Source organism: Eptesicus fuscus, chromosome 7, assembly GCF_027574615.1.
Source record: "Eptesicus fuscus isolate TK198812 chromosome 7, DD_ASM_mEF_20220401, whole genome shotgun sequence".
Taxonomy (NCBI): domain Eukaryota; kingdom Metazoa; phylum Chordata; class Mammalia; order Chiroptera; family Vespertilionidae; genus Eptesicus; species Eptesicus fuscus.
Genome location: NC_072479.1, coordinates 87493065 through 87564596, shown reverse-complemented (window position 1 = coordinate 87564596; position 71532 = coordinate 87493065). Strand labels below are relative to the sequence as shown.

Sequence of the window (71532 nt, the reverse complement as noted above, 5' to 3'; positions counted from 1 at the left end):
GTATAAGTAATGAGGATCAACTGTATACAGAAGAGCCTTAGAACGGTTCCTGGTATGTAGGAAGCATTCAGTCGACAGTGTTACTTTGTTACTTTTACAACATCTGCTGAGTCAGGCCTTGCCATTCCCATTTTCTAGATGAGGAAGGTGGGTGTCTGAGAGGTTGAAGAAATGGACCCAGGTCACACAGCTGGTCAGTGATGGTGTCAGGACTTGAACCCAGGTGCAGCCTGGCTTAACTGTTTTCTCTGCTGCCTAGAACCCAGAGCCGCTGCTCTCCCCGTGGGGTCTCTGCGCAGGCGCTAGCAGATACACAAGCAAGGCAATCCCCGCGCGCACAAACAGCATCCCCTGTGTTTACACAAGAGCTTCCTTTCCCAATCCTCCTCAATCTGAGACGCCTTAGCAACAAAAGGTTTCCCAGCTTCCTGCCGAGGTCAGGCCTCCCTCCCTTCTTCAGGCAGCCTTCCCACCCTTTTGTGCCCCTTCTGCTTCAGCGCCTCCTTCTGCACACCAGCCACCAAGGGACCTAACAAAAAGGTGTGGGGACAAATAGCTGCTTTTGGATCCTCTCGACTGGCCTTACCCACCTGAGGACAGAAGTCCCAGGAGAAAGGATGGGGAGAAGGTAGAGATGCCCAGCCCAGTGAGGAGACAGAAAGGCCCAGCCCAGTGAGCACCCACAGGGCTCCTCACAGAGTGGGCTGAACAAACAGAAGGGCAGGGGTGAGGGCATGACTGAGGGCCCATCAGAACAGACGCTGAGAGAGGCCCTGGTGCCCACATTCTACTAGGTCAGTGGCTGGCAAACTCATTAGTCAACAGAGCCAAATATCAACAGTACAACGATTGAAATTTCTTTTGAGAGCCAAATTTTTTAAACTTAAACTTCTTCTAACTCCACTTCTTCAAAATAGACTGGCCCAGGCCGTGGTATTTTGTGGAAGAGCCACACTCAAGGGGCCAAAGAGCCCCATGTGGCTCTCGAGCCGTGATTTGCTGACCACTGTACTAGGTCTTCAGTAGAGCCAGCATCTGCCTGGACCAGACAGGTAACTCTGCCACCCCACCCCACCTGCAGTCCCAGGATTCTGAGGGGGTTTTATGTCCCCTTTGAAATCTAGGAAGATGTGCCATTGTACAGCAGTGGGCATTTCTGTTTATAAGTTACAAGGGTCAGTAAACCATGGCCTGCAGGCCAAATCCAGCCTGTTTGCATATAGCCCACAAGCTAAGAATGGTTTTTACATTTTTATTTTTATTTTTTAATATGTTTATTGATTTCAGAGAGGAAGGAAGAGAGAGAGATAGAAACATCAATGATGAGAGAGAAGCATTGATTGGCTTCCTCCTGCACACCACCACTGGGGATCAAGCCCACAACCCTGGCATGTGCCCTGACCGGGAATCAAACCATGATCTCCTGGTTCATAGATTGATGCTCAGCCACTGAGCCACGCCGGCCGGGTGGATTTTACATTTTTAAAGGGTTGAAGAAAGAGAGGGAGGAGGAAGAGAGCAGGAGCCCACATGTCATCCACAAAGCCTAAAATATTTACCTTTTGTAGAAAAAATATGCCAGCCCCTGACCCAGGCTGACCTAGATATGGAAGCCCTGCATCCACCCTTCCCTGGCTTGTGACATTGATGTGCTATTTAACCTCTATAAGGTTCAATTTCCCATCTGTAAAGTGGAGGCACTAACAGCACCTGTGTCCCAGGGCCATGAGAATTTAATCAGGTATAATCCATGCCAAGCCCTCAACATAGAGCCCTGGGTTTTTGCATGTGACAGTATGATCACTGTTGGTAGGTGTGGTGGTGACGACAGAAGCACAAAGTGTGTGGTGGAAGGACATGGAAAAGGTCCCATCCTGACTGACTGACAGTCCCCATGTTACAGAGAAGTGGGGAAACTGAATCAAGGGGTGACTCATCTGAGGTCACCCAGCTATAAATAGGATGTCACCAGGACAGCTTCCCACAGACTCATGAAGGTTCTTGGCGCCTTCCTTCCATGGCCCCTGTCCGTGTCTCCCCTCGCTGCTCTCCAGTCCTGCCCTCCACCTTCTGCACACTTCTGTCTCGGGTTCCTCTTTCACAGGACTTCACTCTTTTCAAAAAGCTGATTGACCCCACCCCCTCTGTTGTGTCAGTTATTTCATATCCTAGGGATATTTTCATTTAACAAGTAACTCCTAGACCTCCGGATACCCAAAGGTATTTCTCTCTAATGGTTTCATGTCAGCCACAGTGACAGGCCTGAGGAGCTGCTGAAAATCACAGATGCCACTTCAAACCAAAGCATTCCTTCATTTTTCCAGGTTACTCCCAACACTGGGACCAAAGCCTCTCAGATCAACTATCCAAACTCAGTCTCTCCCCGCCCCGCGCCCCCCTGGTTTGCTCACCCTCTGGAACAGACAGGCAAATCTAAGCACATGACTTGGCCAGCTCAGATCTCAGCCAGCTGGCCTTCCGAGTCCTCTCAGACCCCACTTCACCCCTCACCAGCCTCCTGGTGCTTGAAGGAGGCAGGATCTCTCAGGGGGGCGGTGAGAGGGCCCCCTCCATCTTTTGAAAACACCAGTACATACGTTATAACATGAAGAAGTGCCCCAACATGGTTACAAAATTTGTGATCTATATTAAATGTTTACATTGCAAAATCAATACTTTCAACTTCAAAGTATAATACAATCTAATATGCTAACCTACAAAAATAATTTCAGGATTTATAACAAATATTCATTTCTTATTACCTCAACCTGGTGATCAAGGTCAACTTCAATAGTCATAGGTCATGCTGATACTATGAACCCTTGATATGTAATGATAATGGCACTTTACCTCTGTGATCTTCCTCCACAAAACCCATAACCACAGACTGATCATGAGGAAAACATCCCCAGACAAAACCCAATTAAGGAACATTCTACAAAATTACTGACCAGTGCTCCTCCATATTGTCAAGGCCATCAAAAACAAGGAAAGTCTGAGAAACTGTTACAGCCAAGAGGAGCCTACGGAGAAATGATAATTAAATGTAATCTGGCATCCAGAATGGGATTCTGGAACAGAAAGGGACATTCAGTTATAAAAAGAAGAAGAAAAAAAAAGAAAGAAAGCTGAATAAACTATGGGTTTTACTTAATAATGCTATATTGATATTGGTTCATTAATACTGTCTTATGTACCATACTAATGTAAGATGTCAATAATAGAGGAAACGTAGCATAGTGTATTTGAAAATTCTAGGTACTATATCTGCAAAACAATTCTGCAAATCTAAAATTGTTCTAAAATAAAAGACTTATTTAAAAACCTACTCCTAAATGAATGGCTTACCCACCTCCAAAGCACATAGTACCAGGAATATAAAGGGTAGTGTGGTAGAGTGGTTAAGAATATAAGCTTCTGGTCCAGTGGGGTGCAGCTCAGTGTTTGAGCTTCGACCTATGAATCAAGAGGTCACAGTTTGAATTCAGGTCAGGGCACATGCTCCAATTATGCGGGCTCGATCTCCAGTGGCAGGGGGGCGTGCAGGAGGCAGCTGGTCAAAGCCTCTCTCTCATTATTGATGTTTCTATCTCTCTCACCCTCTCTCTGAAATCCATAAAAATATTTAAAAAAGAAAAAAAGAAGAACATAAGCTTCTGCCTCAGATACGTGAGGTCTGAAACCTGGGTCTACCACTTACCGCTGATGTGTCCTTGGGGTCATTACTGGACTCCTCTATGCTTCCATTTCCTTCATATTAACGGGATGGGGGTGATAACAATAACATCTATTTCATGGAACTATTGACAAGATTAGTGTGTAAAAGCTCTTACTAGTAAACAGTGCCTAAGTCAGAAAGTATTCACTGTGATATTCACATATTGTGTGGTCAAGAGATAACATCTGGAAGGGGGGCTGCCCATCACTAGGAGACCTGCATGGTCAGAGGCCTTTCCACACCCCTCAAATCATGCCACAGAGATGGCCACCTCCTCCTGAGAAGGATGGAGTCCAGGAGAGGAGAAAGAAAGGGAGTGTCTGGAGACCTTACTCAGGAGCCTCCTTGGAATGCTGGGGGGAAGTACAGGGTGTTGCTGTGACTACTACAAAGGCATCCTGACCTCTGTGTTCATGACCGGGGCACTTGCGAACACAATGGCTGGAAGAGCTATTCACAGCCCAGCAAAACGGACGTCTGCCACCTCCTCTCGCCACTCAGAAGAGCTAGTCACCAAATCCTGCTGAAGTATCCCCACCTCCACCAGGAATGCTGGACGCACCACCCCTAAAACAAACCACTGGCTAGCCTGGGCCTCCAGCGCCCCCACCAGCCAGGCCATAGCAAGACCATCTCAGAGCAGCCAGGACACCAACAGCCTGGCTTCCCCTGAGCCCACCCCTCAGCATTCATGTGAGCAAGTCCCTGAGGCACACTTGCTTTCCTGACAGATGGAGCAGAGGCCTGTGCTGGGCCTAAACTGGAAATCATAAAACCTGGGTGTGAGTTCTGTGAAGGTCTCCCATTAGCTGGATGGCCTTGAGCAAGTCAACTTCTCAATGGCTCAGCTTCTTCCTCCATCACGAATCGAACCAGCAACTTTTCGGTGCATGGGATGATGCCCAACCAACTAAATGGTGCCTGTCTGAAATATCTCACAGCCTGGGGGAAATCATGTGGATGAAGGTGGTGGTGAGCCCTAGAGCACAACAGTTTTATTACTCACCCTGCACCTTCCAAGCAGGACTTGCAAGGAGGGCAGCCTTGCAGCTCTAAATCTCTGTGTGTGATGCAACAAGAGCACTCAGAAGGCATTTGCTACTGAACAAGTAATAATAGTGTGATGAGACCATAGAGAAGGAGGGAAAGGAAAGGAGGCAAGGGAGGGAAGGAGCAAGCAGGAGAACAAATGGAATAAAAAATGACCTAAAGCAGAAGAGTCGTCACAAATCAGCTCCCCTCTTCTAGCCTTAATTCCAGAAATCAAAGGACCTGGAGAGGAAGCATTATTGAGCCAAGAGAGGTATTCTACGATAGTCACTACCACCACCACCCCTATTATCCACAGTTTTGTTCTGTCATTTTGGTTACTCATGGTCCAAAATTTTAAATTTCCCCAACCATTGGCATCACCTGCTCCTGACATCCAACCACAGACATTGTGATGGCTCAATGACCCAGGATCACCCCAAGCAGATGATCCTCCTTCTGACGTATCATTAGAAGGTCAATAGTAGCCTAATGCTACATCTCAGTGCCAATGTCATTCACCTCACTTCATCTCAGCACGTAGACATTGTATCAACTCACATTATCACAAGGAGGGTGAGCATAGTACAAAAAGATAGCTGAGAGAGAGAGAGAGAGAGAGAGAGAGAGAGAGAGAGAGACAACATTTACATAACTTTTATTACAGTATATTGTTATAATTATTCTATTTTATTATTAGTTATTATTGTTAATCTCTTACTGTGCCTAATTTATAAATTAAACTTAATCATAGGCATGCATGGATGGATCTGGAGAGCATTATGTTAAGTGAAATAAGCCAGGCAATGAAAGAAAAAATACCATATGATCTCACTCATTTATAGAAAATAAAGAACATTATAACCTGATGAACAAAAAGATAGATACAGAGGCAGTAAAGCATCAAACAGACTGTCAAATTACAGCAGGATGGCTGGGGAGTGTTGGGGAGATGTGGAAAGAGATTAACCGAAGGACTTGTATGCATGCATATAAGCACAACCAATGGACACAAGACACTGGGGTGGGTAGGATGAGGGCATGTGACAGGGGGTAGGGGAGGCTGGGGGGATGTCAATGGGGAGGGGGGAGAAAGGAGATATATGTACTACTAGATGTAATACTTTAAACAATAAAATAAAAAATAAAAAAATAGAAAAAAATAAAAAACATCCTATCTAATAAAAAGGGAATATGCTAATTGACTGCCCCACCCTCACAAGATGGTGTCACCCACAGCCACAAGATGGTGGCACTCAGTCCCCTCAGCCCTGCCTCATCCAGCCCGAGTCCCCCAGTCCCCTCAACACCGCAGGGGAAGGCAGTTGGGGACGATCATGCCGGCAGGGGAGCAGTTAGGTGTCAATCAGGCTGACAGGGGAGCAGTTAGGGGGCTATCAGGCTGGCAGGCAGAGTGGTTAGGGGCAATCAGGCAGGCAGGAAGGTGAGTGGTTAGCAGCCAGCAGTCCCTGCGGGATCGGGCCTAAACCAGCAATCAGACATCCCCCGAGGGGTCCCAGATTGAAGAGGGTGCAGGCTGGGCTGAGGGACAACCCCCCACCCATGCACGAATTTCGTGCACTGGGCCTTTAGTAGTGTATATTTAGGGTTCGGTACTATCTGTGGTTCCAGGCATCCACAGGGAGTCTTGGAAAAGTATTCCCATAGATAAGGGGGGGGGGGGGTCTAGTGTATTCATTTCATGGGGCTGCCAAAACAAAATACCACAGACAGGGTGGCTTAAATAACAGGAATTTATTGTCTCACAGTTCTTGGAGATCAGAAGTCTGAGGTCAAGGTGTCAGCAGGGTTGGTTCGTTCTGAAGACTGTAGGGAGAATGGTCTCATGCCTTCCCCTAGCCCAGTGGTTGTCGGCAAACTGCGGCTCGCGAGCTCGCGAGCCGCAGTTTGCCACTCTGTTGACTAAGGAGTTTGCCGACCACTGCCTTAGGGAAAAACACTTAAAAACATTTTAATAATGTACTAATCTCTTTAACCTGAAGTCAAAACTTCTGGGTAAGGATAATGCCTTACAGCAGTGGTCGACAAACTCATTAGTCAACAAAGCGGCAAACCTCGGCTTGAGAGCCGCATGTGGCTTGCAAGCCGCAGTTTGCCGACCACTGCCCTAGCCTATACTGGCTTGCTGGCAATCATCGGTGTAACTTGGCTTGTAGATTGCATTCTCTCTGTATATTCACAGTCTTCCTTTTGTTCGTGTCTATTTCTCTTCACATGGCATTCATGTGTGTGTTAAATGATACATAACAAAAAAGTACTATTTCAATCATTTTTAGGTATAGAGCTCAATGGCATTAAGCACACTTACAATGCTGTGCAACCATCACCACTATCCAACTCCAGAACTTTTTAATCATCCCAAACTGAACCTCTGTACCCATTAAACAATAACTCTCAATTCCCCTCCTCTCCTAGCCCCTGGTAACCACTGTTCTGCATTCTGTCTCTATGAATTTGACTATTCTAAGTATCTCACAAGTGGGATCATACAATAGTCTTTCTATTGTGACTGGCTTATTGCACTTAGCAAATGTCTTCAAAATGTATCCATGCTCCCATGGCTATCTTTTTGTAAGGACACCATCATATTGGATTAGGGTCCCACTCTACTCCAGTATGACGTTATTTTAACTTGACTAATTAGGTCTGCAATGACTCAATTTTTTTAAATATTTTTTTTGACTTGAGAGAGAGAAGAAGGGAGAGAGAGAGAGAGAAATATCAATGTGATTAGCTGCCTCCCACATGTCCCCTACCGGGGATCGAGCCCAAAACCTGGGCATGTGCCCTAACCACGAATTGAACCAGCAAACTTTCGGTGCATGAGATGATGCCCAACCAACTGAGCCACACCAGCCAGGGCTGCAATGACCCAATATTCCATTGCAGTCACATTCTGAGGTATAGGGATGTTAGGACCTCAACATATGATGAGTTTGGGGAACACAATTCAATCTGTAACAGATATGCATTAACCAAGACAGAGATGGGAGATACAGAAAAGGCAGCTCTGGTGGGCAGAGTGGGAGGGGTGGATGAGCAAGTTTTTGTTTTGTTGACCCCTTACCCTGCTGTACTCCTGGCAGGAACACTTCTCTGGTACATTTCCCCAGCCAGGATGACTCACTGGACAGGAAGGGAAGGGCAGGAATGGCTGGCTGCTGAACCAGGGACCCCTCACGTCTAGCCAGGCCTAGCATGGCCTCTTGGGGAGCCCCTGCACACCAGTCCTCTCCACTCTGTGTATCCTGCCTGACTAGCAGGTGGCCACTCAGCCCTCAGAGAGAGGTAGAGTGGGCCCCCCCTCTCTTGACAATGCCCTTATCCAGCACCCAGCTGTTCTAGCTGACAGCTTCCGCTGCAAGTCATTCATCCGTCCACACAAATGAGCACTCGCTTCCCTTTCAACAAATAAAAATTAACACTCACTGTGGGCCCAGGGTATAGGCCCTGGAGATACAACAGCAAACAAAAAGAACAGCCATTGCTCCCATGAAGTGTACATTCAAGTGGAAGGAGACAAAGACCAAAAAATCAACGTACACCATGTTAGGTGGTGATAAGGGTGATGGAGGGAGCAAAGCAGGGGAAAGGGTTAGGGGATGCGTCCAGTGGGCTGGGCTGTGTCATATGTAAAGTCAAGAAGCCATCAGTGAGGGTAGGTGTTTTCATTGGAGCAGAGGTCCCAAAGTAGGAAGAATCCTGGGGGAGAGGGACTCAGGCGGAGAACAGCAGGTGCCCAGGCCAGAGGGGAAATCTGTCTGTTGATTTCAAGAAACATCCAAGAGTCCAGCTATGTGTGTTGGGGAGGAGGCGCAAAAATGTAGGCCCTAAAGCAGCGGTAGGGTAGGCCCTAAAGCAGTGGTCACCAACCGGTGGTCCGTGGACCGCTGGTGGTCCGTGAGGTCTGAAAGGTTGGCGATCACTGCCCTAAAGGATCTGAGTTTTATCCTGAGGAACTGGGGATAAAAAAGGAAAGAAAACAAAATGTCCCATGCCCTCAAGGAACTTCTAATCTAGGCTTAGAAGTAGAGCAGTTCCCAGAAGGAGCTATCAATGGGATTCATGCTAAAGATGCTTGCAACACAGCTGACCTCGTGAGAAATAAATGAACTTATACTGCCAGGCCTGGGGGAACTATGCAGGTCTCAGTTTAGAAGCCTGGGCTTCTGTGTCAGTGTTGGTTTAAGACATTTTGTCCCAAAAGGAGTTGTTTATCTTAAATCTAAATTAAAAGGGAAAGTGTAGTAATCTCTTGGTTAACCACTTTAGCCTCAGATAACAGGCTGAACCAGCTACAGCCAACCCCATGTCACAGAGGAAGGATACAGTGTGAGTGTGTGTGTGTGTGTGTGTGTGTGTGTGTGTGTGTGGTGCATGTTCACAGAGGTGCATAAAGACACCCTCTTGGCCTTGCAGGCGAAGAAGCCAACAATGTCTCCCTCCCACCATCTTCCCTTGTCCCCTCCAGCTGTTGGTTTTCCTGGGACCCTTCCTCTGCTGGAGGGAAGGACAGGGAGGTGGGTAGAGGAGATGGGAACAGCAAGTACCAGCTTGTAAAAAAGGAATGAGAACGCCCACCTTTTAGATTCATAGTGGGCCCTTTGGAGAGTGTTTGTGGCAGAAACATGTGTGCACAAGCTAAGTAACAAGGGTAGGGAGGGGTGGAAATGTGGGCAGAGCCCATGTAAATGTTGTGAGCTGCGCCATTTCTGTGGCTCTGAGAATTTGAGAAAACAACTAGCAGATCTGGACAAGTTCATGCGGAGAGGGGTGCAGTGAGATAGATGGAGCCAGAGCTAAAAATAAGGCAGTGTTTCTATGAGTAGCAAAAGCATTAGCATCTGTGGGTTTGTGTGAGCAGAGTCCCAGCCCACCACCAGGCACAGTGAGGCCAGAGAGACAGGGAGGGGATGGCTGTGCCTTGGTCTTCAGCAGTGAGAGAGGATAGTTCTTCCCCCACAGAGGAGAGAGGGTGTCCCAGCTGGGAAGTCAAAGTGGAAAGAAGGCCTGAAGTTGGGCAGAGAAGGACTGAAGACTGACCAGTATTCCCAGAGTAGGGGGGCAGGGGCAGCCTTCAAAACTCCTCCCCAGAAGCAGTTAAGGACAGATGTCAGAAGGTGAGGCTGGAAGCAGAGGGAAGGGATGGGGATGTACTGAGTGTTCACCGCATGTGGGATGCTTTCCCCAGGGTCCCACAACAATCCTCAAAGGCGGGTGTCTTCATTCCTTCTTTACAGGTTTTGAAAATAGGGTTCAAAAAGACTTACTTGATGTCTGGGCCACCCAGCCAAGTGAGTCTCAGAGCTGGGACTGGGCCTCACACCTCTGTCCTTCAAGTCTGCACTCCTGCCACCCCTCATTCATCTAAAAGGCAGAAGGGCTGCCACTAGGAAGGGAACACAGAATCATACCACGTGGCCCCAGAGGACCGAACAAAGACAGGGGTGGGCTGGGGCAAACCTTCCTAATAACCAGAACTATCCAATAATAGAGTGTCTGGCCTTAGGAGGGGGTGAGTGAGCTCATGCAAAGCTGGCTGTTGGGGACATTAAAGGGATCCTGGAGGCCCCATCACTCTGAGAGGCTATGCTGTGTGGGAGCAGCAGGGAGCCTGCCAGGGTCCAACTGAACCCTTGACACGCCCTCAGCATGGCAAGAAGGGAACCTCAACTTTGGAAAGAGTGAGAGAGCGGACCCTTGGGAGCTGCCTATTGATGGGCCAATCACTCAGGTGGGCGGTATGCCGTCCTAAACACCCGGCACAGAGACGTCTGAGCAGAGCCCTGCCCTCACTCTGCTGACCGCTGTCCACGGAAGTGGGGCTCAAACACAAAAGGAAACAAACTCAAAAGATGAGAGGGGGTTGTTTGCTGCAGAAATAAGGGCTGAGGGGAGCTGTTGACACCTGGAGAACCCAGGGAGAGCTCCTTGTTACAATAATAATAATGATAGTGATAGTATTAACAGCTGTCTTCTTTTTTTTTTTTTTTTTGAGCATTCACTATATGCCAGGAACTTTGCTCAAGTGTATTGTATGCATTATATGGCTTAATCCTCAGAGCAACCCTATGAATCAGGTGCTCTTAATGACTCTTTATAGACAAGGAGACAGGTTCAGAGAGGTAACATAACTGGCCCAAAATTACACAGCTAATATGTGGCAGAGCCAGGACTCTCTGGCCTGGTACAGAAATATCTCCAACCTAGAACGTGGTCGGTTTCCATTGCTGCTGGAACAAATGACCATGAGCTTGGACACACACGTATCATATTACATTTCTGTAGGTCAGAGGTCTGACATGTGAGTCTCACTGGGCTACAGTCAATGTGTCAGCAAGACTGCCCTCCTTTCTGGAGGCTCTGGGGGGAAGTGGGCGTGCTTGCCTTTTTCAGCTTCCAGAAGCTGTCCTGGTGCCTTGGCTGGTGACCTCTTCCTTCAGCTTCAAAGCCAGCATTGTCTTGTCTCTCCGACCTTTGGTCACATGGCCCTCTGACCACAGCCAGGTAAGATTCTCCGATTTTAAGGCTCCACACGATGAGACTGGATCCACCTGGATAATTCAGGGTAATCTCCCCATCTTAAGTCCTTAACTTGAATCACATCTGAAAAGTCCCTTTTGCCACAGAAAGTAACAAATTCACAGGTGCCAGGGATTAGGGGGTGGACATTTGCGGGGGGAGGAATTATTCTGCCAACCACATAAAATAAAGCGGGGGGAGCAAGTGCACCAGTAAGAAGGCGCTAAAAAGAGGGAGGAGAGGGTAATAATATACATCACTATGTTCATAAAGGAGGAAATAGTGTTGATTATTGGAGAACTAGACTGACAGGGACAGGTTAAATGGAGATTTTTGTTGTTGTGATAGAAGTGTTCACATACACAAAAGTAGAGAAAATAGTATAATGATCCCTATACCTATTATCCAGCATCAACAATTACCATCATTTTGCCGTGCTAGTTTTATCTCCTCACTTTTTGAGAAGTGGCTGAAAAATGTAAAACAAACCCCAGACATCATACCATTCTAGCCATTAAAAAAAAAAATCACTATGTATCTCTAAGAGATAGTGGTGTTTTTTTGTGTGTGGGGGGGGGGAGGGGTTCTCAAAAATATACCACAATGCCATCATCACACCTAATAAAATTAGCAACATTTCCTTAACATCATCTAATACTTAGGCCATATTTAAATTTCCCTGATTGCCTACAAAACCTTTTTTTAATGATTGGTCTGTTTGAATCAGGACCCGAACAAGGCCCATACGTTGCACTTGGTCAATAGGTCTCTCAAATCTCTATTAATCGATAACAATTTCCAGGAGGGAAACTTTCCCTCTCTATTCTTTTATGTCTTTATTTTCAATCATGTAAACGAATGGTCTACATAAAAATTTAACTTAGAGGAAAATACATGGAGAGTTAGCCTTTCCAAGGGCCCCAAAGGGTGGGGGGTGAGGGACAGCGCCCCAAGCAGTGGGGACTCGGGACAGAGAGGACGGTGGTAGTGGTGGAAGGCCCCACCAAGTTCCAGGAGGTGGAAAGAGTCGGGGAGCCCAGGGCTGGCGCTCTCGGGGGTTTCCTGGCCCACGTGGCAGAGGTGGGTGAAAGGTGGTGGTGACACCAGCGACAATCTAGCCTGGGGCAGTCTGAGGAAAGTACCCAAAGCCGAGGATGATGTTATCATCCTAAATGTGCAAGGTGATAAGAAACCACAGGAAACCCACCACCCTCCAAACAGAGCCACGTGTTACACCAAAGCACACCCACACAGCAAGAGAAGACAGTGGGGACAGGTAAACCACCAAGGACAGAGGGAGCCAATGACACTGGAAGTCAGGAGACCTGAGTTCTGGTTCTGACTCTGCCACCAGCCGCCTGCACTGTCCCATGAAAGTCACCTGTAGACTCATTAGCTTAAGTAACCATGGCTGGGGGCAGGGGGGGGAGGGGGTGAGTAATAATAGATGTCAGTAATTGCTTGGATTTATTTGCATCAAGAAGGGTACATAAAAACCAAATGACGACCAGCCCGCGTGGCTCAGTGGTTGAGCGTCATCCTATGAACCAGGAGGTCATGGTTCGATTCCAGGGCAGGGCATATGCCCGGGTTGTGAACTCGATCCCCAGTGTGGGGCGTGCAGGAGGCAGCCAATCAATGCTTCTCTCACATCACTGATGTTTCTCTCTCTCTCTCCCCTCTCCCTTCCTCTCTGAAATTAATACTATATATATATATATATATATATATATATACACACACACACACACACACACACACATATATATTTGTTTTTTTTTAATGACAGTGCAATGAGCTCCTGAGTATGGAAGGGGGAGTGACAATCCTCCCCACTTAATATTGCTGACATCCAGATGCCCAAACCCCACTCCTGCCAAGTTCCCCACATCATCCCTGACCTAAAAGACAGTTTGCTGCAGGCTAAATAGGAGTTTGCTGGGAACAGGAAAGTTACTGTAGACAAAAAGAAAGGCAGAGTCAAAGGCAGAGAGACAAGAACAAGCCCAGTGGGTGAGCTTAGAGAATTAAAAGGAACACAAAGCGGGATCTTAGATTGGATTCTGGAACAGGAAAAGGACATTAGTGGGGAAACTGGTGAAATCTGAATACAATCTGCAGCTTAGATAATAGTACTGTAAGAGTATTAAGGTCTCAGTTTTGACAAAGAAGCCATGGTTATGTAAGATGTTAACATGAGGGGTAAGATGTACTGTCTTTGCAACTTCCTGTAAATCTAAAATTATTCCAAAATAAAGACGTTATTAAGAGAGAGAGAGAAGGGGGGGGGAAGAAAAATAGTGCAAAATGGCTACAGCATTTAAGGTGCCAGAAGGGGGGAAATGGGTGACAGATGTCAGCAGAGGCCAGATTACCAGGGACCTCCGGTGCCATGACAGGGTCCAGACTTCATCTACCTGCAAGGAATAGTCCCTCACTCCAAACCCGCCCCATGGACCTTTTTAATTTTAGGCTAACATCGCTTGTACAAAAATCATTTTGTATGATGCATACAGTCGACTCTCCACATCTGTGGACTCGCAACCACGAATTGAAAATACTGTTTTTGATCCACGGTTGGTTGAATCCAATGATGCAAAACCCAAGGAAACAGAAGGCCAACTGTATATTTACTGGATAAAAAAAGTCCACATATAAATGTCACTGAGCAGTTCAAACCCACGTTGTTCAAGGGCCAACTGGATAGGTTAAGACAAGAGAGCAGAGGACCTTTATGATGATCTCAGAATTAGGATGTTGGCTTTTCATACATTAAATGAGTACTTGCATACCTGCTGTGTGTAGGGCACTACTCAAGGCACTTTGGACAGATGATAAACTACCAAGAAAATTCTTCACTCTGTTACAAAATGGTAAGTGTATGGAAAACAATTGAAAGTAAAGGGAGCTGGGAGGATTTTGAGCAGGTAAGAGGAGTAGAAAAGCTTTAGGAGTTATGACAAAGGGGTGGTATTATGGATGGGGGAAAAGGGGGGATTCTCTGGAAAATAATCTTGCAGGGTGATCTGATCATAAATTTCTAACTGAGGAGGTCACAGTGGGTAGTCACATCCTGGGCATATAACTTCTGTAGCAAGAGGTTTAACTTTGTCTTAAGCAAGTCCTGTCCATTGATTCTGTGCATCTGGGTTAACACACCTTTGAAATAACCATCCTCAAAAAAAAAAAAAGAAAAACACGAAATCTTTTTAACTCTCCTGTAATCCAATTCCATCCTTGCTTTTTCCCATCTCCAGGTAACCTTCCTTATAGTCCCTCCTTAATTTCAAATGCATAAAAGAAGCTGCAAACTATTATTCCAGGGAGCGTGTATCTCAGTCTGTTGTGATCTTGCTTCCAGGTGTATCCTCTTTTGGGCTCAAATAAATTTTTATAAAAATTCTCTACAGGTCTGGATGTTTCTCACATCGACAATATTATATATTAGTTACTTACAACACCTCCCTGCCCCCAGTCTTCTAAAGAAAACAGATACTGAGAGGACTATGATTTGTTTTGCTAAGCTGAGGGGGTAGGAGGTGGATGATATAAACTGGAAATGGCCTAGTGAGGGCTACACTGCTCCACATGGACAGGAGAGCAGGGACCAGGAGGCTAGGCTGGGGGCAGGGGACAAGGCAGGAGTGGCTGCCACAGAATAGAAGTTACAAAAGAGAGATATCCAAAACGGGATGGTGTTCTCCGGCATGGAACCTGTCGGGCCTCATCCACCTCTCCATGAAATCTTCATAATCTCCACGCTAAACATCGGTGGTCTCCACGTTGGCCTTATATATATGTTGAGTGCTGTTGGGGAGAAGCCCCACATCTAAATTCAGGGTCAATTCCAAAGAACTGACACGTGGCCTTATTCAAATTCTTAAGAGCTTTCCTAGGAGAAACTTACATACACAGGCAAAGCAGCTGCTTGTTCTCAGTGGTGGCCGGCGAGGGAGAAATCCACACCCTCCCACGACGAGGTCTCTATTTTATAGGAAGTTAATAGTAAAAGCCTATGGTGGGTAGTTACACAGACCACCAGAAAGAAAAACGCATTTCTAAGTTAACCAATAATATCAGGCAGTAATCCACACTCTATACATTCATTGACCTCCTTTCTGGGGCCTGACATTTGTCTTTGGGTGGTATTCTGGCTTTTTGGGTAGTCAGCCAAACTTGAGCCTCCAGAGAGTTAAACAGTCACAGAAGATTAAAGAGAGGGTCTCACATTCCCCAGACACCTTTATGCTGGAGGCATATTGCAATACTTGTAGAGCTCCCCTACACATGCAATGAAAAGAAGGGTGGGCGAGAGTAGAGCAGCCCAAGTCCAATGCCTTGAGGAGACAGTCAATCATATGGTGTGTGCAGATTGGACAGGTGGACCAGCGGGAAATTGGAGGGAGGGCAGGACAGTTGCTTGAGCTGAGGAAGCGTTTCAAAGACATGGTCCCCATCCTGGGTGGGTGGAGGCAGGAGGAATGAACGCTGAGAACCCAGCAGGGTTCTGGAATCAGAAGACCTGAGATCTGATCTTTGCCACTAAATCACTATCTCCTGCTTCCTTATCTTCACATTAACAGCCTCTGTGGACCCTCCCAGCAGATAGGAGAGCTATGAGGAAGCAAAAGGCACATTCTCTAAGCAGGTGTGGGAGCTGGAAGAGGAGTCTGAACTGAGGTTTCGGTGCTGCCTGATAGGAGAAGGGGGGAGGCTAAGGAGAAAGGAAGTCGGCTTCTGGCATAGGAAGACCCTCGGAGATGATGAATTCTGATCTTGACGTTTATTTTGAGATAAATATATTAGTTTTCTGTTGCTTCTGCAACAAATTTTGTGGCTTAAAATAACATTATTTTACAGTTCTGAGGGTCAGGGGTCTAAAATGAGTCATCAGGGTACGTTTGTTACTTCTGGCAGCTATAGGGAGAATCCATTTCCTTGTTGTTCCCAGTTTCTGGAAGCTGCCTGTGTTCCTTGGTACGTGGCCTCATGTCACTCGATCTCTGCTTTCACCCTCACATCTCCTTCTCTGGTTCTGACCCTCCTGCCTCTTCTTATAAGGACTCATAATGATATTGGGCCCACAAGAATGATCCAGGATAACAACCCATCTCAAGATCCTTCACTTGATCCCACGTACAAAATCCCGTTGGCTGTGTAAGGTAACACCTTTGCAGATTTGGGCATATTTAGGGGGAGGCATTAAAGTGGACATGACAACAGGCCCTCGGATATCATGACAAGTCTAGGGAGAGGTCAGCTCAAAAAAGAAATGGTGAGAGGAAGAAGAGGGGATGGGTGCTCAGTGAGAGAGCTGAGAGGGGGCACACGGGGCAGAGGACTAGAGCCTGAGGAAGGCCCACTCCCCTGCATTTTCCCACACGTGTTTACAAAGGGCCTACTCCAGGCCAGCAAGGGACTGGGTGCTATGGAGAACTCAGAATCAAATTCAGCCTTGGCTGGGTAGCTCAGTTGGTTAGAGCAGTGGTCGACAAACTCATTAGTCAACAGAGCCAAATATCAGCAGTACAACGACTGAAATTTCTTTTGAGAGCCAAATTTTTTAAACTTAAACTATATAGGTAGGTACACTGTTATTAACTTAATTAGGGTACTCCTAAGCTGGCCTTTGCTAAAAACTCAAGGGGCCAAAGAGCCGCATGTGGCTCGCGAGCCGCGGTTTGCCTACCACTGGGTTAGAGCATTGTCCCGATATGCTCAATCCCTGACTGGTCAGGGCACATACAAAAATCAATCAATGAATGCATAAATAAGTGGAACAAGTTTCTCTCTCTCTTTCTCTCAAATAAATAACGTTTTTTAAAAAATAAATGAATCAAATGCAAGTGAACTCTAGAGGAGCTCACCACCAAACTGTGCACACACAAAGAACATGATGGAGTTCAATGAGTCACACATGATAGAGTCATCAAGATATGGATGAAAAGACTGGTATGAAGAATAGCTTCATGAAGTGGTGGCATTTTGACCTCAGTAAGAGGAGCAGTAAAGTTTCTGAAGTAAAGGGAGTGAACCAAAGGAGTGCACCAGAGATATTGAGGGAGAAGTGTCTGGAAAGAAGGGATGGTCAGCAGGATTCAAAGCTACAGCAGCATCGAGGAGAAAACAAGCCTCCATGTGGCCACTGGTGTACCTTAGTGGCCTGTGAGGGTGTGAGTCCTGCCTGTTGGCCTCCCACACTGCAGGGATGAGCAGGGATATGGTGGGTGAGGGATCATTAGCTCGCCAGGCCCCTGAATGTTCAAATCTTACCACCAGGGGGGGTTCAAGAGCCAAAGTGGACCTTCATCCTGAACCAGGGTTTTTCCCAGAAACAAGATGCCCTGAGGAAAGAAGGAAAGTATTCCCCTTCCTAGCACCACAAAGTCTGGAAGGCCACATGTCTCCATGTGATCTCTGACTCAGGGGCTTACCCAGATTTTCCCCTTCCAGTTAACGCAAACCATATTCTTTCCATTCTCTCCTTTTCCCGGTTGCCTGTAGAACTAAACAGCCTGTCACAAACACACTTTGGCTCCAAGGCTATTGCACTGGAGAAAGTCAGAATGGAGAGAACATCTAATCCAAAGTGCTCGTGGTACAGGTGAGGAGACTGAGGCCCAGAGAGAGCAAGTGACTTGTCTAAATAAATAAAAGGGTCTGATCAAGTACAGAGCTCAGATTCCTCACTCACACTATAAGGACCCCTTTGATTGTAGGAAATGTGGTCTTTCACTATAGCACACACACCCCCATTGTTTCTTGAGTTTAAATAATAATAGTAACAGTAACAACAGCCAACATTCCTTGAGCATTTCTGGGGCAGGCACTTTATTAAGCCCAGCTGTGGATTACCTTATTCAATACTCACAATTACCCTAAGGTGTCATTTCTATTATAAGCTTAAACATCTACTAAATTCCTCCCAACTGTGCTTGTTAATGGAGGAGAGAGGCAAATAGAATATAAAAGGATAAAATATTTTCTTTCCTTAGACCTGTTCTCCCAAGATGGGTGAACTCTGATGTCCAGCACAATGGAACATTGTCTGCTTTTCTACCACCCACGTACCTCACATATTTCTGTGTCCCAACCTTCCTCATGAACACTGGCTTGGGTAAAGCATTACCAAAATTCCTCTGCTTCACTGCTCTTGGCATTGGCATTGGGCAACCCCGTTGTCTCTGCTCGCTCCTCCTTCTCCTTTGTTTCCAGGCTCACCCACTACTGGTAGTTTCCGGGCACAGCCAGCGGCCTGTGGTTTCATGCTCCGAGCCTTTACACAGGTTCCCTCTGCCTTGAATTCCCTCCTGGACTTGCTCTCCAGAGTCAGTTGCTGCATGTCCCCTGCACTTGGGAAGCCTCTCTCCAGACTCAGGCAGAGTTGGGGACACAACCTGTGCCTCTACCTGTACCTGGGCAACATCACCTGGAGCAAAGATTCCATGGGCTACACATGCAGGTTAGAGGTCGTTTCATCTCAGCGTACCGTACAGTAAATGAAACATAGCAGGTGCTCAAGAAACATTAGAGTAAGCAAAAATGAGCAAAGTTCACAATCTGCTTCCTGCTGCTCCAGCTGCCATATCTCTTGTCCCCTCTCTGGTTTTGCTGCATTCTCTCTGGTCTCACCCCATTGCCCCACTTTAGCTCACTTCTCTATGTTTCTCACCATCCAATGGCCTCCTAACTGATCTCTACACAGTCCTCAGCTCCCCTGTCATCTCCTGCTGCTTCTCTCCCATCACCAGATTGTTGGTCCCCAAGTGCCACACCTCAACTTTCAGTCTAATTCACCAAAGCTCTGAGCCAAGTCCTGAACATACAAACATTGGTCCTTACCCTCAGTGGGACAACTGCCTGCCCCTCCTGCCCTCCTCCACCCACTACCTAAGGTACAGGTAGGGATTGAACTAAATCACACAGCCCCTTAAACCCTTTAGGGGCCCCTCACCTCAAAATGCAAAGCCCAGAACCAGGAGGCTCCTCTGCACCCTACTCCTTGCTAGGCCCCCACCTTTACCTCCCCATACACCTCCCCACGCTGTGAGCTCCAGCCCCAGGCTTTACCCAAGATTCTCTGGGCCTGCAACAACTTTCCCTGTGGTTCTGGAGCACTGCTTTCAAGTCTGGGTGAGAGGCCCCTCCTTTTAACATCCCCACCCCCACCATCTCTCTCTCTCTCTCTTCACACACACACACACACACACACACACACGCACACGCACACGCACACATGTGCGCACACATAGCACTCTGATGCCCTTGTCAGGCTGCCTGAATCCCTCCCCAAGTGGATTCAGAACTCCTGGAGGGCAAAAACAGGACCAGCTCCTTCCCGTTCCTAATAACAGGCCCTCATAAGTAGATAGTGAGAACTGTTTTGAATGAATAAGTAAGTAAGACTAATTTGCAGTGAAAATAAACAACTAAATAAGAGCTACGAAAGGCTAACACTGGCTTTTTCTGGTGGGTGAATTGCTTGCTTGTTGATACTGTCTGATGTTTCTGTAACGAGTGGGTTTTGCTTTTGTAATAAAATAAAAAAAGAACACTAAAGGGAACTTCATTTTGAAAAAAATAACAAGGGGTTTGAGGACTTCAAAAGAAGGAAGAATTTCCTCTTTTTGGTGAGAAACTAGAAAGAAATGAGAAGCCACAGAAGAAGAGGGGCGCACGCAGAGCTGGGTGCAGGTGGGGGGTGCCAGGTGGAGCAGAGTATTCCTTCACCGATGCAAGCTAAGAAATTTCAACTTGGATGACTGAATGTGGGGAGGCAGAAAGCTTCTGAGCAGAGGGGAAACATGCTCCGAACTCCGCATCCGGAGCGTTAAAGAGGTAGCACTGGGCAAAGTCCTAAGGGCCAGGGCGAGGGTGCCGCGGAGTCAGAGGCCAGAGCAGAAGCCCAGCTGCAACTCTCTCCTCCCGTCTTGGGGAACCAAGCCGCAAGTCCAGGAAGCGCCCCCCGGACTGCCCGGTCCTCTGCCTCGTTACTCTTCGGAGACGGGCATTGGAGAATTACCTCCGTAAACCGCCGACCTCTCTTCCCACCTGGCCTACAGCGCTTCTAACTCCTCCTGCTCCACGAGAGGTGCCAAACACGAGCGCGCTCAACCAGGGGAGGTTTTCAAGGAGCGGCCCCTGGAGAAATAAAGCCTGGCAGCTTCCCTTCGGATCGAGGCCGAAACCAGAGGTGCCCTCGGCGTGCGGACAGCCGGCCTCGGGGGACGGCACTCAACCCCGACGACCTGCCTGGGGGAAGGTCTCCCAAAGTGGAGGCTCCCGCGGGAAGGCCAGACCCTGCAGGGCGAGGTGAGGCTCCCACATAACTCAGGCAGAAGCAGCAGGGGCTGGGGGTCCAGAGAGGTGGGGGGGAGCGGGCTGAGCCGGAGACCGTGCGGGGAAAGAGGGAAGGGCGGGTCGGGGGGACTGTTGGAGCCCGAATCCCCGGAACCTGGGCGGGGGCGGGCCTTGGGCGGGGGCGGGGCAGGTGGGGCCGAGCGGGGGCGGGGGCGAGGTCCACGGCACATGCGCACCGCGGCCGCCGCGCACGGTAAGGAGTGGTACTTTTTAAAAGTGCAGCCCGGAGGCCAGCCCGCCGCCGCCAGCTCCTCGCTCCTGACCTGGTCCTGCCCGTTCCGGCCGCGCGCCCCCGTCCCAGACCAGTGCAGCCCAGGCCCGTGCAGCCCTCGCCATGCCGGTCAAAGGAGGCACCAAGTGCATCAAATACCTGCTCTTCGGCTTTAATTTCGTCTTCTGGGTGAGTGAGCGGGACAGCCGCGCGCTCCTCTCCGGGGGCACCTGTCTGCCCCCCCCCCACCCCGGACCCTCTCCGTGGTCGAGGGTGTCGGTAACTGGCACTGCCCGTCGGGTAGGCTCGGGGCAGAGGAGAAAGGGCCCTGCGGCCACCAGCTGGCTGCTCGGCGGAGTCCGGAGACGGGCGGGGCGGGCACGTTTGTTGGGGGGCTCTCCGAAGCCGGGCAGGCGGAGGGGACGCGGGGGAGCGCGGTGAGCTGGGGCGTGGAGACCAGCCCCCCAGCCCCCGGCCTCTCCTTCGCCAGGGGTGTGGGCTGGGGTGTGTGTGTCTGCCCCTCCGAGTGCAGGGGGTGGGAAGAAACGGAGCACCGCTTTCCTGGGGACTCAAGACCGGGGCCAAAGAAGACCTCGGCGGGCAGCGCAGTTCGCGCCCGGGGTGGGGTCTCACGAGTCGCAGAGCCGCGAGGGGGGAGGACGCGGGCGCTCAAGGGTCTCAGGTGGCGCGGGGGCGCTCCGCCAGGGGCTGTGGGCACTTTACACGCGAGAGGAGGGGCGCGCGGCCGTCGGTGGCCGGGACCCCGTCCCAAAGTTGGAGTCCGGACCCACCCCCGTCCACCCTCCAAGAGGAACCTTCGGCCGCCCCACCACTGCCCCACAGCCATTCTCAAACTTTGGTTCTGAGCCGCCGTGAGAAAGCCCAGGCTCCCTCGAAACTACCTGAAAGACTAGCTTGTCTTGATTTTTTTTTTTTTTTTCCCCCATGGGTGATAAGTATCTGACTGGGGAGAATTCTGGGAGAGTTGGGGAGAGGAGGGGCAGAGGCCCTCGGGCGCTTTTAGTGGGACGAGCCTCCGTGGAGTCTTGAGTTTCTCCATTTCCGGGAGAGATCAGGTGCCGGCCCCCAGGTCTCCGCCTTGTCCCCCGCTTCCCCCCTCCCCTGGCCCCTGGGCGGCCAGGTGGGGCCTCCGGGAGCGCACCTCCACCCGGAGCGGATGGAGCGGGTGGACGCGGGGCCAGCCGCTCCAGGACTCCCGCGCTGGCTGCCCTCGGGGAAGCCTGAGGGAGGCATCGGAAAAAGGGAGTGTCCCCTCCACACCTTCCCTTGGGGATTAAGGGACCACCCAGAGACCTAAGCGGGAGGAGATGGGGGGGAACAGGTTCTGAGGGCCACATCCCCTGCACACAGATGGACAGTATTTGCTCCTCTGCAGCCAGGAGTTTGGAAAGGCAATACAGGGCGTGCCTCTCAAGGCTTGTAACAAAACAAAATGTACTTATTCCTCTGGAACTGGTCACTGGGGTTCCCATGAACGGGGGAGGGGGGGGGGCAAATCTCCTGAGGTTCAACCCTCTCTCCGGAGCCGACCAGGTAAGAGAGGGAACTGTCCTTGCAAGAGTCACCACATCCGCCCAACCTGTGAACCAGGAGGTCACAGTTGGATTCCCGGTCAGGGGGCTTGGATTCCCAGTAGGGGGCGTGCAGGAGGCAGCCGATCAATGATTCTCTCTCATCGTTGTTTCTGTCTCTCTCTCCTTCTCCCTTCCTCTCTGAAATCAGTAAAAATATATTTTCAAGTCACCACATCCAACACATGCACTAGTGTGGATGGCACATAGGTGTGCCGCTGCCCAACCCTTGGCCATTAAGGGGACCCTCCTGCGGTGGGCACCTCCCCTTCTTGGTGTTCCCAGCAGCCAGCCTGCTAGCTGCCAGGCTTGGCTCCCTCCTCTCACCAACTCCTGGCACCAAAAAAGAATGTCAGAAGGCGGGCCGGCCCTGCCCCACCCTTGTCCTCCAGGGAGTTTTCCTCTCCGCTCCCTCGCACAGTCTCTCCCCTACCAGTCTGCTGGTTAGTCCTCAGCCACCTGCCTAGGCTGCATCAGGGTTTGGGGCTGGGGGGACCACTGACTACATGTACCTCCGCACCCCCTCTGCACATACAGGAGCCTGCTGGAGGGCTCCCAGGGCCACTCGTATCTGCCCAGCCTCTTCCTGTCTCCAGCCTGCCGCCCCACCCATATTCAGAGCTGCCCCTGCCTGGGCAGCTATGTCCTCTGAAACAGAAATGACTCTCTCCGGTAATGGTTGGGTTTAGAACTAGGAATGACTTTAGAGATTATCCAGACCAGCCCTCTTATTCACAGTGAGAAAGCAGAGAACCCGAGAGGGGGTGATTTGCCCAGGACCACAGAGACAACCAATACTACAACCCCTGGGTCCCTTCCTCCAGCCCCGTGCTTCCGTCTCCATCACAAAACCAGCAAGGGGGACCCGGTCATAGGCTGGTGCAGAGGGAGGGGGCGGGTTCAGGGTTAGCTGTGTTTTTCTGAATTTATTGTTTGGTAGTATCAAGGTCCCTGTAGAGATGAAGTCCTCATCCCCGAGGAGATGATGGAATAAAGGAACACGGCGATTCACTTGTGAAGCGCTTTATAGTCTGCAAGTTCAAGCCACAAGTTCAGGCCGTCTTGTACAGCCAGAGCAGCAAGCATTATCCCCATTTTATTGATGGGCAGATGGGCAGATGGGCAGGAAACTGGTTCCCAGAGAGGTTAAGTGACGTATCCAGGGTCATGTGGCAGGACAGCGTCAGAACGCAGTTTGAAAGCAGATCTGGTTGGCTTCAGGTCCAGTGCACTCTCTATCCCAACCTTCCATTCCATGGGAATGGAAGAAGGGTGGCAGCAAGCTCTTAGCCATCTTTTAAGGGAGCCTGTGGTGTAAGGGAACTGCTTGGATTGTTATGATGTCAGCACTTTCCTTTCTCTCTTGAGAGAAGGAATTTATAAACTTGGAATTGGGAATCTGATGTGGGCCTTGGAAAGCGGGAGTTTTGAGGCCAGGGTACCACCAGCACCTACTGAACAGAGGATGCTGAGGAAGGTGGTGTAGCAGGGGTCCAGAGAGAAGAAGCCCTCAGTGGCAGTGGGATGATCGGGGCGGGGTAGGTATGGGGGGGTGCCTCTTCCCTGGCCCCCACTTTCATCCCTGTGGGACCCTCAGTGACTGCCTGTGCTGCCAGCCCTCCCCCAAGCAGGCCCTCTGATGCCCACAGTCCAAGCAGCAATCAGTCTGTTCTTCCAGTGCCCCCGGAACCCTAACTTCCCAGCTCTATTTCATTTGTTTCTCCGTTTCCTTCAGACCTCCCTGTCTACCCATCCCCCAAAAAAAGGTTGCAAGGGAAAACAAGTTACTGTGAGAGTGGTGAACTCTCAAGCTATAAGGGGGGAACCAAGGCTAGGGTCAGGCCAGGAACCTGTCTTCCTGGTCTATTCCCCACCCCACCCCCACCCAAATCCTAAGCCTGCATTGAGAAGGCTCAGTTCCTATCTCACACCTCACTCTGCCCCTTTGTTCACTGCCTTTCACTTCTTATCCATCCTCCTTGGTGGGACTAGCTGGGGACTTCTCTTTCCCAAGAAATGGTGCTGCCTTGGACCTCACAGAGGCTTCTGAGAAGCATGAGCAGAGACCGGATGGAAATTCAGAAACTGGGTGTTATTCCAGCTGCGTCCCACACACACTTTGAAGTCTTGGGCAGGTCATTTCTGTGCCCCAGGCCTCAGTTTCCTCATCTGTAAAACCAATGGATTGGAGCAAATGGTCTCAAGCTCAGTCTGTGAAACTAACCCCTTCCCCACTGCCTAAAGCCAGAGGACTTTCCCACACAACCCCAAGTAGAGGCAGGCAGTGGGATGTACTATGAGTATTTTTTCTTGTCCTCAGAGCCGGGGACCTTTACCTCTGGGGCCTGATTCTTACGTCTCTTTCCTGTTAACCTCACAGTTCCCTCTGCTCCCCCTGAGTGGGGTCTCTCTGTTTGGGGTTCTCTGTTGCCGTCGCCCTCAGCCATTGTGGTAGTACAGGCTAGCGGTTGGAGCACCCGCTCTGGATTGGATTTACCCATCACCAGATGGAGCTGGTGCCTGCCCCTTGTGGGAGGGGTGAAATAAGAGAATGTGTGTGATGCTCTTAGCACTGGAGGCAGAGTAAACTTCCTGTAGCTATTGTTGCTCACAGTGGAAAGTAGATCGAGGCGAAGGGGAAGGTGGGAGCAATTTCCTAAAAAAGTGTGGAAGAGCAGACCACAGGTTAGCCCCAAGCACACTCTCAATCCAATCCACACGCGTTCTGCCCGCTCTGGATTGGGTGCTGACTCCATTTCATGTGTGGCTATGCGTTTGGGGGGAGGTGGAGAGGTGGGGGTGGGTTTTATTTTCCCACTTCTGAAAATAAAACTGGAGGCAGAGACTCTGGGTCTGGGCAGGGTGTGGACTAGTGGGCTTGGGGGTGGCAAAGCCCCTCCCAACCAACCTGCTGCTTTTCCCAGAAACTGTGGCCTTCGTTGTTGGGCTGAACCAGCAGCTGGGGCGGTGAAGTGAAATGGCTTCCTGAGTTTGGCACCCGGACAGCCGAGCTCTGGAAAGCCGGCTGTGTTTGTACTGAGGCTGGCAGTTTGGGGGAGAGGTGAGGTGAGGCCAGGTGTCCGCATCTGCTAAGGAAAATCAGACTTCTCCCCAGCCCAGGGTCTTGATGAAGCTTCCCCGACTTTTTCACAATGCTTGTGAGCAACAAAGAATCCGACTCCTGATTTTTAGGGGGTTGGTGGGGAGGATTCCTCTACACATACACACTCTACCCCTTTCTTTTCCAAGTGGCCCATGGGCACCGGTCCAGACCTTACTCTTTTGTACTCAAAGGAAGCGGCCGCTATTTAAGACCCGAATTTGGAGCTGCCGTGTTGATAGCAGCCTTGTTGAGGGCCGCCCTAGCCAGAGCGCCTACTCTGCAGTGGACTCCTCTGCGGCCACAGACCACAGGTCAGCCTTCTCACGTCCTCCTGTGCGTGGAATGTGAGTCTTCCCTCTTCTACACAAAGCTGTGTGTCCAGGTTTGATTTGTCTCTTTGTTTTCCCGTCCCATTCCGTTTCACCAGGAGGCGTGGCTTTTGGAATGGGTCGCACAGTCTGGAACTTAATAATACCTTAGACTTACAAAAGCACCTTTTTTTCTAAAGAACACAAACCTTGACGGCCTTTCTCAGTGTGTCAGCTGGGAGGGTAAGGGACCCGGGATCATGGTTCCCGTGGCTTCTGCGGTCCTGTTGCCTGCGTGGTGGCTGCGTGTTCTAGATCTGCTTGCGATGACTTGGAGAGCAGAGCAGTTTCAGGAAGGTACATACAGGGTGTGCCCCCCGCCCCCCACATACACTAACAGCTGATAGCTCAATTTTGAAAATGAAATGTACTTTAATAAACACTGCCTTTATAATTATTCAAAGTGTGTGTATACATTTTTGGGGGGAACACCCTATATTTATGTTCTGTGTTCCTCCTCCCCCCCTCCCCCAGGTTGGGGTCAATGGGCCTTTATGCGGACCTGCCACAGGTCTTTTCAACCAAAGTCCTGCAGAAACGGTCTTTACCTCTCACAGAAGAGCGATGACTATTGTTTTGGGGTTTGGGAATCTGGGTAAGAGCCTATTGGGCCCATGTTCTCAGCTACCCAGAGCTGTCCTTTGCAACCGAGGGAACGCAGAAGACCAAAAGGGCTAATCTTAAGACACGTTTTAAATTTACGGTTTTGAAGTCTGACTGCAGATCACTTGCCTGTTTCATTCTGTGGAAAAAGTAATGCTGGTCCAGGGACATTTTCATTTTCCACCAAGTGATGGCATGCAGCTGTGGAAAGCAGCATCCTGTCTCCAGATGAGGTAATTTTATAATAATTACATCCATCCGGGTAATTCCTCTCCTCGCCCCAAAAATTACTTTGTTCTGGATAGTTGCTAAGTACTATATGCCGTCATCTACACTGGTGGATCTTAACCTTTTTAGGGAGTTCCATGCAATCAAGGGGACCTGCCTCCAGAAACATGTTATGTCCATTTTTATTTTATTTGCGTTTTCTCTGGAGGTTCATTCACCTCAGATTATGAACCCCCTATACTGGTTTTGCTCCCTTGGTTTCCAGACAACCCCAGCTCTGTCTTGAATCCCGTTTCTGCCATGAGAAGCGGGTTGCCTCACTGCTTCCTGGGGATTGCATGGGGGCATCATGGGAGGACTCTGAGAAAGGCATTAAGAGTCCTTAGTGCCCCTGGCGATCAAGGCCTCCCCACCCATCCTTGCTCTGACTCTCAGCTTAATCATTGCCCAAGGAGTGGCTTTGACTCTCGATTAATTTAACGAGTGTTTTGCATTTCTAGTCCACAAGAAGAATCCGTCTTTATGAGCTTCCAGCCAAGTCTTGCTTCTCGGGTTAGGGTTTCCCATAGCGTGGGTGATTTGTTTTGTTCGGGAGGAGTGGAGCTCTCTTTCCCTCCTCCTCCTTCCCACCAAATAGAGACCAGAAGTCTTCCCTGGCCTTGCCCCTGAGGACTTTGGGAAGGAAGAAGTGTCTCCAGGGGCTCGTTTGGGGACTTGGACTCCTGAGGAGATGACAGGGGCCAGATTTATTTGATTCCAGAGAGGTTGGAGGACTGTTGCCTTTGAGAAAAATCCGAAATCTGGGTTTTTAGGGTCCTTCTTGTTCAATCTTCTTGAGCAGCATTGTGCAGGGGAGCAGAAACAGTGTCTCTTGCTGGCTCTGTTAGGGAAGTCACCCTACAAAGCTTACCCAGTGTACATCGCGGTTCCAGTGAACCCCTCAGGCCCCGGTCGATGGCCCGTGACTTCTGCCAGGCCCCTGCCTCCAAGCTGCCTCAGGAGGCAGCCCCTTGCTTGTCCTCCAGTCTCACTTGCACGTCAGTGTCCAGGTGCAGAAACACAACACGTGGACCACAGCAGAAAAACCTTGATGGCGGGTTCAAAGTATGATAAAGTAAATCAGACCATTATCTTGAATTCAAAACACATTCCTATTGCATTTTAGTGTTAATTCATCTTTAAACCTACGTTGATTGATTGAATCAGTAGCGTGAAAAGTGATGAGATGGATTTATTAACACTTTAAATGAAAAGATGAGCAAAATCATTCTTAGTTGTGAACTCACTGCTTTTCAATACAAGTTTGATGTTTTTAAAAGATAGTTTTCTATAGATGAATGTATATCCCCAAAACGCATGTTAAATGCTAAAGCCCAGTGCAATGGTATTTGGAAGCGGGGCCTTGGGGAGGTGATTAGGCCTTGAGGATGGAACCCTCGTGAATAGGATAGGCACTTAAAGGAAGAGGCCCCAAAGAGCGCCCTCTTTCCTTCCGCCATGTGTGATTATAGCAAGAAGACCAGGAAGCAGTTCCTTACCTGACACCAAACCTGCTAGCACCTTGATCTTGGACGTCCCAGCCTCTAGAACTATGGAAAATAAATTATTGTTTGTAAGCCACCCAGTGTATGGTACTTCGTTATAGCAGCCCTAGTGGACCAACACGGAGTTATCTACAGGTTCAAATCAAACTCACATCTTCCCTTCTAGGTGAGCATTCACAGTGTGCCAGTTTTCACAGGCACCTTACATCAGTGCCCTCCTCTGGTTGGTGGCAAGCCCCCCTCACCCCCAGCAGCCCTGCTCCTGAGAAGTGCTGACCTCCTAGAGAAGAATGTGCACTCCACAGACAGGAAACCCTTCCCACTGAGTGTCTTCCTCCTGCTCACCCCAATGCAATGGAAACGATTTCCTCGTGACTTGGGGCTGTGGATTTCAATGTTCCACTCAAATGTCTTAAAGCTTCTTTTCTACAAGCTGGGGGCATGTACTCGGTACTCTGCCTTCCCCCTCTAATCAAATTATGGCCCCGACTCTAGACCAGAGAACCTCTGGTCTCCCACAGACCAGAAAACTCGTTTCAAATAGAAATTAAATTATCTCTAATATTTTAGAGATAAATTATTAGAGGTGATTTGGGGAGAGACCCTGAGTATTATAGGAAGCTGGCATTGTCCTTGTGATATAGGTGACTGCCAGGACACCGGGCACTGACCTTTGCCAGCAGGATGGTGCTGTGTGGAAAGGGCAGAGGCTCTGGGTCCCACTTTGGGGGTCATTCCTATAGAGGATACCGGGCAGTGGCCACTTGATGGACCACAGCCTCATCTGTGAACATGTTGGCCAGTGGGCACTACAACAGCATCTGCACTTGCCAGGCCTGCAGTGGTAGTGAAGCAAGGATAAGAAGAAAATGTGCCAAGTTACTCCAGAGAAGCTGTTGCCCAGACCAGTGCTTGTGTCCACGCTGACAATTCTGGCCAGCGCAGCAAGGGTGTGGCAAAGCTCTTGGGCCAGAGGCCAGCAACAGAAAGTGCAGGCTCACTCTCTAGATTCTGTCCATCTGCGGCTCCCCACCCCTCACCCCACCCCCCGGCTCAGATGGCACCTGCAGGCCACGTGGCCTTTGCAGGTGCCTTCCTGTTGGTGAGAAAGTAGAGCTCTCTGCTCATGTAGGTGGGCTGTCTTGGAGCCTTCAAGGATAGAAGATGGCACTTTTGATATGAGATCAGATGTGGCTGTGAGGGAGAAAGGACAAAAGTGAAAAAATCTGGCTCTGAAAATTCACCAAATGGTTCAAAAGACAAACAGGGGGAAATGAAAAATATATCTGTAATACTATCAACTATAAAAAATATATTTTAAAAAAGACAAAAATTTTACCAAAATGATTGAAAATTTGGGCTTTGCACTCAGACTATTTGGGGTTCAAGTTCTAATTCATCCACTTATTTGCCATGTGATCTCAGACAAGCTTCTTATGTGTTCAAGTTTTCTCATTTAAAAAGTGGAAGTTAATATTACCTACCTGATGGGTCTGTTGTGGAAATTACATAATACAAGAAGTGATTTGAGTGGTATATGGGACATAGCAAATATTGGGGTGCTTGCTATCTAATAATTAAGAGACCTAAAATGAAGGCAGGGATCGTGGCAGAGCAATAGGGCAGGTAATATATTAGACACAGCAGTTTGGGAACCTTGACTCTTGTCCCCTTACTGGCTTGCTACTCAGAATGTCCTATGATGGGGAGAAAGGGCCATTTGCCAACACTGCTGACCCATGCATCATATGGCATTGCTTGGAGTGTGTAAAAGAAGGGGCATCTTCCACCACTCAGGGCCATGCACGCAACCTAACCGGTTCCAGGGATGGAGTGAGAAGAGCTGGCTGGTCCATATGGCTAAAGTGCATAAGCAGGAGTGTGTGTGTGTGTGTGTGTGTGTGTGTGTGTGTGTGTGTGTGTGTGAGAGAGAGAGAGAGAGAGAGAGAGAGATTGCCAGACATTTTAGTGAAGCGAATGCAATGGAGAACAAATGAGTGGTGTTCTGGAATTTAAAGCAAAACTTCCCAAATAGTCCCCCACATCAGATAATTTTGGTTAAGATCAGAATGCCTGCTTTCAGCAGAAAATGGATCTATGGGCTGGCTAGTATATACTAATCGTCTGGCAAGCAGGCAGTGGAAACTTGAAATGAGATTTCTTGTTTAGAAAGAGGTTACCTTGGGCACAGGCCTTCCCTCCCAACCCCTCAGCCCCAAGCTACGTAACACCAGCACATCATATTAGGTGAAGTTTTCCTCCTCTCTTAGGCAGAATAGGAGCTCTGGTTTTTAAATGAGGCTCACTTTCTTCTTAGAATGGAGGATTTCTCAACACTTGAACTTACTCAGACCAGGTCGCTCCCTAATTTCTATAAAGTGTGCTGAGAAAAAGTTTGCAAGGCCCTTTATCCTCTGCCACACCCTGGAGGAGACCAGGCTACCTCCCTTTCACCAGGGATGAGACTCATGCGTGACAGAAGGAGAGCACTGACAGCTAAGTCGAGCACTGACAGCTAAGCACTGACCTGCTCTGTGTCCCTGGGCAAGTTACTTTACCTCTCTGAGCCCATTTTCCTCATCTCACACTGGGATGATCAGAACTGCCTTGAAGGGTATCAGGCTGTCCCACCAGCACTCTTAGGTTCCAAAGGGGTTGTCACAGCATTACAGTAGAACTCGTCTTCCAATATTCCTCTTCTCCTTGGGAAATCTCTCACTTGCCCCTACAGGGAATGTGCCCATTATCCCTGTACTAACCTGAGCCCAGGCTTAAACATTTAAACACAATTGCCCAAAAGAGCAAGGCATAGCGAGAGGATGGCACCCACAGTATAGCTATTGAGCCACCGTCACCCCTCCTCCACAAGGAGCCCCTAAATCAGGGGTCCTCAAACTTTTTAAACAGGGGGCCAGTTCACTGTCCCTCAGACCGTTGGAGGACCGGACTATAGTTTAAAAAAAAAAACTATAACAAATTCCTATGCACACTGCACATATCTTATTTTGAAGTGCAAAAACACCCGCCTGTGGCCCGCGGGCCATAGTTCGAGGACTGCTGCCCTAAGTGCATTAGAATCCCCAGAAATGGAGGTTGCAGGGCCAGGGACAGGCTGAGTATGTGCTTAGGATGCCAGCAATGCAGGCAAGCAAGCCCAAGGAATTGTGGGGTATGTAAGCACTTTTTTGAACTTGTATATACTAATTTTACATATTTTTTTTAATGTTGAGTTATCTCGGTGGTAGGGTAGGTGCCATAATCTCAAAGTCCAGGGCATTAATCTGGCCACAAAAAGCTGAAGTTGGCTTCCCCAAGGGAACTGGTTTCTGGCTTCTCATGTATGGTTGGGGGGTTTTTTTATTGTCCACTTCCCAGCCTGCCATGGTGTGTACAAGAGCAACATGTAGTACCACACACACACACACACACACACACACACACACACACGGTGATTGTTGGGGAGGGGGAAGTTGACTTGTTAGAAATGACGATTCCTGGCAGCAAAGTGGTGACTCTTTAAGCCTCACTTTCCTCACTGTACAATGAAAATAATAATACAACCAAAGTCTTAGGACCATCAGGAGGAATAGTGGGGTATTTAATGCAGAAGCCGACATATGAACAAGAGCCCATATGTCAGCTTCTGCAGCTGTTGTGGAGTTACTATTATAATATCTCTCACATTTGTTCAGAGATTGAGGTTGTCCTAAACCCGTGGTCGGGAAACTGCGGCTCACGAGCCACATGCAGCTCTTTGGCCCCTTGAGTGTGGCTCTTCCATAAAATACCACGGCCTGGGCAAGTCTATTTTGAAGAAGTGGCATTAGAAGAAGTTTAAATTTAAAAAATTTGGCTCTCAAAAGAAATTTCAATCATTGTACTGTTGATATTTGGCTCAGTTGACTAATGAGTTTGCCGACCACTGTCCTAAACGTTCACTGTCATCCATAGCTTATTGCTTCGGTTCTGTAAAGCTGCATCGCACAGGATTGCTGAAACTTCACAGCTAGGCTTCATCCCTTTCAGAAGATGAATTAGAGCCCCAGCTAGTGTTCTCAATGGTTAGAGCATCGAGCCATGCACCCAAGGGTCACTGGTCCAATTCCTGGTCAAGGGCTTGCACCTGGGTTGCCAGTTCAATCCTCCCACCCCCTTGTCAGGGCATGTGCAGGAGACAACCAATCCATGTGTCTCTCTCCCTCCCCCCGCCCTCAACCCTCTCTTCCACTCTCTCTAAAATAAATCAATGGAAAAATATCCTCCTGTGAGAATTACAAACAAAAAGATGAACTAGAGGACTTGTCTTTCTGACTGTCTACAAAATGCCCATTTCAGAGATTACCCCAGTCTGGAAACAATGGGTAAGGCGAGGTATCAAGTTTGTACTTTGCTGGAAATATCCCCATAAGACTGCCCAGTGGGTAGAAGCTCCCCTTTGGAATTGAATAAGAGGAGTCGAAAGAAGAAATCTATTCTGCTTCCAAACCAAGAAAAATGGTCTCAGCACCTTTCCTTCCATCCACTTATCTGGAACTTTCTTGACAACCTGAAGCAGGTCCTAGAGGGGGGACAGAGCCAGTCACCATGGGAAGAAAAGAGAGGAAGGGAGAGCTGGCCCTAACAGGTGCATTGTCCCTGGGACCCAATGACTGTGGGCTTGAGACCACCACCTCCCAGTCTCAACAGCAGGAGAGAGAGAAACCCAACGGAAAAGATGGTGGCCGGTGCCCTCCCTGCCCCTTGGCTTCCCCTCAGCTGGATGGACGCCCTGAACCTGAAACACCTCGCTGCAGTGGCAGATTAAGGTTTAGGTCATATGCCAAATTCAACATGTCCAGACCACCCTCTCATTTCTCAAGAAAAGTTCTTAGGAATTCCCATTCTTCCCCTCACTAGGTGGCACAGTGCAGGGAAGGGGGAGTGTTGTGACCTCTGCCTCCTGCTGGCTGGGTCTTTTTCAGCCAATTGTTGCTTAACCTCTCAGAGCCTGTTTCATCTAGAAAATAATGATGAGAGGATTACATGAGATAATATATGTAAATCACCTCCTATTACGTGGGACACACAGATGATAATTGCTACTATTATTATGTTGTTTATTTCCCTTTCCCTGGCCTCTGGAGGGGTTGCTAATGGACAGAAAAGCTTGCCAGAAGTCCGATTAACACTAAAGCGAAATAGCCTACAATGTCATTGCATTTCTTAAATTTTTCTTTTTTTTAGAATATTGGGTGGTTTGAGGAAGAGGCCCCTCCCATGCCTAGCCTGGCCTAGGGAGAACGCAGGCTGCAGAAGTCAGGGCAAAGTTTCTACCAAGGGTGTCCTGCTTCAGACACCTTGGCATCTGGGGAGGAGTGTTCACAGGACTGAACCTGTGTGCTGCATGCACTTTTGGAAGCCAAATGCAGGTTCTGACTTGAACCATTTACTATGACTTCCCAGGCTCAGTGGGTTCAAGGTAGAGTTGTCCAGCCAGTATCTGTCTTGCTTCCTCCCTGCTTAACTGTCCTGTATCCTCCCCCTTAACTGTCACCTGGCAGCAGTTCAGGGGGTCCTTAGGCTGAGTCCCCATGGCTTTACAGTACTAGGCAGGGCATCCGAGCCACACTCCAGATTCCACGGTGTAACGTGGAATGGTGAGATTCTGCTCCCTGCTGGGCTGAGCCTGTGAGCTCTCACTGACACAGGAACCTTGAGACCAGAGGAAGCTCATAGCCCTGCTCCAGGGCTGCCTGCCCTTCCACACTGGCCTCTGGGTTCAGAACCCCCAGAGAGAGCTTTTCCATGTCTTCCCGATTGTTCAGCATTTTGTATGAAGACCTGGAAGGGTGGTTGTCACACTTGAGCAAGCATCAGAATCATCTGGGGGCACTTGTTAAAACACAAATTGCTGGGCCCCACCCCACTCAACTTTCTCACTGAATAAGTCTGGGATGGGGACAGCGAATTTGCATGTCTGACAAGCTCCCAGATGCTACTGCAGCTGCAGCTGGAGACCACACGTGGAGGACCATTGGCCTAAGAAAAAGTTTCCCAGTGGCCTTTGAGGATACCAGCTTCTGTAGATTTGCACACTGCTCTAAGACGAGGAGCTCAGTAGAAGTCCCAAGAGCAGAAGTTGCCCTAGAGGGACGAAATGGCCCAGGAGGATCATACTCGGGGGGAGGGGAGGGCTTGTTCTCCAGAATGGTGATTTCTGGGGCTTTTCAACTCAGTAAAACTAAAGTTAGTGATGTTCTTGGTTGATATCTTCAAACTTTGCCGTGAATTAACAGTTTACTTGTGATCCTCAATGAAAGCAAATCGTGGCAGGTTTTGCTGCTGAATAGAGGGGAGCTTGGTTTGTGTGGTTGTTTTACTGTGTGGTGGGACTGGATAAGGGAGGACGCTGAGACTTCTGCTCCTGCCCGAGTGGCTTTGCCCTTCCAAAGACAACAGCTCCCGCCTTCACGGGGAGTTGGGGGAGGAGGATACAGGAGAGGATTAGAAGAGGTGGTGGGGCTTGGGCTTAGGCACTTGTTTGTTCTTGCTGGCAGTGCCGGGCCCAGCCTCCTGACAGTGAATCATCCCATCCAGGCTTGGCATTCAGTGGTGAGCCAGGGTTGCCATGGAGATGGGTGAGGCCCGGAGCCCGCAGGTCTGGGTGGCCTGACTTGTTTTTAACTGTTGAAGCCTGTGTGAACATAGAGGCCCTCGTCCCCACTGCCGAGGCCTGAAAGCATGACTGGTATTTTGGGCCCAGAATAGGCTGGTAGGGAAACTTGTTTCCTCAATATCCCGTCTCTTTGCTAACTTCTGGGCACCGTGGGCAACCATGCCAGGGGTCTCCTAAGTCCAGGACATTAACAAACAAACAAACCCAGGGCTGATACCTATCTTACTGAAGGGAGGAAGTAAAGAGGTAAAAGCCCTCCCTCTCTGTGATCTGCTCCTTTAGTAACTCCTTGCTGCAGAGTTAATTCACCCACAGAAGCAGCCTGTGATCCAAGGAAGGACAGAGGCCTCCAGTCTTAGCCAACAATCTCCCTTTGACCTTCCTTCCCCACTTTTCTTTGGCCGTTCCCATCTGATCCCAGCAGAGCTCCGGACACCGAGTATGGGTGTGAAGAAGGTAAATGTATCCACCTCCCCGCCACACCACACTCACGGGCTCTCACAGAAACCAGAAAATAGAACCCCAGTGTCCTAACTGCCTTGCTCCCGCCCAGCCACCTCCTCAGATCACAGGAGGACACTGACGTCCGCCAAGTGCCATGAATTGCCCCACTGTCGTCTCGTGTCTTTCTCAAGGGTCTTTGTGATTGTTGTCATTATCATCCCTCCCCCGCCCCCCCCCCAACCCGCCACAGAATCTGCCTGGCTACAGCACTTCACAGTTTTCAGACTTTTATATGCATTGCCTCATTTAATCCTCACCATCAGCCTAGCCCTAGGTCAAAGGCAGGACAGGCAGGTATCATACACATTTTTTTTTTCTAATAAATGAAGGCGCTAGGGTTCAAAGAAGCTAAGGAAAGTGTTTAGTGTCATATGGCTCCTAGTGGTAGTGCCAGAATCAGACTCAAGTCCCCGCCCTTTGACTCATCCAGCCCCTCTCAACCGTTGTGCAGCGAAGCCACATGAATTACCTGGGAACACAGACTCCCCTGGGATGAAGGCGAGGCAGGTGCATGTTTAGACAGAAAGCCTATGTAAGCCAGGCCCTGGGTGACACAGGCATGCAAGTGACCGGTAACAAGAGTCAAGGTCACCTGCCCCTTACTGAGAACTTTTGCAGCATCCCTTTGGCCACGGCCTCACCCAAGTCACCAAATAGTCCTGGCTGTTGCAGGAGGACAATGGGACATAAAAGAGAAAGTGCTCCCATCTTCCCAGACCCCGTCCTGTCACCACTGCCCACCTCCAGCCCTTCCCAAAGTGGCAGCTGTGACCACACGCCTGAGGCCGGCCTCACAGAGAAACCACTGTGGAGAACGAGCTGCGCTCCGCGTTCGGGCCTTTCTGAGACAGCTGGACAGAGAAAGTGTAAGGAGTATTTTGTCCTTTTAAAAAAAAAAACAAAACTGACCAGTCAGGTCATATTACAGAAGAAGGGACTAGAGGAAAGGGTGGGGTTGTCACCAAGACCACCCGGTCCATTTGCCACCAGAGGAATGTTCACTGAGGTGGGATTTGTCCCACAGGCAGATGTGTTTCTTTCCACCTGAGAGATGGGAAACAGGATCACCCTCCCCAAACCCCCGCCCTCCCCCCCAATACACACACACACACAGAAACATCCTCATCGTTAGCCAATTGCTCTTTCCTTCCTGTCCCCTCCTCATCTCTCTCCACGTTCACTGTAAGTGTTTCCGTCAATAGGGCGGCCTCTTCAGAAACGGCTCCTCGGGCTCTAACTGGAACCCGTTTTGCAGACTCTGGGGCGTGGGGTCCAGAGCAGCCAGATGCCCCTAAGCGGCATTACCCTGATTTGTTTTCAGCCTCCTTTGGAACTGGAGCTGGTTCCTTGGACTCCAGGTGGGCGTTTCAGTGTAAGATCTCTGGGCCTGTCCCTGTAGCGAGACTGGTGTGACTCACTGAGGTCCTGGTCTTCGTGTGGGTGTTTCAGCACAGTGTTTACGGTGGCAAGAGAGGAGACTGCTCCCTGTGGGCCCCGGCTTGGGGAAGTGCTGAGTTTCATGGCTCCTGACGCGGCCATAAGCCCCAGAGACAGGGTTACCTGTGTTGAGTGCTTGTAAAAAGTCAGAGTACGGCGGGGGCGGGGAGGACAGCAGTGCAAACTCTCATTTTCTAAAGACTTTATGTGGACTTGCCCCTAAATCTCACAGTGACATTCACCACATACCCTCATGGGTTTTTCTCAGGACTTTCTCTGGGCGAGTAATTGTTCTTGGTCGTTTCTGACTTTCCTTGTGAGATATTCGAAGGTGGGTCTGGATGAAAACTCAGATGGGAAAGGAGGCTTGCCAAGGGGAGAGGGCCAGGGGAGGAAATTCTGGTGGGTTTCAGAGATCCTCTTTCATTGAAGTAATCCTTCATTTGCGGAATAATTATTTACTAATGACTGTTTTGTCCGAAGTGTGAATGGGGCAGGGGAGCCTTGGAGATGAGTAAGAAGTGGCCCTGCCCTCAAGGAGCTAAGCTCTGGTTAGAGACCCAGATGAGAGGAAGGGAGGGTGTGAGGGTGTTGCAGAGAGCCAATGTGGAGCTCAAGGGATTGAGGACATCTTGGTGGGGGAACAGCAGGCCTAGGTGGCCAGGACCACATTCCAGGAGGAGGGACTTGCAGGAGCAGAGGCAAGAGCATACGAGACGTATCTGGGAAACGTTGAGTGCTCCCATGCACGGAGCAGGTGAGGAGGAGGAGGCGGCGAATGCTGTCATGCTGCTGGGAGATCAAACAATGTGAAGACGGGGCAAAAAGCCTTAAAAGTTGGCGACGACCTAAGCTGTCTGCAGCCTTTCGGAGTGAGATTGAAGGAAGAGAGGTTTTGTTTTCTGTGTGGTGTTTCAGGATAGACACACCTGCCCATGTGTGTTGGCAAAGGATGAAACAGTGGCAGAGACAGTGCAGAGGCAGGGAAGAGGTGGATTAATGGAGCAGGTTCTTGAAGGAGACGGGGAGCCTTGGGAGAGGCCCCACCTTCTTTATATTAGCTACACACACGTGTAGTTCCAGCATCCCCTCCACAATGCACGGGACAGTTGTCGGTCTCCTTCATCTCCTCTGGTCTATGCCAGTTTCTGTCTTTCCTTGTTTTTCATGACCTTGACTGTGTTGAGAAGTTCTGGTCAAGTCTTTTGTAGAATGCCCTCAGTTGGGTGTGTGTCTTGTTTTTCTCATGGCCCATCTTCTGGGAAGAAAAGAATTCTTTGAAGAAATGAAGACATTTCCAGTAGAACAATAGGGAGAAAAAAACACTACCCTTTTTCTCCCTGCACTATGAAATGGGTGAGACCATTTCTATCTAGCCCACAGGCAAAGGAGCTTTCCTCAGCAAAACCAGAACATTTCCCTTGGGCTGTAATTGGAAACGAGAGGTAACCAGGCAGGGCAAGGCATGGAGTAGAGGTGCTGGACTTTTTACTTCCATCCCCACTGGACCGGTTGGCGATCTTGGGCAGGTCTCTGTCCCCTTTCAAGAGCTCTATGAGCAGGAATTAGTCTAACTGAGCATCCGTATCAAACCTGCTCAGCTCAGATCCTACAAGGATGGGCAAGAGTAAAGTAGCAGCCTTGGCAACTATATGGCCAACATTCCTGCCATGTATCAGTTATTAACCTGGGAGGAAACAGTCAACTTTTTGGCCTCCCAGGCCCTGTTTTCTTATTTTATTGGAGTCCCTTACACATTGACTGGATGCCTCTTTTACAGGTCAAAGTTCTCTTTGATTCTTGATGGTCCCTTCCCATTTGGTTTCTTCTAGTGTTCAAGTAACAGGGGTGAGAGCCAGGTGGGGGGCTGGGGAGCCCCTCCGCGCCACACCAAGAAGTGAGTTCTCCTCAGAATACTCTGCACCCCTTAGGTAGTGCTGCCCCCACAACCATGTAATCCATTACTAGGGGGCACCAATTATACTCACTTCATGGCCTTGGGATCCCCCCCAGCCATTGTGACCCAGCCAAATGAAACAGTTTCTCCAATAGCATTACAGAAAATGGGGCCGCTAGTGGCTTACACAGCATCTCCTCAGGCCAATTAACTCAGTGGTACAACAAAAAAAATCAGCGGGCTCATTCCTCTGGTGAACCAAGTGCTCCCGGTCCTGCCGCTGACCTCCCTTCCCCCTCTCTTATGGTGAGGCTTTAGGAATGAGACTGCCATCTATTGCCGCTCCTTCCATTGCTCCAGAGCCAGCTGCTGCTTCCCCCATTCTGCGAGGTGTTCTGGATGGGGTCCAGACATGCAGGACTTGCGTTCCTGTATCTGGCCTTGTCTTTGACTAGGTGAGAACTGAAGTCTTTCCCCTGCTGGTTTCAGTTCTCCCGGGAAATGTCCTTCTTGCCATCTGTGCGTGTCGACCAGAGAAATGACTGGCCTTCTACAGATTGACTCGGGATCCTTGAAATTATGAAATGGGAGGGGCTTCACCCGTGGAGGTTTTGGAGGGAGCCCCATCATTATCCAAGCATGGCGTCACTCCCAAAGAGACCCAGCTCCTGCCCAGGAGAAGCTTCTGTGCACAGTGCAGCCTTCCATCACACCTTCGGTAGCTGCGTTCCTTTGGGTGGGATTGTTTTTATTTTCATGGTGACTGGCTGAAGAACTTTCCTGGCAGAGGAAGGGGTGGGGCGGTTGAGTAACTTTATCCACCAGAAGAATGAGATGGCTTGAAGATAATTCTTTGATAAGCGCAAGCCTAGAACAGAAAGGACAATAAGGGACACTACCTCTCGGCAACAGCAGCTCCAAGATGAGGGCGAGAGGGAGGACTGTGGCTAAGTGCTAACCAAAACCTGGAACAACCTCCGGCTGTGTGTGACGCTCCAGCCTACAGGCTTCTCAGGTTGATGCTTTTGTATCTGCAAGGAGGCCAGCAGCCTGTCTCCCATTTTCCAAGGGTCTGATTGGGCCTCCGTGTGTTGGGGTGGGGGAGCGGGAAAAGCATTGCCTTCTTTCTTTTTAACTCCCCAGGACCCAGAGGAGCTAGGCCAGGGCCTGCCCACCATGAAGTCAAGTGCGTGCTTATCCAGTACCCAGTATACTGGGGATGTCCTAGCTGGGCCCCACCTAACGGCATGTCCCTGCTCTAACGGAGAGAGACCCACGGAGCCATGTCCATTGTCTTTGGCCTAAGCCAGGAGATCCTCCTCACCTGCATGTCTTGTCTTAATTAGAGGGAAGACCTGCCACATTTGCTTGAACCTAAAGCTTTCTGGTTTGTTTTAACTCTAAATGTCCTGCTCCTTCAAGTCTGGCACCCATGAGTTTTTCTTTTCTGTACTGTCCTACCATGGACCATGTGGTGATGTGTCATTTTTACTGCTGTTTGGTGTTGCCTTCCCTAAGGTGAGGACTGGGAGGTTTGGGAAGATGCTGAGTGACTGTCCAAGGGGGTAGGAGTGTAGTTGTGGTGACCTGGATGCTGACAAAGTTGTTCTCACAGTCACTTCTAATACTTGTAATATATAGTCTCCTTTATTTGTTGACATACTTAAAAGCCAAGAAAGGGCCACCTTCCTTGTTTACAGGTGAGAGACTGAAGAGTAGAACTCTGAGCAGGGATTCCAGCCAGTCACTAGGGAAACACACCCAGGGCAGTGTACAGCACTGCGGGTGTAGGCAGGGTTTTCACTACTGCACACGGAGGGCTTGGGTCAGCCTTTCCACTGTTGCTGTCCTCTTCCACCCAACTGCCAAGTCATGGGGAAAAGGAGGAGAGCAAAAAAGGAAGGAAAGAGAGGCCTGTCCACACCACTGGGCTGTCTCAGCTCTCCGGGGGCAGAGAACCAAGGTTCCTGAAGAGCAGGGCTCTGACGTAGGGCGTCTCCGTTGAGAAGGGTGGGCCAGTGAAACCTGGTGCCTGGGCGTTGGCCCGGAGCCCACCCCCTCAGGCATCCAGCTGGCCACTACACTGCAGCCTGAGTCACTCCCCAGCAAGCCCTGGTACGAGCGTGAGAGACGGAGCTCAGCTGGCCCTGAGGGTGGGGAGCTGGCTTGGCAGGAGGCCACCTCCACAGGCATCTAGTTCAACAATGCCAGGCCAGGATTTGGCACCTTAGTTTGGCTCTTTATTGGGAAAGTCTGCCCATTACAGTCCAGTATCTCAACTTGCCCACCTATGAAATGGGATTTCCCTAAGATTGGAAGATTACTTGGAGGTTTCTCGTCTGATATTTGGAGGATCATTCCTAAGAAAGCAAGTCCCTAAAACCTAGAATTGGGCAAGTCAGCTTGTAAGGTTTCCCTGTGTGGAAAGGGAAAGGAGCAAATGTGGACGCTCTAGGAGGGACTCTGAGGTCTGATAGGAATCACAGCTGCCCTCATTGGTGCATGTGTGTGCCCTTTGACCAGCTTGTTTCTTGTTTTATTGTATGGTATATACACAGAGCAGTGCATAAAACATGCATGGCTTAAAGACTAACTATGAAGTGAATACCCATGTCACCATCACCCAAGTCAAAAGCTAGAATATTGCCAGTGCCCCAGACCCTGCCCCCAAGTGCTCTTCCCTGATGAGAACTCCTCCTTCCTACTACAGGTCACCACCGCTCGACTTTATAATAATCACTTCCCTTTTTTCCCTTTGTCATCTCTATACCCCCTAAACGGTAGAGTAATATTTAACTATATGGAATATATTGAATATATTCTTGGGGTTCTTCATTTGTTTAACATGGTGAGATGCACTATAGGATTGCGTATTGCTATAGTTCATTTTCGCAGCTGTATAATATTCCGTTGTTCATAAAGTAACCATTTTTGCTGTATTGCGAGTAGGTAATTATTTATTCCCAGCTTACTGATATTTTTAGCAAATGGATTGATCCCCTACTCCTAATCCTACACAGGCTGCTGCTACTACAGGTACATGGGTGAGGGGCAGAAATCAAGTGTGGTTCCACCTTCAGCACTCAGAGACCATGCTCTCCCTGGCAGCCAGAATTAATGCCAACACCCTGTATTTCTTGCAGCTTGCTGGGATTGCAGTCCTTGCCATTGGACTATGGCTCCGATTCGACCCTCAGACGAAGAGCATCTTTGAGCAAGAAAATAGTCATTCCAGCTTCTACACAGGTGAGCATGGGGAGACTTGGTGCTTCCTCCAGCTGCAGAGATGCCTTGTTGATCCAGGGGCTTGGCCTTGGGAAAGACGTTTGCTCTGGCCACATTGGTCCGTCATGTCCCTTGCAAGCCTTGCTTTGTGTAGTTATGCCCATGAATTTGCATTTGACTGATGTGGTTTCTTTTTTCATGCTGACTAAGTCTGGAGTTTCAGCTATTCTCTGTGAACTTGGCTCCACCAAAGTTGCTGCCACTCTTGGGGATTTAAGAACCTCTGTCCTGCCCTTGCCAGTGTGGCTAAGTGGTTAGAGCATCGACCTGCGCACTGAAGGATCGTGGTTTTGATTCCCAGTTGGGGCACATACCTGGGTTGCAGGTCGGGGCACATGTGGGAGGCAACCAATCGATGTGTCACTCTCACACTGATGTTTCTCTCCCCGACCCCCTTCTTCCCTCCCACTCTCTCTGAAAATCAGTGGAAAAAATATCCTCAAGTGAGGATTAACAACAAAACAGAAAGAACCTCTGTCCTGGACCCTGATCCCCTCTTCGTTTCATGTCTTCTCAGGCTTAATCATCTCCTCAATTCAAAAAGCTTTGTCCTGGGGAATCCACAGTGCCAGGCAAAGGAGAGGTGACTCCTCCCCAGTTGTTCAGAGAGGGGCTCTGAGACCCCAAAGACCTGCCTCCTGGATAATAACAGTCAAAATTAGTAAGAGGGAGTAGTAGAGACGCCGGCCCTCTGGACCCCTGGTGCTGGTGTAAAGGCCAAGCATTCCTACTTTAGGGAATAGGTTTCCAATTTCAGTAAGAATTGACTTAACAGGTTTCTTTGTACCCACAGGCTCCGTGGCATTTTTTCTAGCAGCATTCTGTCACTTTTCGCTGCCGTATCGCCACGTAAATGCCTCTCTAAAATGAGTGGGAGGCCTGTCAAACGCAATTGCCCAGTTTCTGGGACAACACAGGCTCTGCCACTCTCCTTTCTGCCCGCTTTGGGAATAGGAAGCATTTCATTTGCGAGAAACAAAAGCAGCCCCTATTTTTAGGGTGGTGTTGTCACATCATCAGGCTCAAAGTATAAGTTTGGTCACTTCCTTCCCACCCACCAAAGAAGTTATTTTTAAGAAAAAAAAAAGATGAAGAAAACAGTCTGAAGAGACTTATCGCCCAGGCCTTCAGGAAGAGCGCGGTGGCTGCCAGCCTGCAGACCTCCTTCCCGCCTCCCGGAGGCCAGCCTGCGAGGCCAGCCTCGTGGTTCCAGGGCCCCGGGCTCTGTGGATGGTTTCCCAGCTTTTATTATTTTTTGCTGTTGTCGTTAGTTGGGGTTTTTTTAGGGTGTGCCTCCCTATCGTGAGAAAAAAAGTGAGAGGAAGGAAAGCACAATGCGCGTGTGCATTTTTAAACTGCGCGCAGAGTTTTAGGGAGCAGGTCTCCATAGTGCCCCGACTTGTTTTAGCAACTGCTTGCTTTTTGTGAGTCTGTGGCAGTCTAGAGGGGCGGGGCGGGGGCGGGGGCGGGGGCGGGGTGCTGGGGGAGACCAGGAGCACTCCTTTTCATGTCATGTCATGTCGCGTCACACCAGGCTGCTGGGAACCCTCTGCAGCGAGAGGGGAGAGCAGATTTGCTGGAGGAATGTGAGGCGGGGGCAATCCCCAGGCACCTACCATAGTTCTCTGCAGGGGGCCTGGCTCCCACCCGCTCCCACCAACCCTTCTCTGTGTGTCCTTCACTGTCTCACGTGTGGTTATGTAATGTAATCCCGGGGGCTCTTTACCATACATGGAGTGATCCCCTAATGAAGAAACGGAGGCCTAGGGAGTTCAATAACCTGTCCGAGCGCCATACCCTCAAAAGGCAGGGCTAGGATTTGAACCCAGTCCTGTGAAAGTTGTTTCTTGTATTGCCTGTACTGGATTGTGGGGAGGCCTCCCCGATGTAGGAATGGAAAATATCTACACTGACCGGACATTCCCCAGGGGTGGGGGCAGGGTGGGGGCTCTTTTGGCTTTGGATTACGCCCAAATTGTCGTTGGAGGAGGGAAACCACAAGTATCGGTGGCCCTAGCCAGCAGATGACAGGTGGGCGAGTCGTGTAGAGTGTCAGGAGAGTGATGAGCGCACTGTCTGGGGAGCCAGGACCTGCCTCTGGGAACCTCACAGGTCATTGCAGGCCCTTCCCACCTCCCACCCCCCATGGCCGCTGGTCCTACCTTCAGTGACTAGGATAGGGATTGGAAGGCACAATCCCACAGAGACACAATGCATGTGTTTCTTCGCATTAACACAGCCTTAAGCTCTAACAGAGGAAATGGACCCTTTGCAACTGGACCCCCCGCCTGGGAAAGAGCTCAGCTTTGAAGACTACGTTCAGGTCGCAGAAGCTCAGGGAGCAAAGGATGATGCAAGTGACACTAGAGCATCAGTCAGCTGGGTGGCCACTTGGGTCTAGCCTGGCCCTGCCCTTCCCTGAGCGCTTTCTGAAATTCAGTCATTACGGTCCATGGGCAAAGAGCTAAGGAGGCTTTACACACTGGGTCCCCTTCCCACTTGGACTGTGACACCAGCCTTGGTATTGACCCATCGCCCTCTTCCAGCAGCGTGCCAGCTCCACCCCAGCCGCTACTCCCAGCATCAGGAGGTGACCATCCCTTGCCCAGGGGCACTGACCATCTGCAGGGCAATCCACAGGCCAGCCTGACCATGCAGCTGGCCCATCAGGAAACCTGAAGGACCACAGCTTTGAAAGCAGAGAAACAATGGATAGCCAGACAGAGAAGCAAGTGAAAAAGAAACGTTCCAACATTCAAAACAGGCCATAGTGAAGCAGAACAGCTGACAGGCAGCCTTATAAGGGCCTTGTCTGCTGTTCAGGCCCTGGGAGAGTCAGCCCGTCAGCAGTATTCGTGATCCCAGGCTGCAAACATGCTGGGGAACTTCATTTTCTTGGTCTCAGGCCAGCAGCCCTTCTTAACTCCTTGGTGTCCTCCCAGAGCATAGCCACTGAATGAGGGCATCTGGGGGGGGGGGGGGAGGGGTTGGTGAACCAGAGGCCGTGGACATGCACACTCTCAAGGACCGTTCCCCTTTTATGACACGGTGCCTGACACATTGCCTACACTCCGCTGACTTCCCCGTTTCCAGCTTATGATCTGCGGCAGCTTGTTTTGTTCTGTGTCTCTTCATCTTCCTGTCCTGGAACTGGCAGCGTCTACACACCCACACCTCTGGGAGGCAGAGACCTCTGTGCTTGGCAGATGGGGTTCGCAGTGGTGCTCATTAATGAAAACGGCCAGCAGTGGGATGGAGAGGGACCAAGAGAGCTGTTGGGGTTCCTGGGAACCCTGATTATGTTAATTGGTGATAATCACCTGTTCTAAGCAAGTGGAGGCCAGGAGCTCTGCTGGGTTTTGTTCTCCACACAAACAGGTGTGGTGAGTGCTTTTTTGCAAGAAGGGGTTGAGGTGGTGACAGGAGGCTGATGTGTCCTCTGTCCAGCCAACGCCGAGCCCTGATAAACAGGTGAAAAGACACCCTGGCATCTGCCACTGCTACACCAAGGGCTTTTTTTAAAAACTAGCTATAATGTCAGCCTGAAAAAAAAAGCAGAATAAACAGCCCTTGAGCAAACTAATACAGTAATCCTAGAGAAGGCTCTGTGACAAATAACTTTTTCCATGAGTCAGATGGAAAGCCCACATTCACTTGTTTTATAAAGGAGAACAGCTTTGTTATCTGCATGGCCAGCCCTTGCTAACGAGCTGGGGTGGAGGCTCAGAGGAGCTTAGCGAGGGGGATCCCTGCAGGGATGGCCCTTTTAACAGCAACCCACTCCCCCCGACTTCCAGGGAGGGCGCTTGCAGATGACCCATCTTATAGCTGCTGCTAAAATCCCCATAAACAGCTGCCGGGGAACTGGAGAGGGTGAAGCCGAGACACCCCAGATCTGCAGCTGCTTGAGCAAGATTTAAAGCCAACAGCACCCTTTGTCCTAAAGTCTTTGTCCGCTAAGCCCAAGAATGAATATTTCTTATTCTCCATTGGGAGAATATGCTTTCTTTCTCTCTAGCTATCTCTCTCTCTCTCTGCACTGGAAATACTTTTCCCTATCACAGCTCCCTAATGCTACTCACCCAACTCCCCGACTTCTGCCAGGGTCTCCAGGCCTACCAACTGGGATCTGGACTTAGAGAAAACATGTCTGTCTGTTCATTCCCACTCAACAGATTTCGTGTGTTTGTAAATCCTCTTGATCTCTTAATACCCCCTGTTTATTCAGTCCCTGTTATGGAGCTCAGAGAAGTGACTCATCCTCCTTGTCTTGTCCCGATAAGATGGGGAGAAGCTGAGGCCATGTCACTGCCTCGACGGACGCACGGGTGTCCTCATGTCAGAGCCCTCCTCCGCAGCGCCCGGGGCTTGGGCCCCGCAGTATGGGACTGCCCAGGAGGATGGGACTTGACTCAAGGACAAGCTGCATTTGTCCCCTTGCCCAGTCTGAGCCAGGCATGCACGGGAACAATACCCATATTCATACAGCAGAGGGGTTTGCCAGTAAACCCACGTGACTTGACATCACGACAGATGTGGGGCAAAGGGGGCAGAGACACAAATGCTCCCTTGTGTGCGTTGTGCTCGGCGCTGCCCGTGAGCTTCAGCTGCAGGCAGACTGCACGGTTTGTGGCCTGCAAAGCCTCGCCCTCGTACTAGGGGTCCAGATGTGGACCAGTGAAGTCACAGACACCTGCCCAGGGTTCTCACTGCAGTGTCCTGTTGTGTATTGTGTGGAAATATCATAGATTCTCTCCCTTTCAGCCCCTATTTCAAGAAAGTCGCCCTGCTCCCAGTTAGCAGGGAGGGATCAGCAAGTATGTAAAAATTCACCATTATGATTCGTAATTGTCACCCATCCTTTGCATTCTTAAGATTAACAGTAGCTGAAATTTGTTGTGCACACCTTGATGACATGTCTCTTAATTTTCATAACCACCTCGTGGTGGACCTTACCATTTCTGCTTTGCAGATAGAAAAGTGTTGCACAGAGAGATTAGGTGGCATTCCCAAGGGTCACAGTGCTGGCTCTCAAACCCAGACGTTCTGGGCTTCAGAGTTAGAAATGCTCCATGGGGCCCTAATCGGTTTGGCTCAGTGGATAGAGCGTCGGCCTGCCGACTGAAGGGTCCCAGGTTCGATTCCGGTCAAGGGCATGTACCTTGGTTGCGGGCATATCCCCAGTAGGGGGTGTGCAGTAGGCAGCTGATTGATGTTTCTCTCTCATCGATGTTTCTGACTCTATCCCTCTCCCTTCCTCTCTGTAAAAAAATCAATAAAAAATATTTTTTAAAAATAAAATAAAAAGAAATGCTCCATGGGGTCTGCTGAGGGAGCCTCAGAGGGGGGTGGTCTCTGCAGAACAGCTGTGACTTCTCCAGAATATAACTGCAACCTGGGCCCCTCTGGCATTCCCGGGGGGTGACTAGGGCTAGTATGCTCCACTGTCTCCCCGTCCCAGGAATATGCCTTTTGTTGGGCATAGTCAGAAATTGCAAAAGGCACTGCCCTTCTCATCGCCCCCTCTCCATTGGTCACTAAAATTGAAGGCTTAGGAAGCGTCACTCACACCCTACCTTTAACAAGAGGATCGAGCCTTTTCACCCTTAACCTAGAGTAACCGAATGGCAACCGCAAGATCGCTGTAGTGTGCTCTGAGGGCAGGATCTCTTTTAAATTTTCTAGCAGCCAATTTCTCATTTTACTGATAAGGAAGTTGAGACCAAGAGAGGGAACATGTCTTACCCATGATCACACAGAACTTAGTAGCAGAGTTAGGACCCAGTCAAGGGTCTCCTGACACCAGGCCTATCTTCTCTGCACTAGAGCAAGCTGCTCTACCTTTGCCAACATGTGCCCTTGGGTGTTACTAACTGTGCATGCCTCGCTGCCACCCACGGCAGGGCTGGCTGCCTCAGTGTGCACAGCCCCTTGCTGCTGGGAGCTTGCCCTGGCAGCCTCTTCTGCCAGGTAGAGGCTGGCAGGGGGCTCATCAGAGTCCCAGGAATTTACCCGGAGTTTGGGGGGGCGGGGGTCTGTCTTTGTTAGCGTAAGTGGATTCATCTAGCTGGAAACAGGTGACAGACTAGGCCAGTTTGTGTCCTTCGTAGAATCCGGGGCTCCCAGGGGTATTCTTTGTCCCAGTTAAGGGGTATAGGCACCTTCCAGGAAGGCTGAGGGTAAGGTAGGAGTGAGGACTTGATGCCATGGGGTCCTAGAAGAAAGACTGGTGGGAAGGAGGCTTGAGAGCAAAGGTGGAGGGTGACAAAGACATGGAGGGAGCACATCATAGAGAGGGAAAACGGAATCGCAGGAAACAGCTGGGCCTCCACGCTAATATCTCCATGTCTTGTCCTCTGTCCTCTCTCCTCAGGAGTCTATATTCTGATTGGAGCCGGCGCCCTCATGATGCTGGTGGGTTTCCTGGGCTGCTGTGGGGCTGTGCAAGAGTCCCAGTGCATGCTGGGATTGGTGAGTATCCTTTCTGTGTTCCCCACACCCACTCCAGGGCCCCCTGCCCCCGAGATCCCATAGAACAGATGGGATGGGATGAGGTGGGGTGAGATGGGGTGGGGTGGGATGGGGTGGAGCTGGGGGGGAGGGAGTAGGGTGAACAGGATACCCCAAGGGCATGAGCTGTCCTCAGCGCCCCCAGGTCCCTCCACTCAGGGCCCTACCCCAGCCTCTTGGCCAGGCAGCTGTCTTATCCTCTCCCCTGTGGTGGTGCCTCCCTCTCGTCCTCTCTGGAGTCTCTCTATCTTATCACTTTCCCTCAGGTGACTAAATGCCAGGACTTTGTTTTTCCTTTTTTCGAGGGCCACGTTTGCTTTCTTTCCCTGAATCCACAGGTACCTGTGCCTTCTCTTTTTTTCAAAAACTTGTTACAATTTTCCTCAAACTCCAGAGTGTTCTCACTTATTTCCTCAAATCTCAGTGGCTTTGCGCGTGAGCAGTGGTATTTTATCGTTGACTGGCTCCTAATTAACTCCTCAGGAGTACCAATGCTGGGGACCCCTGTGCCCAGGCCTTCCCTGCTGCAGCTTTCGCCCCTTGCTATTCTTCCTTGTTTGCCAGAATACCCTTTATCTTTCTGGTTGGCTAAGATTGTTCCTCACCCCACCCCCGTTTTACCTTCTAGTTCTTTGTCTTCCTCTTGGTGATATTTGCCCTTGAAATAGCTGCGGCCGTCTGGGGATATTCGCACAAAGATGAGGTGGGTACTTTCTGTAAGACCTCGGGGCCTCGGGTGGTTCGGGTTTGGGGTGAGGGGTGATGCGGGTGGAAGGGTGTCCGGGCTGCCCACCTTGGTCAGCTTTCATCGCGCCTCTTATTTCACCGCGTTCCCACATGCCCTCAGAACGTGAGCTTCCCCAGGGCAGGGAATGTGAGCGTTTATACTACCCTGGGTGGTACTGTGCCAACCACTTGCCTCCAGTTCCCCAAACAGTATTGGCACAGAGTAGATGTTCAGGAAATAGTCATTGGGCCCGTGTGTCTGTGCGTGTCTCACCCCTTGGCAGCCCTTCCCCAATTCTTCTGGAAAAGACAGCTTAGGGAAACACGGCTTTCTGGGCTGGGCGCCCTTGCTCCTTTACCTCGTCTGTAAATATGAGCCAAGCGCTGCACGAACTGTTGCTCTCCTTTTAAGGACCTTTGCCACCTAGTGTGGCAGACAGGCATGCATTTGATAAGTGTCACAGAAGTCACTCATATCCAAAAGTCCCATGGGATTTGAAAGGGTGGGGTAGGAAAGGGGGATCTCTGGCTTCCTGGAGAAGAGGGCATTGACCTAAACCTTGAATGAGAGAGAAGATTTCAGGAGGAACGTTGGTGGGAGACAGGGTACTTCCCAGCAAAGAAAGGGCCTGACACAGCTGAGCGTGGGCTCCTTAGGGAGACCAAAGCGTTTATGGGCCAGGATGGCCACATCAGAGCAATGTTTTAGGAAGGACTGTGTTGTCATGTTGAGCAGGAGGGAGAGAAGCAGAGAGACACTAGATGCGGGAACCCCGTTTTTAGAAAAGAAAAAAGAATGATTTTATTATTCAGATGATAGAAGCCACAGTCATGGAAATAGGAAGGGAAAGTGATGAAAAATACGGAAGGAGGAAGGCTGGATATTGATCAGTTTATTGATATTGTGGGTTTGGGGGGACCAAGAGACAGGCATCCATTAAGTTGGGACAAACCCAGTTACAGGAGGAGGATAACATCGCCTCTCTTTTATAATAGGTAATACTTATCCCAAATTTACTTTGTACCAGACACTGTGCTAGGAGCTTAACATGTAATGTCACATTGAAATTTTCACAGTAATCTCTCGGGTAGGGATTAATACAATCTCCATCCTAAAGATGCAGAAAGTGATGTACAGAGGGGCTTGGTTAATTTGCCAAAAGTCACACAGCCTCTGAGTGAAGAAAACAGGAAGACAGAAGCCTGAGGAACTAGCCAGATCAGGAGTTGTGTTTTGTTTAAGTTGAGGAGATAACACTTTGCTCATAGATAGAAGGGAAGGAGCTAAGTGGGACTGAAAGGACCAACCATAGGTGCAGGAGAAGGGGAAATGACAGGAGTGGAGTTCCTAGAGGATGTGGGAGGAGAGCGAGGGGTCCCAGAGATGGCACAGGGGGAGGGGGAATGGGGATGGGGGCAGTCGGCTCTGTAACATTTCCTGAGCACGGGAATTTGTTGGGTGAAGACGGAACAGGTGACATTTGTTCATTTGTTCTGCTGCTCTCTCGTCTATTGGTCCATCACAGGTGATTAAGGAACTCCAGGAATTTTACACGGACACCTACACCAAGCTGAGAAACAAGGACGAGCCCCAGCGGGAAACGCTGAAAGCCATCCACTACGCGGTATGTCGTCTTTGCATCCTCAGAGCATGTGCACACGGCATTTGCTGTCCCAGACCAGTGCGTCTCTATTTCAGTCACTTTTGTGTTTGTTTCTCTTACCCCACCCCTGCCCTTCTCTCTGCAGTTGAACTGCTGTGGTGTGGTTGGGGGAGTGGAACAATTCATCTCGGACATCTGCCCCAAAAAGGATATACTCGACACCATCACCGTGAAGGTAAACATGAAGAGCAAGATCTTTGTGCCCCTGCCCACTTGCTCTGGGCAAATCCCATAAGGGCACAAGTGAAATTTGCCCTCTCGTTCTGGAAGGACAGGCATCTAAGTGCTTCACAAATATGTCTTCCACCTGCAAGGTCCCAGGGTGGCCACCTCATTTCTCCCCTGCCTTGGCGCCTTCTGTGTCCCCAATGGCAGCAAAACAAAGGCCAGACCAGGGAAATAGCAAAGTGTTTCTAGCTGCCTGCAATGATTTGGCACCTGGAACTGCCCATTGCTGCCCCATGTTCTGCCTCCCCCAGCACTCAAGGCATCAGGGACAGGTGTGCTCTGAGTCCTGGACATCTGCTTTGTAGACTTGTAAATGGCTCAAGATTGTAAACTAGAGCTAATGTCCAAACTCCAGAAGAATAAGATGTAACCCAGATGAGAAACGGACCCACAGCAGGGGCTTACCCCTCTTGTTTCTATGAATTCTTATCCAAATATGTGGCACCCATCTCCTATTCCTCTCTTGGTTCTCCTTTCTATCCACCAACCAAGATACCTGAACACTCCTGTCCCCTCCCTTCTCTGGAACCACCAATGCTCTGGGTGTGAAGCGGGTACTGTGGGAGGAAGGAGGTGTGAGCAGGGATCGTGTGTGACCAGGTTCTTGGTTTGCCCCCCTAAGTCCTGCCCTGAGGCCATCAAAGAGGTCTTCCACAACAAGTTCCACATCATCGGCGCCGTGGGCATCGGGATCGCCGTGGTGATGGTGAGTGTCCTGGACATTGCGGGGGGGGGGGGGGGAGATAGGAGGGGGTCTTCTTAGTAGTTAACATTGATGAAGTGCATGCTCTGGCCAGGCACTATCTTAAGTGCTAACACATTTATCAGCTGATTGAATCCTCACCATACCTATGAGGTGGAACTCTTAGCATTCCCATTTTAGAGACTAGGGAACAGAGAGAGAAAGGTTGAGTAAGTTGATCTAAGTCTCTGAGCTCATGAGTGAAGCTTCTGGGATTTGAACTCATTCTCAGTGTTCAAATCCATTCTCTTAACCATTAAGGTTCAGGGGTAAATGTAAGGTGAAGCGACTGCTGCTGGTCCACGGACCATGCAAGGGTCTGGATCACCCCAGATCTGCTAGTTATCCTGGGATGATCTTTGAAACATGTTTTCATCATGTACCTGCTCTTCTTTTTCCCAGAAAAGTAGTTCAATGAAAGCTACATGGATGTGAATTGTTTCATCTCCCTCTGTAGTCTGAAAGGCATCCAGGGTGGACAGCCCAAAGCATCCAATAATGTACTCTCTAGTAATCAGCTCCCAGGAACCATCAAGGGTCGATGAGGTTCCCTAGGGTCTCCCCTTCTTCCCCCAGGAGGGCATGATGAGAACTCTTCAAGGGACACAGCCCTCGCGTGCCCCTCACAAGACTACCCCAAAAGAGAGAATTGCTTGCTTTCTAAATGGTTATTTGTACCTCTCATCTGCATCTAGAAAAGCATGGCACAGCTTTCAGTACAAGAGATAACCATACCTTTTAAAATAGAATATAAAACTCGCAAAAACACAAAGGTGGAAGCGAAAGTTCCAGCCTGTGTGGACTATGGGAATATCTAAATTTGAGCATTCAATTTAGCTCTGAGTGTATTTGTCTCACCCAGGGAAGTTACTTGCATTAGCAAGTGGCTGCAGACTCTCAGAATCACACCTGTCAGTGATCCCTCCCATTATCTAGCCTACACTTCCCTGCTTTGACATTTAATTCATTTGGCCTCTGATTCTCCTAGTCCAGTGGTCGGCAAACTCATTAGTCAACAGAGCCAAATATCAACAGTACAATGATTGAAATTTCTTTTGAGAGCCAAATTTTTTAAACTTAAACTTCTTCTAACGCCAATTCTTCAAAATAGACTCACCCAGGCCCTGGTATTTTGTGGAAGAGCCACACTCAAGGGGCCAAAGAGCCACATGTGGCTCGTGAGCCGCAGTTTGCCGACCACGGTCCTAGTCCTCTGTCTTGGCCTGAATGACTCATGTCTTTCCCTCAGCAAAAGCCACCTTGTTCCTCCTACTCCTCCCTGTCTTCCAGATCTTTGGCATGATCTTCAGTATGATCCTGTGCTGTGCTATCCGAAGAAGCCGAGAGATGGTCTAGAGTCAGCGTGCACTCCTGAGCAGGAAACTTTACCCCTGAAGATAGATGGTTATTTTCCTGGGGTTTTATTTTTGTTGTTATTATTTTGTTGTTGTTGTTTTTTCTTTTTTTTTTTTTTGCCACTAACTTTTAGTATTCATTCTGCATTTATAAACAAGAAAAAATGTTATTCTTTGTTTATCTTTTTAATGCTTTATTCATATGGATAGTTGAGAGATTGAGGGACTTGTTTTGCTTTGGTTTATAATTTTTGGTCGTTTGTTTTTGCTTATTATGTTAGGCAGAAATCCTGCAATGAAAGGTACTATATTTGCTAGACTCTAGACAAAAAATATTGTACATAAAGAGATTTTTTTTTCTTTAAATAGATTTAAAAAAATGTCTATCAAATTTAATCAGATTGTAACTTATGTTGAAGACAATTTGATACATAATAAAAGATTATGATAATATCCTGGACTGGTTTTGGGGTTTCATGGCTTCCTTTATTTTTTTTAGAGCTATGTATTTCTCAGATGTCTTTCAACTGCTATCTGCTTTAACTGCATTTACAGAAAAGTAGGTTGGAAGGTTGGTCTTCCTACCTTACTAATGAAAAAAAAAGTGTGGTGAGATGAAGGGATTCTGACCCAAGGTCACACAACTGCTAATAGGACCAACACTAGAACCCCTCTTGCAGCAGTGTGTTGTGTCTTGGGGGTACAACAGTAAATGTGAGATCCCTGCTGGCAGGGACTTTGTTTTATTCACTACTGTTCCCCCAGCACTTAGAACCTCATGTCTGGCGCATAGTAGTTGCTCAGTATTTATTATCAGTTAACATTTGTTGGTTGATTAATGAGTGTGTACCCATTATGGTTTGATCCAAGAAGCAGAATCTACACTAATAAAAGAGAAACGTGCAAATTGACTGTACCTCCGCTACACCCACCAGCCAATCAGGAGCGAGTATGCAAATTAACCCAACCAAGATGGCGGTGGCCACAGAGCTGGAGCGAGCAGGAGGCTTGTGTTGTCCCTGGTGATGGAGGAAGCCAAGCTTCCCACCCTCCCTGGCCGGCCCTGGCCTCCACTCAAGGCTACAAAGATTCAATTATAGAAGATAAATAAATCCCAGATACCTGCTTCCAGCCAGCCCTGGCCTCCACTCAAGGAGGTGCTGAAAAAAAGAAAAAAGAAAAAAAGGAGGGGCTGGGAGCTTGGGTCACCAGGGTGCGTGGCCAGCCTGAAAACAGCCCTCAGCTTCTCACCCAGGCTGGCCACACCCCCATGGGGTGAGGGTCCCCGCTGGGGGGCTTGGCCAGCCTGCAAACAGCCATCAGCCCCTCACCCAGACTGGCCAGGCACCCCTCCAGGGACCCCCACCCTGAAGGGGGTGTGGCCAGCTTGATAACAGCCCTCAGCCCCTCACCCATGCTTGCCACGCCCCCCCCCAATGGGGACCCTCACCCCATGGGGGGGTGTGGCCAGCCTGCAAACCACCACAGGCCCCTCGCTCAGGCCGCCCCATGCCCCAAGGGAACCCCCACCCTGATCCAGGACACCCTTCAGGGCAAACCAGCCGGCCCCCACCCGTGAACCAGGCCTCTATACTAATAAAAGGGTAATATGCTAATTAGACTGGGGAGACCTTCCAGGAGACCTTCCGGACATTCTATGGACAAAGCCATGGTGGCACTGCCGAGATAGAGGCGGTTAGAGGCCAAGAGGGGAGGGCAGTTGTGGGTGATCAGGCCAGGATGGGATGGCAGTTGAGAATGATCAGGCTGGTGGGGGGCGGGGCTGGTGGGGGTAAGCAGACCAGCAAGGGGCGAGCAGGCTGTCATTGGGGTCAGTTGGAGGTGATCAGGACAGCGGGTGGGGGGTAGTTTGGAGTGAGCAGGCCAGCAGGGGGGACAGTTGGGGGTGAGCAGGCCGGCAGGGGGGGCGGTTGGGGGTGAGCACACTGGCACAGAGGGTAGTTGGGGGTGATCAGGCTGGCGGGATGGGGGGGCATTTGGGGGTGAGCAGGCCGGTAGCAGGGGGCAATTGGGGGCCAGCAGGCTGGTAGGCAGAGTAGTTAGGGGGCAATCAGGCAGGCAGGTGAGCAGTTAGGAGCCAGCAGTCCCAGATTGCAAGAGGGATGTCCGACTGCTGGTTTAGGCCCCATCCCTGTAAACTGGCCGTTAGACATCCTTCAAGGGGTCCCAGATTGGAGAGGGTGCAGGCCAGGCTGAGGAACAACCACCCCACCCCCCCCCTACCCCCCATGCACAAATTTCATGCACCCAGCCTCTAGTATTAAATATTATGGAGAGAAAGAAAGAGACTTTGCTACAATCATTGGAGCTGGCTAAGCAGTCTCTGTAAGACCTTGTCTTTGCTTTTGATGCTGGAGCCTGAAGCCCACAGGCAGACAGGAAGGACAAATGGATGTGAATTGGGGACAGGAGGGCAAAAACAAGCTAGAACTCGCAAACACAAGTCCATGGAGACAGACAAATCTGTGTGGGCTCTTGTTCCTCTGATGGTGGTGGTATGGGTCCTACAGAGACATTGGCCAGGAGTTGGAGAAGCTGAAGTGAGCCAGCAAAAAAGCAACAATTTGAGCTACAAAATTGCTGCTGCTTTATTTCCCTCCTTCAGACCTCCCACAAGGATTTTCTGGGTCTTCTTCTACTCCACTCTAACCAGAACTGTTCAGGAGAGGCATGCTGGGAAGTGGAGTTCAGCTTAACTAGGTTGAGCACTCAGTGAGCCACCAGTGTGGGAGACGTGGCTCTACTCAGAATGTCTGCAATCTAGTGGGCAATTCAAAGTTAGGCAGGCAATTACTACAGAGAGAGATAAACACTATGAGAGGATAAGTACAGAGGCATAAGAAACCTGTTTTTATTCTCTACCCCTTGATTCAGTTTGGGTTCTTTCTTAGTGTTTAAAAAAAAAAAAATTAGGACACCAATGTTCCTAGCAGCATTATTCACAATAACCAAAAGGTGGCAACAACCCAACTATCCATCAACAAACAAATGAATGGATAAATAAAATGTGGTATACCCATACAATGGAATATTATTTCATACTAAAAAGAAACGATGCATTAATACACATTCTACATACAACACAGATGAAGCCTGAAGATAATATGTTAAGTGAAATAAGCCAGAAACAAAAGAAAAAATACTCTCTAATTCCAATTATATGAGGTGCCTAGAATAAGTAAATTCATAGAGATAAAAAGTAGATTAAGGATAACCAGGGCCTGGGGGTGGGGAGAATAGGGAGCTATTTCTTTAATGAGGACAGAGTTTCTGTTTAGGATGATGAAATTTTTCTGGAAATAGTGCTATGGTTACATTGTGAATGTACTCAGTGCCACTGAAGTGTACACTTAAAAATGGTTAAAACGGTAAATTTTATGTTATATTTGCCACATTAAAAAAAAAAATCGGCTGGGTTGGCATCCTGGGTTTCATTGCTGTTCTATGGCCCCAGGTCCCTTATTTAAGCATTTGAAGTCTTACTACTATTTGTGGAAATAGTAAGTTAACCATTGGTTTTATGTACGAGTGAATGAGACTATGTTGACATATGCTTAATTCCAATATCCACTGTTTGCCAGCTCCCTCTAGGAAAAGCAGGTCCCATATGCACACTTCCACCCTGCTTCTTTGCTGCAGGTGGCTGGAGTCAGTATAACAGATTGTTACTCTTTAAATTGAGGGCTACCTCGGTGTTATACCCTGTATTTTCAGTTTGTTGGAAATAACGGACCAATGGGCTAGCTTAAGCAAAAACAATGTATTAAGAGCACAGGTGGTGTCTTATGGAACCCAAGAATAGAAACAATTGAGCCATAGGAAGATCCTGGACCCGTGGACGAGGAACTGCAGCTCTCCACTTCTGTGTTGTGTGCTCTCCAAAATGACCAATTGTTTCTGCTACTCTGTCCACATGGGGTGGGAAAGGGCTGACCCTCAACTCCCAAGCTTACATAGAGACAGCCTCCGTTAGCCCCATATGAAGCTTTAGGATAAAACATCTGAGCCAGTTTTAGTCAAATATCTATCCCTATCCGGTCAGCTGGCAGTGAGGGGGAAGAGGTGCATGTAGTAAAGACAGGGCCACTCTGGCCTGTAGACTGGGCCCAGGACCCTCCACCCTGCCATCGATCCAGTGAAACAAGTTTGCCTGACTCCTGGCCGACAGGTCCAGGTGATGCTCTAGAGTTAAGGCAAAACCAAGCTGCTACATAGCCCTCAGGACCTGAAGGGCTTATGGAGCAAAGGCCTTTAGGAAGCTTCAGGTCACAAAAAGGCAATAGACTCTGCCAATAACAACAAGAGCTTTGGGTCCAGAAAGAATCACTTTAAGCAAAAGAGGAATGCGCAGCTGAGTATGTTGGCCTCTGGTCCAACTGTTAAAAGCAGCCCTGGGCAACCAATTTGAATAAACATGGGTGGATAGTAAAAGGTTATTACTTCACCCTGTGCCCTTCAGAACTGAAAGTGCTTTAAAATCCCTAAACTCCTGGCAGTCTCCTCACAAGGGCCCATCTCCACATCCCGAATCTTTCTACAGCAGAATGGTGCAAGGGTGGATCCAAGACCCGACACGTCCCAGCACTGCTGCTGCTTGCTGTCGCTTCCTGGGGAAGGGGGTTTTGACGAGTGCATTAAAACACTCCAGGAGCCGAAACCAGTTTGGCTCAGTGGATAGAGTGTCAGCCTGTGGACTGAAAGGTCCCAGGTTCGATTCCGGTCAAGGGCATGTACCTTGGTTGCGGGCACATCCCCAGTACGGGTTGTGCAGGAGGCAGCTGATCGATGTTCCTCTCTCATTGATGTTTCTAACTCTCTCTCCCTCTCCCTTCCTCTCTGTAAAAAAATCAATAAAATATATTTAAAAAAAAAAAAAAAAAAAGACACTCCAGGAGTTCAGGCAATTTTTGTTTCACTAAAAGTTAGGTGAGGGAGGAACCAAGATGGCGGCATAGTTAAACAACTAATCTGCTGCCTCACACAACAATTTCAAAAATACAACTAAAAGACAAAACATCTACCACCCAGAACCACGGGAAAGCTGGCTGAGTGGAAGATTTACAGCTAAGAAGAGAAAGGAGCACAAACGCTGAAAAGCTGAGGTACGGAGGCACTCGAATCGGGCCGGCGGCGGGCGGCTGGGTGCGCGGCTTTTCTTCAACCCGCAGGGAGACAAGCTCCCGATCACTCTGAAATCCAGTTTCTGGGGACACTCGGGGGACCTAGGCACCTACGGGGAGAAGCTGGACTCTCGGCCATCGGGTCGGAAAGTGAGAGTGACTTTTTTGCAGAGGTGCACCCAGCAATCATTGTTTACTGCGCTGGAGCGCGGGGCGCAAGAGAGGGCTGACGGCAGCCATCGCCGTTGGCCACGCCCCAGCCTAGTGACGCCCTGAGACCCCGCCCAGTCCTGAGGCCCCGCCCCGCACATTCTACAAACCCGCCCAGGCTCCACTCAGCGGCTTTTGCATATAAATGGCCTGTTCTGTAACAGCTCAACCAAATTAACTGTAGCTCTAGTCAGACTGCTCCAAATCCGCCCAAGCAAAGGAGGAGAAAACTAGCTCTTGCTGTAGCTCCTGCTGGGGGACACACAGTACACAAGGGTACACCAAGAGTGTCCACCTCAAGTAACTGGGAGGCTGACCCGTTGAACCAATAGGACACCTAGTACACAAAGCTACCCTACCAACTCAGGGAAGCAGCGAAAATGAGAAGGCAAGGAAACAGATCCCAAACCAAAGAAATGGAGGAGAACAAGCGACTGGACATAGAGTTCAAAACCACGGTTATAAGGTTTTTCAAGAATTTCATGGAAAAGGCCGATAAATTCCATGAGGACCAACTAGAAATTAAACATACACTGACTGAGATAAAAAATATTATACAGAGACCCAAAAGCAGACTAGAGGATTGCAAGAATCAACTCAAAGATTTGGAATACAAAGAGGCCAAGGACACTCCTCCAGAGAAGCCTGAAGAGAAGAGAATTCAGAAAGTTGAAGATAGTGTAAGAAGCCTCTGGGACAACTTCAAGCGAACCAACATCAGAATTATGGGGGTACCAGAAGAAGAGAGAGAGCAAGATGCTGAAAACCTATTTGAAGAAATAATGAACGAGGCTCTCGAAAAAATGGCGACGGAATAGAGTCGGGTTTGGAGTCTGTTCCTGGGGCGGAGAGTCGGAGCAGCAGAGGCTCGCAGAGGGAGTGTATGTGGGCAAGCCAAGGGACAGCTAAACTCCAGGAGAAGGCGGGGGAGTGCTGGGCAGTGTTTCTCTGACCGCGCAGCACCCACAGGGGCTGGGTCCCCTCCTGGAGCTGCGGGCTCGCCGGGCGCCTCGCCATCTTGCAAGGAAAGGAGGATTTTAGTGGAAACCTGACTTTCCGCGACAACTGCTAACACTGAACTGCTGGGAGCACCAGACCACCGGTCCCCTATCAGCGCAAACATTTGGATTCAAAGAAACTCTTCACTGCACCACGGAAAGGTCAGATTTTGTCTGAAATAAGCTGCGGTTTCTAACCCCCGCGGTGGGTGAGGGAGGCGCTGGGTGAGGGAAGCGCGGCAGCCGCAGGACCGGCAGGAGCCGGGAGGTCTGTGCCTAGAAAAATCAGCGGCAGTTGGAACTGCCGTGATCCGTGAATGAGGAGGGGGGTCTTCTGAGCTGCTAACAGAAGTGACCTCTTGAAAGCAACTCATTTTAATCTGACGAGGAGGGTCAGACTAAGAATTTTCAAAGGAGTGCAGGCTCCTTAGTCTGGGGCACAGACCCACGGTCCGCACACCTGGGCTCTTTCCCACTCTGATTGCTAAGCCCAATACAGAGGTAAACCCAGGTGGAAACCCTGAAAGACTGCAGGGGGAAGGTGTTTTTTCGGAACCTGGGGCCAGAGCTGCGTGTGACCATCAGAGAGGCAGCTCTGAGGCGCACATCTCCACAAACCGGTAGTGAGTGCCATAGAAGGGGAAAAAAAAAAAAAAGAAAAAAGAGCTAGAGAGGCCCGGAAGTCAATTCAGAAACACTGCCACCCAGGGGCTGAAACGCTAATTGTCTCTGGTGTAATCAAAAATAAATACGAGAAATTAAGATAGGGCTGGCTTAAAAAGCAGGACTGGCTTCCAACACTGAGGAGCCCTGGAATGAAGCTGAACTGAAATACCGCCCAGACTGGGAAAAAGGCGTACCAAACAGAATAATAGAGGAAGTGAATGACAGCCGCTACTGCACATTTTAGTCTTCCTATTTTTTAATTTTCAATTCTTTTTTCAATTTTTTAAATTTTTTATTCTCATATTTTTTTATTTTCATTTTTTGCATCTTTTACTTAAGAAACTAATATTTTTTTCTTTTTCCTCACTTGGTTTTCACCTTTTTAATTATTACATTTTTATTTTCAATCAGCACTATTATTACTATTATTTTACTTTTTTTTTTTTTTTTTAATGTCATTTGATTTTCTCTTTCTTTTATTTTTGGATTAGTGTCCTACATTCGATTTGCATCTTTCCCTTACAATCGCTTTACCCTATCTCAAAGCTAACATTATGCCATCACTCTCCTAACCTTTCCCCTTTTGCTCCCAGTTTATCTTAACCCTTTCTGGCTTTAGATTTTCCCTACTTTTTCAGTTTACTCCCTGCTAAAACTTCACCCTACTTATATATCTAATTCCCAACCCCCTGCTCCAAATCCATACAAACCTCTCTCTACGCTACCTTTAAAAAATTATTTTTCTCTCGGGCCTTTTGTTGTTGTTTGCTTGAATGTTGATTAGATTGAATTTTTATGCTTTTTTGTGAGATTGTTTAGATTATTCTTTTTGTTGGTTTGGTTGGTTCTTTTGTTTGCTTTGTTTTTGTTTGTTTTTTACTTTTGTTTTCCCTTGCCTCACTTGATATTAGCTGCTGTTGCAGTTTGTATTAATCTCCAGGCTCGTGTTGCTGGAATTTGCTGGGAATAGTGGTTGTTCTAGTGGAGTTTACTCCCCATATATATAGTTTGTTCCCCTTTTCTCTCTTAGTATCATTCTTGTCTCTCTTACTTTTTTTTTCTTTTCTTTTTATTTTCTGTTATTTCTTTTCTTTCTTTCTGCTCTTTTCCCAAGTTCAGATTCACACTCTTTGTTGTTGTTTTTTTCTTCGTTGTTGTTCTTTCTTTTTACTCTCCCTCTTCCACTCCTATTCCCTAATTTGTCTTTCTCTGGTGGTTACCTCTATTGGAGGTTATTAATATCGTGAATACAATTCTGTTCAGTGCCTTGTCTGTTGTGCCTGGTTGTGTTGTATTTTATACCTTTAAATCAACGCCAGAGAGAGAAATCTATATAACCAGACATCCGGAGAAGAGAGACCATGGGGAGACAAAGAAACAGCCCCCACAGGAAAGAGAAGCAGGCATCACCAGAAAAGGAAGTAAACGATTTAGAGGCAAACAACCTATCAGAGAAAGAATTCAGAGAAATGGTCATAAAGTGGCTGAAAAGGATGGAAGACAAATTCGACAATATGAGTAAGAACCAAGAAGAAATGAAGAAGAACCAAGAAGAAATGAAAAGTGACATCGCTGCTGTAAAGAACTCAATAGAAAGCATCAAGAGTAGACTAGATGAAGCAGAGGACCGCATAAGTGAGCTAGAAGACAAGATGGAAAAAAATACCCAATTACAACAGCTTCTAGAAACAAAAATTAGAAAGATTGAGGAGAGCGTAAGGGAACTTCAGGACAATACAAAACAAAACAACATCAGGATAATAGGGGTGCCAGAAGGAAAGGAAACTGAGCAAGGAATAGAAAACCTGTTTGAAGAAATAATAACAGAAAACTTCCCTGATATAGGGAAGAAAAAACCCACACAAATCCAAGAAGCTCACAGAGTTCCAAGCAAAATGAACCCCAAAAGACCGACGCCAAGGCACATTATAGTTAAGTTGGCAAACACCAACGACAAAGTAAGAATCTTACAAGCGGCCAGAGAGAGACAGACAGTTACATACAAAGGAACCCCCATCAGACTAGCAACTGATTTCTCAACAGAAACTCATCAGGCCAGAAGGGAATGGAATGAAATATACCAAGTCATGCAAAGGAAGGGTCTAAATCCAAGAATACTGTACCCAGCAAGGCTATCAATCAAAATTGAAGGTGAAATCAGGAGCTTCAGAGACAAAAAAGGACTAAGGGAGTTTATCACCACCAAACCAGCAATGAAAGAAATGCTAAAGGGTCTGCTGTAAAAAAAAGAAAGAAATAGGAAGCAAAGAAGGTACACAGGGGTATAGAATAAAAATGGCGTCAAATAAGTACCTATCAATAATAACTTTAAATGTAAATGGATTGAATGCCCCAATCAAAAGACACAGGGTAACAGACTGGATAAGAAAACAAAACCCAGATATCTGCTGTCTACAGGAAACCCACCTCAAAAAAAAGGATGCATACAGACTGAGAGTAAAGGGATGGAAAAAGGTTTTCCAGGCAAATGGAAATGAAAAAAAAGCTGGGGTTGCAATACTTATATCTGACAAATTAGATCTCAAAGTGAAGGACATAACAAGAGATAATGAAGGCCACTTCATAATACTAAAGGGAGAAATCCAACAAGAAGAAATAACTCTGGTAAACATATATGCACCCAATACAGGAGCACCAAGATACATTAAAAAACTCCTGGAAGATATCAAAGGAGAGATTGACAGTAATACAATCATAGTAGGAGACTTCAATACCCCACTATCACCATTGGACAAATCCTCTAAACAAAAAATCAACAAAGAAACATCAATCCTAAATGACTCACTAGAACAGATGGAATTAATCGACATCTTCAGAACATTTCACCCCAAAGCCACAGAATATACATTCTTCTCAAGTGCACATGGGTCATTTTCAAAGATAGACCATATGTTAGGACATAGGCAAAGTCTCTCCAAATTCAAGAAGATAGAAATCATATCAAGTATCTTCTCAGATCACAGTGGCATAAAACTGGAAATCAACTACAATAAAAACAACCCAAAGAAATCAAACACTTGGAGACTAAACAGCATGTTATTAAACCATGACTGGGTTACCAAAGACATCAAGGAAGAAATAAAAAACATCATGGCAACAAACGACAATGAAAACACAACAATCCAAAATCTATGGGACACAATGAAAGCAGTCCTGAGAGGGAAGTTCATAGCTCTACAAGCCTACTTCAAAAAACAAGAAACAATGGTAATAAATTACCTAACCCAGCAACTCAAAGAGTTAGAGAGAGAGCAACAAGATAAGCCCAGTGTAAGCAGAAGGAAAGAAATAATAAAGATCAGAGCGGAGATAAACGACATAGAGACCAAAGAAACAATACAAAAGATCAACAAAACCAAGAGCTGGTTCTTTGAAAGGATAAACAAGATTGATGGACCTCTAGCCAGGCTCACCAAGAAGCAAAGAGAGAGGACCCAAATAAACAAAATCAGAAATGAAAGAGGTGAAATAACAACAGACCCCGAAGAAATACAAAGGATTGTTACAAAATACTACGAACAACTCTATTCCAACAAACTGGACAACCTAGAGGAAATCGATATATTCCTAGAAAAATACAACCTTCCAAAACTCAATCAGGAAGATTCTAAACAGCTCAACATGCCAGTAACTATGGAAGAAATTGAAGCAGTCATCAAAAAGCTTCCGGCAAACAAAAGCCCGGGGCCAGATGGCTTCACAGGAGAGTTTTATCAAACTTTCAAGGAAGAACTAAAACCTATCCTCCTCAGACTATTCCAAAAAATTCAAGAGGAAGGAACACTTCCAGGCTCCTTCTGTGAAGCCAGCATCACCCTAATACCAAAACCAGATAAAGACAACTCAATGAAAGAGAATTACAGGCCAATATCCCTCATGAACATTGATGCCAAAATCCTCAACAAAATTCTAGCAAATCGGCTCCAGCAGTACATCAGAAAGATCATACACCATGACCAAGTAGGATTTATTCCAGGAATGCAAGGATGGTACAATATCCGCAAATCAATAAACGTGATACATCACATAAACAAATTGAGAGATAAAAATCACATAGTCATATCAATAGATGCAGAAAAAGCATTTGACAAAATCCAACACCCTTTCTTGATAAAAACTCTCAACAAGGTGGGAATAGAAGGCTCATACCTCAACATAATAAAAGCTATTTATGATAAACCCACAGCAAACATCATACTCAATGGGCAAAAACTAAAACCATTTCCCCTAAGAACAGGAACAAGACAGGGATGCCCACTCTCACCACTTCTATTTGACATAGTACTGGAAGTATTAGCTATCGCAATTAGGCAAGAAGAAGAAATAAGAGGCATCCAAATTGGAAAAGAAGAAGTGAAGCTGTCCTTATTTGCAGATGACATGATATTGTACATAAAAAACCCAAAAGATTCCATCAAAAAACTAATAGACTTAATAAATGAATTCAGCAATGTAGCGGGATACAAAATTAACGCCAAGAAATCTATGGCTTTTCTATACACCAATAATGAACTTACAGAAAGAGAGACTAAAAAAGCAATCCCATTTACCATCGCACCAAAAAAATTAAGATACCTAGGAATAAACTTAACTAAGGAGGTAAAAGACCTATACGCAGAAAACTACAGGACACTGAAAAAAGAGATAGAGGAAGACGTAAACAGATGGAAGAACATACCATGTTCCTGGATTGGTAGAATCAACATCATTAAAATGTCCATACTACCCAAAGCAATCTACAGATTCAATGCACTCCCCATCAAAATACCAACAGCATATTTCACAGACCTAGAAAGAACTCTCCAAAAATTCATCTGGAATAAAAAAAGACCCCGACTAGCCTCAGCAATCCTCAGAAAGAAGAATAAAGTAGGTGGGATCTCAATACCAGATTTCAAGCTGTATTACAAAGCCACTGTTCTCAAAACAGCCTGGTACTGGCACAAGAACAGACATATTGATCAATGGAACAGAATAGAGAACCCAGATATCGACCCAAACCACTATGCTCAATTAATATTTGACAAAGGAGGCATGAACATACAATGGAGTCAAGACAGTCTCTTCAATAAATGGTGTTGGGAAAACTGGACAGATACATGCAAAAAAATGAAACTAGATCACCAACTTACACCATACACAAAAATAAACTCAAAATGGATACAGGACTTAAACATAAGACGGGAAACCATAAAAATACTAGAGGAATCCACAGGCAACAAAATCTCAGACATATGCCACAAGAACTTCTTCACTGACACTGCCCCTAGGGCAATGGAAGCTAAAGAGAAAATTAACAAATGGGACTACATCAAAATAAAAAGCTTTTTTACAGCAAAAGAAACCATCAACAAAACAACAAGAAAGACCACTGCATGGGAAAACATATTTGCAAATGCTATCACTGATAAAGGTTTAATCTCCAACATCTACAGGCAGCTTATGCAACTCAATAAGAGGAAGATAAATGATCCAATAAAAAAATGGGCAACAGACCTAAACAGAATATTTTCAAAAGAAGACAGAAGGAAGGCCAAGAGACACATGAAAACATGTTCAAAGTCACTTATTATCCGAGAGATGCAAATCAAAACAACAATGAGGTACCATCTCACACCTGTCAGAATGGCTATCATCAACAAATCAACAAACAACAAGTGTTGGCGAGGATGCGGAGAAAAAGGAACCCTCGTGCACTGCTGGTGGGAATGCAGACTGGTGCAGCCACTGTGGAGAACAGTATGGAGTTTCCTCAAAAAACTGAAAATGGAACTCCCATTTGACCCAGTAATCCCACTCCTGGGAATATATCCGAAGAAACTAGAAAAACCAATCAGAAAGGATATATGCACCCCTATGTTCATAGCAGCACAATTTACAATAGCTAAGATTTGGAAACAGCCTAGGTGCCCGTCAGCAGATGAGTGGATCGGAAAACTGTGGTACATCTACACAATGGAATACTATGCTGCCATAAAAAAGAAGGAATTCTCATCATTTGCAGCAACCTGGATGGAATTGGAGAACATTATGCTAAGTGAAATAAGCCAGTCAATGAAAGAAAAATACCACATGATCTCACTCATTTAGGGATAGTAAAGAACATTATAAAGTGGTGAACAGAAAGATAGATACAGAGACAGTAAAGCATCAAACAGACTTTCAAAGTACAGGGGGAGGGTTTGGGAAAGGTGGGGGAGTTATGAGATCGAGCGAAGGACTTGTATGCATGCATATAAGCATAAACAATGGACGCAAAACTCTGGGGGGGGAGGGCATGTGTGGGTGTGGGGTGGGGGGGGGGTAATAGTAAGATATGTACACATATAATACCTCAATAAAAATATTAAAAAAAAAAAAATAATGAACGAAAACTTCCCCCACCTGATGAAAGAAATAGACTTACAAGTCCAGGAAGCGCACAGAACCCCAAACAAAAGGAATCCAAAGAGGACCACACCAAGACACATCATAATTAAAATGCCAAGAGCAAAAGACAAAGAGAGAATCTTACAAGCAGCAAGAGAAAAACAGTTAGTTACCTACAAGGGAGCTCCCATACGATTATCAGCTAATTTCTCAACAGAAACCATGCAGGCCAGACGGGAGTGGCAAGAAATATTCAAAGTGATGAATAGCAGGAACCTACAACCAAGACTACTCTACCCAGCAAAGTTATCATTCAGAATAGAAGGGCAGATAAAGAGCTTCACAGATAAGAAAAAGCTAAAGGAGTTCATCACCACCAAACCAGCATTATATGAAATGCTGAAAGGTATTCTTTAAAAAGAGGAAAAAGAAGAAGAAAGATAAAAATTATGAACAACAAATACATATCTATCAACAAGTGAATCTAAAAGTCAAGTGAATTAAAAATCTGAGGAACAGAATAAACTGGTGAACTTAATAGAATCAGAGGCCTAGAATGGGAGTGGATTGATAATTCTCAGGGGGAAAGGGATGTCTGTGTGGGGAGTATGGGAAGAGACTGGACAAAAATCACACCTATGGATAACGACAGTGGGGGGGAGGGGGGGAGATAAGAGCAGAGGGGGATGGGAACTGAGTGGTGGGGAGATATGTGGGGAAAAAGGAGAAGCAATTGTAATCTGAACAATAAAGATTCATTAAAATAAGAAAAAAAAAAGTTAGGTGAGGGCATCTCATGAGCTTTATGGGCAAAGATGGAGAAGTATGGGTGGACTTCTAGCATAATGAGGCAGACCCATAGCTGGGCAGACACACCCCATACAAGGGGAAAGGTCTCTATTGATGGGTTAAGGGGGTCCTGCTTTGCCTTATCCTGGTCAATGTTTTAAATGATAACTTGAAATATTATTTAATACTAGTGACCCAGTGCACGAAACTCGTGCACATTAAAAGGGAATTAGAGGAAATATTTTAATATTGCTATTTGCCCTTTCTCTATAATAGAAGTGTCAGAGATGAAAGAAAATTAGTAAAATGTATATAAAAATCTTCCTCCTGTCAGAGTCTGGGGTGCGCCACAGGAACCAGAGTCAAGTCCCCACCCATCCAGGTGTGCCTCAAAATCGTGCAAGACCCAGACCTGGCCGGCCCCACCCACATTGGGCTAGATTCAGACCCAGCTAGCCCCACCCCCGTCAAGCCTTGCCGGGTGGGATCTCAGCCTGAGGTCCCTCTACCCGGGCCGGGGCCAGGGGCATGCCTTGAGGTTCCCTGTCAAGCCCCACATGGCAGGGGGCATGGCCTCAGGTCCCTCCGCCAGGTGCCGGGGCAGGGGCACAGCCTCAGGTCCTCCGGCCTGGTGCCAGGGTGGAGGGCGCGGCCTCAGGTCCCCCATCAGGCCCTGCCAGGCAGGGGGCGCAGCCTGAGATCCTCTGTCAAGCCCCACCAGGTGGGGGGCGCAGCCTCAGGTCCCCTACCCCAGCCCAGCACCACACAGCCTCAGGTCCCTACTGATTGCTCATTAAGGCTCATTACGGGAACTCAGCCTTTGCTATGGGCACAGCCATCTTGTGTTATGGAATCCCTGCCTCCACTGTGGGTACAGCCAGCTTGTTATGGCGTGATGGTCAATTTGCATATTCCCTCTTTATTAGATAGGATTGTAGATTTCACAAAGCTCTGAGGAATATCCAGTAATTTGGGGTAACATAATTATGATTTAAAGAGAGATTTTGGGGTCTGGCATAATGGATTATGACACCCAAATAATGTATCTTAATAGGAATAAATAATAAGTAAATGAAATCAAGCATTCTACAGTCTCTGATCCTTATAGCTAGAATAGATTTGGCTGGTTAGATAATAGGATTTTTCCCCTCATATTAAGTCTGAAGACAACCACTGGTATTGACTTAGCAGCCAGGTACTGTCAAAGATGGCATCTCTGATTCTCTTAGCTTGCCCCCCATGGTTGCAGCTCCAACCAGCTCTACATTCTTAGCAGGAAGTAAGGGAGAAGGACAAATGCTCGCTAAGGCTACTACCCCTTTTAGCTAAAATGCAAAAGCTTCCTCCAACAAAAGCCAACTTCCACTTGTGAAACATTGGCCCAAGTCTGTCATATGGGTACTCATAACTATAGGGGAGGCTGAGAACATATTTAGTTTTCCCAATCTACGGTGAAGGTAGGAAAGGGACAGGTCAGTTGTGAATGTTTTCTTTCGTTTTACCGTTCGAGAACTTGGGGTTCGGAGAAAAAATATTTGTTCCAACATCATACAGTTCATATACTGGCTACAAACTTGAATCCAGGTTTGTCTTTCTCCAGTTTCAACCAGGCTGCCTCCCAGGATTAATATCATAAGAGGAAATTTAACAGGAACAAACTGGAACATCTTTTGATTGGAAGAACTCATAAAATGCAGGATGGAGAAACAATTTCCCTTGAAAAAAGACATGGAAATGTAGCTTACCACAAAGTTAAGTGAGGCTGTCTTGGGCTCCACCCAGATTCACAGATGCAGTGGTCAGGCTGAAGAGCAGTATGATGCTCCAATCTGGGGCCACTCCTTAACCCTTTGCACTCGCTTGCTTTTTTCTCGATTCCTTTATTCTACTCAGGATTTAATTTTTTAAATACCCCAGATTTTACAAAGCGCGGCAGTAGAATAAAAAACTGGAGTTTCTTTTCACACAAACTTATTTATTTAATGTAAGAAAAGCCCAAATAAAGGAGGAGGGATGGAGGGAGGGAAGGGATGGGCTACCGATGCTAACCGTGTCGAGTCACACTCGACATCCGAGTGCAAAAGGTTAAAAAGGAAAGTGCCAACCACAGAGACCTGAAGGGGACAGACCTTATTGGGGAGGGGCCTAAAATCATGTCACCCAAGAGGAGAGTGAAGGACCAGAGAATTCTAACCTGGGGTTGGGGGAGAGAGGCCAACAACACAATGATCTTTGTTTTCAAATATCTACAGGGCATAAGGGCTACACCAGGGGCATATATTATCTCAGAGGTCACAGTAAGAACTGATGGGTGGGACCCACAGGAAAACAAATTTTGACTGAACACAAAGAAAACTCCTTAAAAGCAGGGATCTCCAATGGAGAAGATGCTCTCCAGGAGTAGTGTTCCCCTCAGGAGAGTCTGGGGATGGGGTTATGCCAATTCTTGCACTGATGGGGACTTGAGGAATTCTTATATCCCTTCCACCCCTAAGCACTTACAAAGATGTAGGTCTCTAAGTAAAACAAACAAACAAAAAAACAATTCATTATGGAGGGGGGCAAGGGTGAGGGGAGGACCTCTAATAAAGGTTAATGTAAGAGTACAGTTTCTGTTTCTATGGGCAACCCCAAAATATTTCAAAATAATGCTTTATCTCTGAAATTGTTGCATTTTTCATACTCAGTGCTATTCGTGGGCTCTTCGAGATGAAAGGGAGAGAGCACTGGAACCCTTAAATCATGGGGTTTTGGGGGAGGATATTCAGCATCTCAGTAACCACAGCACGACTTCTGAGTTCCTGTGCGTTCTAGCCTGGCCTGCAACAGGCCAAGCAGAGATGAGACAGTGGCTCCTCCCAGCTCTTCATATGGCCTCTGCTCCCCTCCCTCGCCCCCGTATCCCTAGGTCTTTCTGTAATCTCATCCAAGTTCGCTTAGCAAAAAGGTTCTAAACAGGTTGTTTGGCACCGGTGCTGCTGCTGCTGCTGCAGGTACCTGGCCTTGCCTGCCTGAGCTGGGCCCTGCCCCTCACCCACCCTGGCCCGCCCCCGTGGGGCCTGATGGCCTGGCACATCTGTGTCCACTGCGGCCACGGGGCACTTCCTGCGCCCATGAGCGCCCCTGGACGGCCCACGCCCCACATGTGGGCACTGCACCACCCAAGAGCCTGGCTCCAGCACCCGGTGGCCGGGGCTTCCATATGGCCTGTTTCCTGGGTTGGCTGCCTGTCTGGTGGTGGGGCTGCCTGCTCTTGTCCGTCAGAGGCGACCGAAGTTTCATATCAAAGAAAATTTAATTGGAATCCCCAGAGCTCTATGACATAAGAACACTCGAAAACTTTGCCTCTCTCTGACTTGCACAAATTTTGTTTGGCTCATGCATTAGAAGGGGTGGGAAGATGGCTGGGTGTCAATCACATTAACTGCTCAGCAGATGGGCTGTACTTAGAAGATTTAGACTTTTTAGAAAATCTTTTGCCCACTGGGGGGAACAATGACTGAAGAAATCATGAAGGAAGGCAAGAAATTTCATCCAGTAGTGATACACAGTCGCCGCGTTTATAGTATCCACGTGACTGTTCAAAGTAAAACCGTGTTTATCCTAAGAACTAGGTAGTAGTAAGAGCCATTTGTAGTGGATTGCTTATTAGTAAGCTGGCCAATTTCATTGTAACCCTGTGCCTGTAAATGTTACATATAGTACGGTTTTTCATATTCCGAGTGTATCATGGAGCTCTCTTGCTTCTCTTATTTTTTTAACTTTACAGTGTCACACAACTATAACGTATGAATGATCTTGTTACCAAAAGAAGAGGGGAAACAAACTTTTCACCGGAGTTTCCACTTCCGTATTGTTTTATTACCAAATGTTTAGATAAGCTGTTCCACTGCTGTTGCCTTTTAAACATCCAGGGTATTAGCACTTTCTTGGATGTGCTTAGGAGATCAAGCCATGAATTCCTTGGATTTTCTGCTGGAGTTCATTTAAGGGTATCTGATTACATGGTGAACAGTGGACTGAGATGACCTTCAAG

At 48.2% G+C, this 71532-nt stretch overlaps 1 protein-coding gene across 1 annotated transcript; it reads left to right on the top strand.

Annotated features, from left to right (window-relative positions):
- The first annotated feature begins 20872 nt into the window (after nt 1-20872).
- CD9 (CD9 molecule) lies at nt 20873-53762 on the top strand. The gene is made up of 8 exons (XM_008144812.3): nt 20873-21050; nt 41936-42038; nt 48451-48548; nt 49216-49290; nt 50840-50938; nt 51063-51152; nt 51828-51911; nt 53238-53762. The coding sequence occupies exons 1-8, from the start codon at nt 20985-20987 to the stop codon at nt 53301-53303; spliced, it is 681 nt and encodes a 226-aa protein (XP_008143034.1). The 5' UTR covers nt 20873-20984; the 3' UTR covers nt 53304-53762.
- The last annotated feature ends 17770 nt before the right edge of the window (nt 53763-71532 follow it).

What these genes read in the sequence shown, in the direction of transcription:
- CD9 (XM_008144812.3), top strand. Translation starts at nt 20,985, where the DNA reads ATGCCGGTCAAAGGAGGCACCAAGTGCATCAAATACCTGCTCTTCGGC. An exon ending in GCTTTAATTTCGTCTTCTGG is followed by an intron (nt 21,051 to 41,935) that starts GTGAGTGAGCGG and finishes TATTTCTTGCAG; the next exon opens with CTTGCTGGGATTGCAGTCCT. An exon ending in TGAAAGCCATCCACTACGCG is followed by an intron (nt 50,939 to 51,062) that starts GTATGTCGTCTT and finishes TTCTCTCTGCAG; the next exon opens with TTGAACTGCTGTGGTGTGGT.